Genomic DNA, 69,833 nt, shown 5'->3' with positions numbered 1-69,833 from the left:
ATATTTACAAGGTCGAAGACCCTGTGGTGAAGCAGTCAGCAGGGGCACTCTTCGATAGGATGTGGGGGCCGCATGGTCGGGAGGCGGTCAGGGAGCGGTCTGACCGGGCGATAGAGCAGGTAAAGGTTACTTTTTATGTGTGGTTATATGTGTGGGTGTGTGGTTTTTTGCTGAATGAGTGTTGCTGCTGCAGATGGCACATGCCGAGGACGTTGAGGACCTTGGAGCTCTGGTCGGCGCGCCGCCCAAGGCTGCGGAGGTCAACCCGGTGCCGCCCCTGGATGCCGGTGAAGGCTCCTCGGCTGCACCCGTGCCCACGGTAGCCGGTGAAGACCCTGTGTCGGCCCCTGCGCCGACGGTCGAAGATGCTTTGAAGGTGGTGGCTGAGCCGATAGCCGAAGACCCCACGGCCGCGGCCGGGCCTTCGCAGGTGGCTAAATAGGTGCTGGGGAGTTTGTAAATTTTGTCTGTGTGTGTACTGAACCTCGGTTGCTGCGCAGGTTCAGGGTTTTGGGCCTGCGCACTCAACCGCTACTGACAATGCTAATTTTGTGGCAGCTTCGACCGTGGTTGCTGAAGGAAATTCTGATGATTCTGTGTCTAAGTTTTTTGAGTCTGATGATTCTGGGAGCTCGATTGTGTGGACGGAGGGGTCTTCGGAAGAGGACTTGGATTATTTTGCAGCATTGGATGTGGCTGCGGAGGAGACTCCTCCGCGTGTGATGGGTGCTGAGGTTCATTCTGGTGCGAGTGCTGGGCGTAGGCGGCGAAGAGCGGTGGTGAAACGGAGAGTGGGTGAGTTGTCGCGAGGTGAAAGGCGTCATCGTGGTGAGATGGAGGGTGGTCGTCTTCATGTGGATGGGACTGGCAAACGAGAATTGTTGTCCTCGCCGGCTGGGGCGAGTGTGGGTGAGGGGGAACTGTGAAGTCTGTTTGCGGGTGAGGAATTGAGGATAATGTTGTTCAGCTATAGGGAGATGGGTATCATCCCGAAGGTTGATCCGATGTAATGTGTGATGCCCTCGCTGTATGTGTGTAACCATAATTATGTGTGATGAAGTTGCGCGCTTTCGTTGATCAGGTTGTTCCTGTAGGCTTCTGTGCGGAGTTCATTAGAAAAAGACTTCGATTTTTCGTACTAGTATTCCGGCTGCACCTGTAGGCGACTTTTGCGCGGAGTCTTTTGGAAAAGACTTCGATGTTTCGTGCCTGTTATTCCGGCTGCACCCTTGGGCGACTTTTGCACGGAGAGTGGTTTTGTGCACTTATTGTGCTAGTCCGGCTGCACCCGTAGGCGACTTTCGCACGGAGAGTCTTTTGGAAAAGACTTCGATTTTTCGCACTTGTTGTGCTAGTCTGGCTGCACCCTTAGGCGACTTTTGCACGGAGAGTCTTTTGGAAAAGACTTCGATTTTTCGCACTTGTTGTGCTAGTCCGGCTGCACCCTTAGGCAACTTTTGCACGGAGAGTATTTTGGAAAAGACTTCGATTTTTCGCACTTGTTGTGCTAGTCCGGCTGCACCCTTAGGCGACTTTTGCATGGAGAGTCTTTTGGAAAAGACTTCGATTTTTCGCACTTGTTGTGCTAGTCCGGCTGCACCCTTAGGCGACTTTTGCGCGGAGTGTCACACGCGAGGGAGGCCGGCGCTGCCCCTTGCGGTGACTTTGATGTGGTCGAATGCCGAAGACCGTCGATGCGGTCTTTTTCGACATTGTTTTAATTTTTTGCGGGGGGTTTTTGCGTGTATATTACATGGCTCCGCCTCATTAAAAACCTCACCCCCGAGAGGAAAAGACTGCGGGCCGGAATAAAACTGTTTGGTGAATTACAAGGACGTGTTAGCCCTGAGGATTCAAACAAAAAATTTACGGAGATTGTCAATATTCCATGAGTGCTCTAAGTCTTCGCCGGATGGCGTTGTTAGCCTGTACGCACTGGGGGACGCCTTCGTCTTGATGATGAAAGGACCCTCCCACTTTGGCTCCAGCTTGCCCCGTGACTCTGTCCGAGTTGTCCAGACGAGTACGAGGTCTCCTTCGTTGAATTCTCTCGGGACGACTGTGTGGTCTTGCCAGGCTTTTGTTTGAGCTTGGTATTTGTTGAGGGCCTGCAGGGCGAAGACACGGTCTCCGTCGATTAGGTCCTTCGAAGTTGGTTCGTCTACGTCGGGGACGGCTGAAGTGCTTGTCCGTGGTGACCCATGTTTTATTTCTTGCGGGGTCATGGCCTCCGATCCATATAGCAGGCGGAAAGGAGTGAACCCAGTCGCCCGGCACTCGGTCGTGTTCAGCGCCCAGACTGCTTCAGGTAGTAGGTCGACCCATTTGCCTTTCTTGTCATCGAGGAGCCTTTTCTTGATGGCCGTGAAAATTTTGTCGTTGGCGCGCTCCACGACGCCGTTGGATTGTGGGTGATATACTGAGGCGAAGGCAAGCTTGGTGCCAATTGAGAAGCAAAAGTCTTTGAAGTCCTGGCTGTCAAATTGTTTGTCGTTGTCAACTGTGAGCTCGGACGGGACTCCGAATCGGCAAACAATGTTTTGCCAGAAGAATTTCTGGGCAGTCTTCGATGTTATCGTGGATACTGCCCTTGCCTCAATCCACTTGGTAAAATACTCGACAGCGACGAAGGTGAACTTGAGGTTCCCTTGGGCCGTGGGTAGCGGCCCGACAATGTCCAGGCCCCAGCGCTGAAGGGGCCACGTGTGGGCGATCAGCTTTGTGAATTGCGAAGGGTTTCCCGACCGTGGAGAAAACTTCTGGTAGGCTTCGCACGACCTTGTGACCCGATTCGCGGCGCAGATCATAGCAGGCCAGTAGAAGCCTTGGCGGATCACCTTGGCAGCTAGGGCCCTAGGCCCCGCGTGAGATTCGCAAGTTCCGCTGTGGACTTCGTGCAGGATCTGGACGCCTTCGGTCTCAGTGACGCATTTAAGCATGGGTTGACTGACCCCCCTTCTTGTAAAGTTGCCCCTCAATGAGAGTGAAGTCCCGGCTTCGGTGTTTGAGGCGCTTGGCTTCGTTGATATCGCTTGGATGGTAGTATCCCTGCAGTAACAGGGTTATTGGTGCCCGCCAGTCTTTGATCATGATGAGGTTGACTATGCGATGGCCCTCGGTGTCGTTGGTTATTTGGAGGCCCTCTTGGCTGCGGACGGCTGGCGTGCCGATGATATGGTAAAATACATCGAAGGGCAGGGCCTCACCTCTGGCGGCTGCCTTGGCCAATGCGTCGGCCTCCTCATTCTTGGCTCGGTCCATGTGCTGCAAGGTAAAGCCCTTGAATTGTCTCTCGAGACTGCGGACAGCCGCGAGATACTATGTAAGTGCGAGGTCCTTTGCTGCATAATCTTTCTCGACTTAGCCGGCAACCACTTTGGAGTCTGTTCTAATTATGCAGGTAGTGACACCAAGCGCCCGTAGCTTGCGAAGGCCGAGGATGACAGCTTCGTACTCTGCTACATTGTTGGTGCATCTGTCGGACTCCAAAGCAAAGCTGAGACTTGTTGCATATCTGTGCTTGACCCCTGTGGGTGAAGTAATGACTGCAGCTGCGCCTGCCCCCACATGGCACCATGCGCCGTCGCAGTGGATGGTCCACACCTCTGCAGACGTGTCCGGCTGCATTATTGGCCCGGTCCAATCGACGATGAAGTCTGCCAGGACTTGTGACTTGATGGCTATCCTGGGCTCGAAGGTGATATGGTAGTCGGAAAGCTCGGCTGCCGATTTGGCGATCCGGATAGATGCCTCCGGATTTCTGAACAACTCGCTGAGTCCCCTGTCCGAAGTGACCCGCACCTTGAACGCTTCAAAATAATGGCGCAACTTGCGCGAAGCCATAACGACTGTGTCGGTGATTTTTTCCAGTTTCGTCATGTTGCATTTGGATGTCGTGAGTACTTCGGAGACGTAATAAACTGGACACTGCCTAGTCACGCCCTCTCTGTCCTGCTCTTGAACCAGCGCTGCGCTGACCGCGTGCGGCAAAGCTGCGACGTAGAGCAACAGGGGTAGCAAAGGGTTAGGGCTTGTAAGAATCGCCAGCTCTGACAGATGCTGCTTTAGTGAAGCGAAGGCCGCTGCTTGCTCTGGTCCCCATGCGAAGTCCTTTGCGCCGCGTAGCGTTTTGAGGAAGGGTAGGCTTCGCTCTACGGACTTGGAAATGAATCTATTGAGGGCGGCCAATCTGCCTATCAATCGTTGGACGTCTCTGGCTGACTGCGGGGGCGCCATGTTGATGATGGCCTGGATCTTGGTCGGGTTGGCTTCGATCCCTCGGTGCGACACCAAGTAGCCCAGTATCTTCCCCTAGCGAACGCCGAAGACACACTTTTCGAGGTTTAGGCGAAGTCGGGCGTCCCGCATGTTCGCTAACGATTCTCTTTGCTTTTGCTGGCGACGACGATGTCATCCACATACGTAAATATGTTTCTGCCGACTTGGCTCTCGAGCACTTTTTGGTGAGGCGAGAGAATGTGGACCCAGCGTTCTTTAGTCCCTCCGGCATTCTGATGAGGCAATATGTGTCGAAGGGTGTTATGAAACTGGTGCTAGCCTTGTCTTCCTCTTTCATATATATCTGGTGATAGCCGGAGAAGCAGTCAAGGAGTGACATGACCTCGCACCCGGCCGCGCTATCGACGATCTTGTCGATTCGAGGCAGTGGGAAATTATCCTTGGGGCAGGCCTTGTTGAGGCTGGTGAAATCAATGCACATCCGCCACTTGCCGCTCTTCTTTTGCACCATGACTACATTAGCAAGCCACGTAGGGTAGGCGACTGGTTCGATAAAATTGGCCTCAAGCAGGCGGTGTACCTCGGCCTTGGCAGCTTCTGTCTTCTCATCAGACATTTTGCGCAGCCTCTGCTTCTTCGGCCTCACCAAAGGGTCGATGCCCAAGCTATGCTCGATAATTGTGCGACTGACTCCGACCAGGTCGAGGGCGGACCAAGCGAAGACGTCCTTATTTTTGGAAAGATAGGAGATGAGTCTCTCCTCGTCATGCGAAGTAAGGTCTTCGCTTATGATGACTGTTTGCTTGGGTGTTGCCTGGTCAAGAGGAACTGTCTTCGTCCCACCGTTGCTCTGCAGCTATGCTTTTTCATGCTCGTTGGCGGTTGGGCGGGTAGCCTCAGGGACCTCGCGCTGCGCCGTGAGGCAGTGTACGTTCCTTTGCCCTGGAACGAAGTCTCTTTCTATGTTGTGTGCGGCCTGCTGGTTGCCATAGACTGTGATCGCGCCTTGCGGACCCGGGATTTTCATGCATAGGTAAAGTCCGTGAATGGCTGCCTCAAACTTGTTGATGGAGCCCCGACCCATTATGGCGTTGTACGGGTACACCATGTTGACGATGTCGAAAGTGACCTACTCACTTCGTGCATTGGGTGCTACACCGAAGGACAGGGGTAGCTCTATCTTGCCCACAGGAAAGGTGCCCTTGCCGCCGAAGCCATATAGGGGGTTGTCCGAAGGTTTCAGCAAGCTGTGGCAGATGCCCATGCAGTCGAAGGCATGGAGGAAAATGATGTCCGCCTGGCTGCCGTTGTTAACTAAGACTTTGTGTAGGTCCCAGCCTGCCACGCTGCAGTTGATGACCATGGCGTCGATGTGGGGTGCGCTGCGCAGGTCGACATCTCTGGCGTCGAAGGTCAATGGTACATGGGACCACTTTGTCTGCACGACTGGACCGGTGACGACGACGTGGTTGATGCTGCGGTAGTGGTCCCTCTTCTGTCGCTTCGTGTCGAAGTCGACGCTGGACCCCCCAGTGATCATGTGAATGACTCCGCGATACGGCTGATCAGCGAAGTCTTCTTGTTTTGGTGCTTGGGGTGGTTTGGGTGGTGGATGTTTGGCTGTTGCGGGTGTGGAGGTGGGAGTGGGGGAGGTACGATTTGTACCTCCTGGTGGTGTTGGTATGCGTGGTTAGGTGGGTGCTGAGCAGGGTCGTGGTTGTATGGTTGTGGGAGTTGTTGATATGTGTGCGCGACAACTCTTGGGTTGTCGACTGGTTGCGCCCGAGACATCCTGTCTCTGGTGGCCTTCGTTTCCGGGCAGTCCCTTGTTGGGTGCGCGCAGTCTTCGCAGTGAAACAAGTAGTAAAATCTGCGCGGCTGCTGCGCCCGTCCTCGGCCCCGACCACGGGTTCCATTGCCGTGGCCCTGGGGGGATAATCTTGGCGGCGAGGGGCCTCACCAGCGGGGTGCTGGTTGGCAATGTTGTGCACCTGCTGCTGACTGCGGCCATCCTGACCGGAGTCTGACTGCGAGGGTCTCGTCCACGTTCGGCTGGACTGCGGAGGGTCTTTGGGTTTCCTCTGGGACTCGACCTTGCGCTGGTGGAGCTCTTCGGATCTTGCATATTTTTCGAATAGCTGATACAGCTCCTGGAGATTCTTGGGTGGATCCCTGATGCAGTGGCCGTAAAGGACGCCAGCCTGAAGGCCGCTGATGGCGTAGTGAATGGCGATTTGGTCATCAACCGAAGGCAGTTGTGACTTGAGGGTCAGAAACTTGTGGTAGTACTCCCGCAGGGTTTCTCTTTCCAGCTGCTTGCAGAGTGACAATTCAGCCAAGGCATCGGTGTCTGGGTGGTACCCTTGGAAGTTGAGCAGAAATTTGTCCCGGAGACTTCTCTAGGAGTCGATAGACAACGGGGGCAACCTGGTGTACCAGGTGAGAGCCGGGCCTTTGAGGGCGATGATGAATGACTTGGCCATTGTGGCGTCGTCCCCTCCGGATGATGCAACAGCGACTTGATAGCTCATGATATACTGTGCTGGGTCAGTGCTGCCGTTGTACTTGGGGTAGGTCCCTGCCCTGAAGTTGGCGGGCCATGGTGACACTTGCAGGTGCGATGCCAAAGGACTCCGCTCGTCGAGGTAGTTGACACCTTGGAATGCTGTGGCATGCGGGATGACGGGTCCGCGCTGAGGCATGAACAGGTCTCTGATTGGCGCGCGCTGTTGGAGGGGTGGCCCGTGTTGCAGATCAAGTTGGCCTTCACACTGCATGAGCGCAATCTCTTGCTCAAGCTCTTGAGCCCTCTGCTCCTCGTCGCGTATCATCTGGCGCACCTTGGCCTGCGCAGAGACACATTGGTGCTTAGCCTCGAGGATCTCTTTCTGCTTCTGAAGGTTGCGGTTCTTGATGCGCAAGGCCCGCAGCTGTAGCTGTTCCTCTGCTGAAACGCCGATGACTTCGCCATCCTCAGTGGCGTCCTCGCCCTCTAGTGGAGCCAAGCCTGGGGGAGGTTGCGGTTGTCCTCCGGAGCTGCATGTGCGGAGGGTGCCTTCGGGTGTAGGTTGTTCATTGCGCTGTCTCTTGCTGAGTGCGTCGTCATCGCAGGCTTCTTGGTGGGTGGTGTCGACAAGGACCTTGCCCTTTTTCTCAGCCAGCAGCGCTGCCTTCGCTGCTTCGTCAACGGATGGGGCTGCCTTCGAGCTAGCTCTCTTGGGTGCCATCGCGGGTGGTTTTTTCGTAGCACGAACGGTGGGCGCCAAATGTTGGAACTTGCTCTCCTGGGCAAGTTGATCCAACGGAGGAATGGAAGCGACGTGAACAAGGTTTTGACTTGCGGTGGCAATAGCTGTGTTAATCTCGCCTCTCAAGGGCACTGTACGAGGGTATTTATAGGTGCCTGAGTGCCTAGCGTCTTGGAGTAAGGACGCATGTGCCCTCAGGCGCCTAGGCTATCCCCGGAATATTCCCATAAAGTGGGGTTACAGACTGTCATTACAGAAAAGCCATTACAAATCGGGCCCGTAATACACTTAGCCATGTGGGGCCTGTTACAATGGGCCGAATTCCATGTGGGCCTTCGTGTTCGACGAGGACGCGGGATGTGGGCGACCTCATCGTAGGTCTTCGTCTTGCAGCATAGTGGACGAAGGGTGGAACCCGCCGGTCGTTTCGCCTCCGTTGGTGCAGCGAGATTGGCGAAGGCCTTGAGCGAAGGGTAGCGTCTTCGCCTTAGCCCCAACACACGCTCCACCACTCTGCGGCGAGTGTCCTAGTACCTAGAACCACCGTCCAGGGAGTCCGGACGCACAACTTGGCCTCCCAGACTAGACCCTGCAGGTCCCAAGCATGTATCAAAGGATGGCTAGTGTCAGATGACGGGTCCTGTGGGTTTACTACTAATGCTCCCTAGCCGAAGCTGTGTGCAGGCCTAGGTCCCAGTCGAGGTTACCTCCTAGGGGCCACCACCAAACTCTTTCTTAGGTATGCTGGTCTGCAGCCTCGACAAATCGAGCCTACATCCCAGGGGGGCCAGGTACCAAGGAAGAATCAATTACACCACACGCAACAGGGACAAGTGGTACACAAATACAGATAAGTGCTAATACTGCTTGATAAATAGTACTCAAAAGTACCTTACAAAAAGCAAAAGTATTACATCCGCTTTCAAGCGGAACCCTAGCTCCATCTCTACTCTACAGGTATGAACTACCTCCACACCAATAGGGCCGCGTGGTAGCTAGCTCCGAGCGGCTCGCCAGCAGAGGCGACCACCTCAGCACCGACGACAGCGGCCACCTCTGCACCAACGGTTTGCCAGCGGCGACGACTATCCTAGCTCCGAGCGGCTTGTCAGTAGAGGCAACCACCTCTGCAACGGGTAGCCTCACCAACGGCGGCCACCACCTCTGTGTTGGGCAGCCTCCCCAGCGGTGGCGACCACCTCAGCGTGCGCGCCATGGCGAAGAGGTCCTCGCCTCTGTCCCCTTATGGGGGTGAGGACAAGACCATCCAAGCCATGGAGCTAGGAGCATGGCGGAAGGCGGTGCTTGCGGTCTGGCCAGGACCGCATAGCCGAAGTTCGCCTCCTTCACAAGGCTGGTGATCATCCTTTTCCTCCGAATGCTGGAGGAAAAGGCGGACACCAGCCCATGTGGGAGGCAAAGCCACGGCTCAGCCCGCTCCCCACCATCGCGAGGCTGATGAACATCCTTGAAGCCAAGCACCAGTGGAAGAGCCCCGCTCCCACAAGGCCGCGCACCTCTAGTAGAGTAAAAACAAGACCGGTAGCACTGGCCCGCTAGGGAGGATAAAAGGCACAAACTCTCTAGCGGCAAGCTCATCGGGGTGGATGACACTGGCACAAATCCTTCCGCCAAGCGCCGGCGCATTCCATCCAAGCAGGCGATATACCATTCCGCCAAGCGCCGACGCAAATCCTTCAGTCTGGGCACGCTCGGGATGAAGTCACAAGGCCATGGCAAACTATGGCAACGCGAAGCAGAAACCTTGGAGGCAAAGGGGCGCAGAGAGCTCGGAGGTGAAAGGACGCCGCGAGTGGGAAAGAAGTAAGATGTGGCTGCTACTCGAGGGGTGAACCCCTCTTTAAAGGCAGATCTCCACGCTCGTGCCCCGCAGCGTCACGGGCAAGGTCTCTCCCGATGCGCACTAGGGTTCCCATCCTATGACATGGGGGGCAGGCCTCACATGTCATACAAGCTGGCCCGAAGCGCGAAAAAGGTGAATCGTCGCACAAGGAGCGTGCAACCGCCCTGCGGTTATACACCCTCCCATCTTTGCCGCAACCAGCGGTCAAGAAGGTGGACCGCCGCACAAGGAGCGTGCAACCACCCTGCGGTTATATGCCCTTTCATCTCCGCCGCAACTAGAGGTCAAGGAGGCGAACCGCCGCACAAGGAGCGTGCAACCGCCCCTCGGTTGTGTGCCCCCTCGGCTTCGACCGATGGTCCAACCTTTGGCATGGGGGCCTAGGCCCACATGTCACGCACCCGGCGCGCCGGTTTCTGGGTACAGAAAAGTCGCACTGCCGCTCACGCCAATACTGCGCCTCCTCGAGGCCATCATAGAAGACTGAGAAGATAAATTTTCAAAACCAATGCAGCGACTCGAGGCACCCCGCGCATGGCCCAACAAAGCCATTAGGTGCGGAGGTCACAGGCCAGTCGGCCACGGGGCAGGCGTGGCAGTCGGCGTGACCAAGGGCGGACCGGCAGCAATTACACCAACGGGCACGCAAAAACAGCGAATCAATCAACAACCAGACTTTGGCCCCACATGTAGGCTCGTATCCTCCCCTGAGGCGGGCCCAGGGGCCATTGTCGGTACCCTGAATCAGGGGTACCCCCTACTACAGTATGGAGGCGCAGTGCCCATATGGTGTCCTCTAGCCGCACGGTGAACAGCACCCCGCCCCACAGCGTGGACGGCTCAAGGGGCACCACGTGACAAGAAAAGATGATACATCCCAGGATGTACCAGTTGGATCGGACCTCCGCGAGGAAGCGCCGGACCCCTATACGCACAACCTGGACCCCCGATTACGGTCCGAGACTCCCTCCGAGTAAGGTCCGGACCACAACAAGGTCCTAGGATAGGGGATGCCCTGGCATAAGCAAGGGTCCGTGATTGACGCGTGTCCAGGCCTTATCCCGTGCGATTGCGCTCCCTGCTCAGGCGGAGCCCCGATGCTGCCGCGTGGCATCTTGCCCGTGACATAAGCCAGCGGGCGGAGCCTGACGTAAGGCCTCTAGGCCGCGCGGTCTCTGCATTTATTGCGGGGAGGACGCGCCGCCTGTCCACCCTGTTGACAGGCGATGCGCCCCCTCAGCATTTAATGCGTCCTATCCACTCCACTGGCAGGCGGCGCCAGATCCATCCTGCAGATGGCGCACCTGTCCAGTCCATTGTCAAACAGTGCGCCCGTGACGCGCGGCGCACTGTGCTCATCATCCCTTATACGGGAAGCTTTCCCTACACGCTGAGGCTACACAGATCTCAGATGTCAGGGCGCAAGAAGATTGCTCCAACAGCAAACATTAGTAGCCCTAAGTACTTCATCCGTTATGCTCCTGGGCCCACATGCCGGGGCTCAGTACCCTTGTGCATGCCCCCTTCAGCTATAAAAGGGGAGGCATGCAACGTTACAAGGGAGACGCTCTTAGACCCAAGTCATCCAAGACAACTCAAGCTCTCAAGCAATACAACACACAGTGGAGTAGGGTATTACGCTCCGGCGGCCCGAACCACTCTAAACTCTTGCGTGTTCTTGTGTTCTTCCCATTTTGTCCAACTAACAAGCAAAACGCTTAGGCCCCTCCTCATCTTAGGATTTAGGGTGGGTGCACTCCGCCACCCGGCCGAAGATTTTCACTAATGGAGAGTCATGATCTCCGGGCAGAAATGGAATCACGGCTTGTGGGTAAAGTGTGCAACCTCTGCAGAGTGTTTGAAACTGATATATCAGCCGTGCTCGCGGTTATGAGCGACCAAGGGAGCTCCATTGATTAGTGGCACTAGATCAGAGATGTTCGGATTACAGGTGGCGATGAGAATGGTGGTTTTGGTATTGACTATGGTAATGGTAAATGGTACTCTTTCCGTTTGGAAAGGGTACGTTTGGGTTAATAACGTGGGTTAATTCTAAAACTTGGCTTTCTCTACTAGTAATAATAATCTGACCAACTAAAAGCAACTGCTTGACTTACCTCCACATAAAGCTAGTCCACTATAGCCAAACAGGACACTTGCTGAGTATGTAGATGTGTACTCACCCTTGCTCTACACACCAAACCCCCCTTCCCCAGGTTGTCCGCATTGCAACCACTGCTCAGGAGAAGATGAAGCTGTGGAAGGAGACTTCCAGGAGTTCCAAGATTATGACAAGTTCTAGGCGTGGGTTAGCGGCAACCCCTAGTCGGCTGCCTGTGAAGGCCGCGTGTATCTACGTTTCTTTTCCGCACTTTGATTATTGTAAAGACTATGTGGATGTCTCAGACATATGATGTAATCGACTATTATTCCCCTTTTTAATATTATTTGAGCACTGTGTGATGATGTCCAGTTATGTAACTGCTGTGTACGTGAATTGCTGATCCTGGCACGTACATGGTTCACATTCGGTTTGCCTTCTAAAACTGGGTGTGACAGGTACCTCGACCATGTGTTCAAGCTCTCTAAGGCGCTCTATGGACTTAAGCAAGCCCCAAGAGCATGGTATGAATGCCTTAGAGATTTCTTAATTGCTAATGCTTTCAAGGTTGGGAAAGTCGATCCCACTCTTTTCACTAAGACTTGTGATGGTGACCTTTTTGTGTGCCAAATTTATGTCGATGACATAATATTTGGTTCTACTAACCAAAAGTCTTGTGAGGAGTTTAGCAGGGTGATGACTCAAAAGTTTGAGATGTCGATGATGGGCGAGTTGAACTACTTCCTTGGGTTCCAAGTGAAGCAACTCAAGGACGACACCTTCCTCTCCCAAACGAAGTACACTCAAGACCTTCTCAAGAGGTTTGGGATGAAGGACGCCAAGCCCACGAAGACACCAATGGGAACCGACGGGCATGTCGACCTCAACAAAGGAGGTAAGTCCATTGATCAAAAGGCATACCGGTCTATGATAGGTTCCTTGCTTTATTTATGTGCTAGTAGACCGGACATTATGCTAAGTGTATGCATGTGTGCTAGATATCAATCCGACCCTAGGGAATGTCACCTTGTGGTCGTTAAGTGAATTCTTAGATATTTAGTTTCTACGTCTTGCTTCGGGATCTGGTATCCAAAGGGGTCTACCTTTCACTTGATTGGATACTAAGACTCCGATTATGCTGGATGCAAGGTTGATAGGAAGAGTACATCAGGGACGTGCCAATTCCTAGGAAGGTCCCTGGTGTCTTGGAGTTCAAAGAAACAAACATCCGTTGCCCTATCCACCGTTGAGGCCGAGTATGTTGCCGCAGGACAGTGTTGCACGCAACTACTTTGGATGAGGCAAACCCTCCGGGACTTTGGCTACAATCTGAGCAAAGTCCCACTCTTATGTGACAATGAGAGTGCAATCCGCATGGCAGATAATCCTGTTGAACACAGCCGCACTAAGCAAATAGACATTCGACATCACTTCATGAGAGACCACCAGCAAAAGGGAGATATCGAGGTGTACCATGTTAGGACCGAGAACCAGCTAGCTGATATCTTTACCAAGTCGTTGGATGAGAAAACTTTTTGCAGGTTGTGTAGTGAGCTAAATGTCTTAGATTCACGTAACTTGGATTAATCTATAGCATACATGTGTTCTATGCCTTTGATCATATTACTTTATGTATTTAAATCCATTATTGTTTATTTGTGGTGCTCAAGTTGTGCAAGAAATCCTCGGACCTCACAAGTCCAATTGCTAGTGATGCACATATTAAGGGGGAGATGTGCTACAACTTGACCCTTTGAGACTAACCTATGTGTTGGAGTACTCTTGATGTAGTCTCAAAGGTGCATTGAAAGGGAAAATGGACTTGGACGTTGCAAAGACTTCCACTGCACTCCGGTATTGGTGTATTTATTTTCAAGTTCATACTTATGCACTTATTGCCTTTTTGCTCTTAATTCACCATTTTGGTGAGGCAATGGGGTTAAAGGGCCAAGAATGATCCCGATTTGGTGCTTAATGCCAAAGGGGGAGAAATTAAGGCCAAAGCAAATGGATTAGCTACCACTTGTGAATTTTGAAAACAATAGAGTTAGAACTTTTGATTTGTCCAAAATACTCTTATTGCAAAATTTGGTCTCTTGTGGGGGAGAATTTATGATTATGGGAAAAAGGGGGAGTTTTTGGCACTTGATCAATTTCACTCTTGGATTATCTCTCTTTATGCCCAAACAAGTGAGTTTGACTTAGAGATAGGAAAATGAATTTGATTTGCAAAAACAAACCAAGTGGTGGCAAAGAGCGATCCAAATATGCCAAATAATAGTCAAAAACAATTTGGTCCTCAATTGCATTGATGTTGCACTTCTTTTGGTTGCTTTTGGTTGCGTTGGCATAAATCACCAAAACGGGGGAGATTGAAAGGGAAATGTGCCTTTGGGCCATTTCTATAATGTTTTGGTGATTAAGTGCCCAACACATATTCTTTAAAGTCCTAATGTACCAAAGATTGAAAAAGTGCAAATCAAGACATGAGGTATGTTTCTACACTTAGTAAATTTGTTTTTGAACACTAATGAAGTTATCTAAGTGCTAGAAACAGTGAGAAAAGAAGAAGAAAAGACTTGGCTCGGTGCAGCCAAAACTCAGCTCAGTCTGGCACACCGGACTGTCCGGTGGTGCACCAGGCTGGTCTCCGGTGAAAAGGCCGCTCTCGGGAAAAGATCAGTGGTGTACGGCTATAATTCACCAGACTGTCCGGTGGTGCACCGGACTGTCCGATGAGCCAACGGTCGCCAGCGCAACGGTCGGCCGTGCAATCCGCGGGCGACGCGTGGCCCGCACCAACGGTCGGCAGGGGCACCGGACTGTCCGGTGTGCACCGGACAGTGTCCGGTGCTCCAACGGACCCAGAGCTTCAACGGTCGTCTGCGCCCCATTTGGAAGGCAATCGGCACCGGACAGGCTACAGTAGCTGTCCGGTGGCGCACCGGAATGTCCGGTGCGCCACTCGACAGAAGGCAAGGATAGCCTTCCATGTTGATCTTCAACGCCTCCTAGCTGCCTTGGGGCTATAAAAGGGACCCCTAGGCGCATGGAGGTGACACACAAGCATTCACTAAACATCCTAAGGCATCCAGACTCTGTTCCCGCACATTCGTTTCGTTGTGTTAGAGATTTGAGCTCTATTCGAGTCAAGGACTCCTTGTGTTGTCATTTGAGCTCAAGTCTTCACTTGTGTGTGTGGGTGTGCTGCGATTTGTGTCTTGTGTGTGTTGCTCATCCCAACCTTACTCCGTGCTTTCATTGTGATCTTTGCTGTATGGGCGAGAGACTCCAATCTTGTGGAGATTCCTCGCAAATGGGAATAATCATCTAAAGGAAAAACTGTGGTATTCAAGTTGATCATCGGATCACTTGAAAGGGGTTGAGTGCAACCCTCGTCCATTGGGACGCCACAACATGGAAGTAGGCAAGTATTACTTGGCCGAACCACGGGATAAAAATCGTGTGTCTCTTGTGTGCTTTCTCTTTGATTGTTTGTGTTCGCAAGAGCTCGCCTCATAAACTTGATTAACTCGCACTAATATCTTTATAATCAAGTTTGTTGGTATTTAGTGTTGAATTTTACAGGATCACCTATTCACCCCCCCTCTAGGTGCTCTCAGGCAACCGCTCATCTCCTACCACGGTCACTGAACAGTCGCAAATATTCAATATGCAATTCAAATCGTCTGGAAACAAGTCAGGCGGCAGACGTCGTTTCACGTAATACGACACCCATTGGGACTGAAGTCAACTGCTTGGACGATATGATTACATCCGCGGTCATGTCAAGTTACTACTCAGGGGCAGTTTGCTAAACGCTCAGCGCACCAAGCCGTCCCTTGGCTACACCCATTGGGGGACGTCCAAGAATTTTCAATAAATTTTCCTAAGCAATCACATCCATACAGTATACGCAATGAATGTATCAAGACAGAAGGAAGATATCGATAGAGATCGGAGGAAAACCAAAAATAGCTGCTGAAGTACAAGTCTAATCAACAGAAGCATTGAAGCATGAAGCGAAATGAAGACCAGCCAAAGAGCCATCTACCAGACGTCCAATCTGTCGCCGATCAAATAAATTTCAAACCTAACAGCACATGGGTAGACCGCATTGCTGATCTCAAAGGCAAAACCATATGATGATCTCTAAAGAATAAAGCTGATGATATAATGCTGAATTCTAAGGCATTCGACGAAGATAAAATGATGATTTCTAAAAGCATGAGATGAAGACCTTTGAGTGAATTATTTTCAGTAATCCACTCAAAGCTCGGGGGCTATGCACCCAATGAATCATTAATCCTAGAAGATAGAATGTTGATCTCTAAAGCATGAACTGATGATGAAATGCTGATTTCTAAAGCATAAGACAAAGATGAACCAACGACTTCTAAAAGGCAGGAAATGAAGACCTTTGAGTGGATTATTTCCAGTAATCCACTCAAGCTTGGGGGCTACACTCATTAGGTGCACCTCTGGTGCACCCAATGAATCTTCAACCTCCAAAAACGAAATGCTGACCTCTAAAGCATAAGCTGACCGATCAAAGCTCAGAAGCAACGACTTGACAAGTGTACTGTCAAAGCATCCACATTTTAAAATCAAAACTGCAAGTTGGACCTAGAATATTTGGGCCGATTATTTCAAAATCGACTCAAATATTGGGGGCTTGTGGGGGACAGATATCCCCTGGATCCACTAGAAGGCAAGAAGGTCTCACGAAAGGCCTCGGGCCCATTATTTCGCAAGGCCATCCCTTCATGGGCCAGGGGAGGAATGTCTGGTAGAATGAATCAACATGAGATCGGATCGACTTGAGCCCGTGCGGCTCACTGATTTCAAACGTTATCCACAGCAGTGATCCGATTCTCCCGCGCGGCGCCCTCGGACGTTGGAACTGAATGATGATAAGTCGGCAGGATTATAGGAAGATAAGCTCAGTGGGTTCACTATTACTTAGGCGCATGTTTTTATCATATCCGCATGTAGCGCCCCACGGTCAAATATATAAGGCCTAGGGGGCACCCCATCAAAGAACTCACTCATTAGCCGTCACCCAGCTCTCTAGCATCCCTCGTACTAGAGATCTCCCCTGTAACCCACCACATAAAAGATCCATACCAGGAAGTAGGGTGTTACGCCTCTCTAAGCGGCCTGAACCTGTATAAAATTGTCCACTGTCTCTCATGCATCTAGCATGAACCATCGAGCTACAGTCGGTAACATCGTCCTACTCCAAAAAGCACCTCGAGGGGCAACCCCGGGTGCGCGGTCGGACCCAAAACACCGACGACTCTTCGTCGAAAAAGAAAACGGTTAATCAAAACTACTCTTTTGATTACTCTCACATTCCTTATAATTCAAATGTGCATCTACTTTCAATTCCCCTTGGGAAACCTCCACACTTTGATGGAGAGGACTATTCATTTTGGAGCCATAAAATGTGCAATCATCTATTTTCTCTCCATCCTAGCATTTGGGAAATTGTAGAGAATGGGATGCATTTTGATAGTACTGATAACCCTGTGATTATAAACGAGCAAATTCATAAAAATGCCCAAGCCACTACTGTTTTGCTAGCATCTCTTTGCAGGGATTAATACAATAAGGTGAGCGGCTTGGACAACGCCAAACAAATTTGGGACACCCTCAAGATATCTCATGAGGGAAACGACGCCACCATGATCACCAAGATGGAACTGGTGGAAGGCGAATTAGGAACGTTCGCAATGATCAGGGGAGAGGAACCAACACAAACCTACAACAGGCTCAAGACACTGGTCAACAAGATCCGAAACTACGGAAGCACAAGATGGACGGATCATGATGTCGTCCGACTCATGCTCAGGTCATTTACTGTTATTGACCCACATCTTGTCAACCTTATTCATGAAAATCCCAGGTACACCAAAATGACGCTCGAGGAAATCCTCGGAAAATTCGTGAGCGGGCGCATGATGGTGAAGGAGGCGCGATACGTGGACGACGCGCTAAATGGTCCACTACTCGTCTATGAGCCACAACTCGTTGCTCTCAAAGCAACAAGCAGCAGGGAGGCGCTACCAAGCAAGGTGGCACAAGTGGAGGCTGCCGGGCTAAATGAAGATGAGATGGCACTCATCATCAAACGTTTCAAGACCACGCTCAAAGGACGCAAGGAGTACCCCAACAAGAATAAAACAAGGGGAAAGCGCTCATGCTTCAAATGCGGTAAGACTGGTCACTTCATTGCTCAATGTCCCGATAATGACAATGACCAGGCACAAGAAAGACATGGGAATAAGGAGAAGAATTACAGGAAAGCGAAGGGCGAGGCGCATCTTGGAAAAGAATGGGACTCTGACTGTTCTTCATCCGACTCCAACGATGAAGGACTGGCTGCCTCGGCCTTCAACAAGTCTTCACTCTTCCCCAACGAACGTCATACATGTCTTATGGCTAAGGAAAAGAAGGTACGTATTCGAGATTCCCCAAAGTACTCTTCTTCTAGTGATGAGGATTCTTCCGATGATGAAGTAGATTACACTGACTTGTTTAAAGGACTAGATAGAGCAAAGGTAGACAAAATTAATGAATTAATTGATGCTCTAAATGAAAAGGATAGATTGCTAGAAAAGCAAGAGGACATTTATATGAGGAATATGACAAGTTTGTTAATGTTCAAAAATCTCTTGCTTTAGAAATTAAAAGAAATGAAATGATATCCTCTGAGTTGTCTGCTTGCCATGAGTCCATCTCTAGTTTAAAGAATTTAAATGATGAATTAAATGCTAAGCTAGAGGAAGTTAATAAAGCTAGTCGATGTGTAGAGCATGTTGTTATTTGTAATAGATGTAAGGATTTTGATGTTGATGTCTGTGATGAACATCTTGCTTCTATTACTAAATTAAATAATGAGGTGGCAAGTCTTAATGCTCAACTTAAGACTTGCAAGGTTGATTTTGATAAATTGAAATTTCCTAGGGATGCCTACACTGTTGGTAGACATCCTTCAATTAAGGATGGTCTTGGTTTTCGAAAGGAAACCAAAAACTTAACAAGCCAAAGGACTCCCGTTCTCAACAAGGAGAAAGGGAAGGCCCCTATGGAGAGTAGTCCTCAAAGGAACCATGCTTTTATTTATGATAGGAAAATTGCTAGTCGTCCTCATTATAATAAGAGTTATGTTCATGCTACTTATAATGATTCACATGCTATGTTTGCCTCTAGCTCCACCTTTGTTCATGGTAGAAGTAGGCCTAGGAGAAATCATGTTGTGTCTCATGCGCCTAGGAGAATGTGCAATGAACCTTCTACCATTTATCATGCTTGCAATACTTCATTTGTATTTTCATGTAAGAACACAAAAGTAGTTGCTAAGAAGTTGGGATTCAAATGCAAGGGAGACAAGACTTGTATCTGGGTTCCAAAAGTTATTGTGACTAACCTTGTAGGACCCAACAAGAGTTGGGTACCTAAAACCCAAGCTTAAATTGCCTTACAGGTTTATGCATCCGAGGGCTCAAGCTGGATTATCAAAAGTGGATGCACGAACCACATGACGGGGGAGAAAAAGATGTTCACCTCCTACGTCAAGAACAAGGATTCCCAGGATGCGATCATACCAGCACTAAAGCACCAGATCCCATCAGAAATCCGAAGTTAAGCGTGCATGGGAAAGATTAGTACTAGGATGGGTGACCTTCTGGTGAAGAAATAGAGCAAGTTGATCTTGATGACATAGATGAGGATGAAGTTCCGACGGCCGCAATGCGCACGATGGCGATAGGCGATGTGCAACCACAGGAACCACATGAAGAAGATCAACCATCTTCCTCAACAATGGTGCATCCCCCAACTTAAGACGATGTACAGGTACCCTAAGAAGAAGGGCAGGATCAAGAGAGAGCACAGGAAGATCAAGTGATGGAGGAAGAAACACCACGGGCCCCTCCAACTCAAGTCCGAGCGTCGATCCAAAGACATCACCCCATCGATCAAATTATGGGTGACATCAGCAAGGGAGTAACTACTCGCTCACGATTAGCAAATTTTTGTGAGCATTACTCGTTTGTCTCTTCTATTGAGCCTTTCAGGGTAGAAGAGGCCTTGCAGGATTTGGACTGGGTGTTGGCCATGCAGGAAGAGCTAAATAACTTCAAAAGAAATGAAGTCTGGAGTCTGGTACCACATCCAAAGCAAAACATTGTGGGAACCAAGTGGGTGTTTCGCAACAAGCAAGACGAGCACATGGTGGTGACAAGAAACAAGGCTCGACTTGTGGCAAAAGGTTATGCCCAAGTCACAGGTTTGGATTTTGAGGAGACTTTTGCTCCTGTGGCTAGGTTAGAGACAATTCGAATTTTGTTAGCCTATGCCGCTCACCATTCCTTTAGGCTATTTCAAATGGACGTGAAGAGCGCTTTCCTCAATGGGCCAATCAAGGAGGAGGTATACGTGGAACAACCCCCTGGCTTTGAGGATGACAGGTATCCCGACCATGTGTACAAGCTCTCTAAGGCACTCTATGGACTTAAGCAAGCCCCAAGAGCATGGTATGAATGCCTTAGAGATTTCCTTATTTCGAATGATTTCAAGGTTGGGAAAGCCGATCCCACTCTTTTCACGAAGACATGCAATGGTGATCTCTTTGTTTGCCAAATTTATGTCGATGACATAATATTTGGTTCTACTAATCAAAAGTCTTGTGAGGAGTTTAGCAGGGTGATGACACAAAGTTCGAAATGTTGATGATGGGTGAGTTGACCTACTTCCTTGGGTTCCAAGTGAAGCAACTCAAAGATGGCACCTTCATCTCCCAAACGAAGTACACTCAGGATCTTCTCAAGAGGTTTGGGATGAAGGACGCCAAGCCTGCGAAGACACCGATGGGAACTGACGGGCATGTTGACCTCAACAAAGGAGGTAAGTCCGTTGATCAAAAGGCATACCGGTCCATGATAGGTTCATTACTTTATCTTTGTGCTAGTAGACCAGACATTATGCTTAGTGTACCCATGTGTGCTAGATATCAATCTGACCCCAAGGAGTGTCACCTTGTGGCCGTTAAGCGAATTCTTAGGTATTTAGTTTCTATGCCTTGCTTCGGGATCTGGTATCTAAAGGGGTCTACCTTTGACTTGATTGGATACTTAGACTCCGACTATGCCAGGTGCAAGGTTGATAGGAAGAGTACATCAAGGACATGCCAATTTCTAGGAAGGTCCCTGGTGTCCTGGAGTTCCAAGAAACAAACATCTTTTGCCCTATCCACCGTTGAGGCCGAGTACGTTGCCGCAGGACAGTGTTGCGCGCAACTGCTTTAGATGAGATAAACGCTCCGGGACTTTGGCTACAATCTGAGCAAAGTCCCACTCCTATGTGACAATGAGAGTGCAATCCGCTTGTCAGATAATCCTGTGGAACACAGCCGCACTAAGCACATAGACATCCGGCATCACTTCTTGAGGGATCACCAGCAAAAGGGAGATATCGATATTTATCATATTAGCACCGAGAACCAGCTAGCCGATATCTTCACCAAGCCGTTGGATGAGAACATTTTGCAGATTGCGTAGTGAGCTAAATGTCTTAGATTCGCGTAACTTGGATTGATCTATAGCATCCATGTAGTCTATGCCTTTGATCATGTTACTTTGTGCATTTAAAACAATTATTGTTTGTTTATGGTGCTCAAAGTTGTACAAGTAATCCCCAGACCTCAGAAGTCCATATGCAAATGATGCACATATTTAGGGGGAGATGAGCTACAACTTGACCCCTTTGAGACTAACATGTTTGCTTGAGTACACTTGATGTAGTCTCAAAGGTACATTGAAAGGGAAAGTGAACTTGGACGATAAGCAGACTTCCACTACACTCCGGTATTAGTGTATTTAATTCCAAGTTCATACTTGTGCTCTTATTGCCTTTTGCTCGTAACCGACATTTTGGTGAGGCAATGGGGTTAAAGGGCCAAAAATTATCCCGTTTTGGTGCTTAATGCCAAAGGGGGAGAAATTAAGGCCAAAACAAAATGGATCAGCTAACCACTTGTGAATTTTAAAAATAGAGGAGTTAGAATTTGTTTTTTTTGTCAAAATACTCTTATTGCAAAATTTGGTCTCTTATGGGGGAGAATTTTGATTATGGGAAAAAGGGGGAGTTTTTGACACTTGATCAATTCTACTTTTGGAATATCTCTCTATGTGCCCAAACACGCGTGTTTGACTTAGAGATAGGAAAATGATATTTTGATTATGGGAAAAGGGGGAGTTTTTGACACTTGATCAATTCTACTTTTGGAATATCTCTCTATGTGCCCAAACAAGCGTGTTTGACTTAGAGATAGGAAAATGAATTTGATTTGAAAAAACAAACCAAGTGGTGGCAAAGAGTGATCCGAATATGCCAAATCCTAAGTAAAAAGTATTTGGTCTTCAATTTGAATTGATATTGCACTCCTCTTGTTGCTTTTTGATGTGTTGACATAAATCACCAAAAAGGGGGAGATTGAAAGGGAAATGTGCCCTTGGGCCATTTCTATAATTGTTTTGGTGATTAGATGCCCAACACAAATGTTTTGAACTTGTATGTGCTAAGTGAGCAAGAAGTGCAAATCAAAGACAAGGTACGTTTCTAGACTTAGTGAATTGTTTTTTAAGTACTAACATGCTTGTCCAAGTGCTAGAAACAGTGCAGAGAAAAGAGAAACGAATTTGGAAAAGGATTGGCTGTGAGCAACCAACATCAGCTCGGGCTTGGCACACCGGACTGTCCGGTGGTGCACCGGACAGTGTCCGGTGCGCCAGGCTGGCCGACGGTGAACTGGCTGCTCTCAGAAAAGAGACAGAGACGTACGACTATAATTCACCGGACTGTTCGGTGGTGCACCGGACTGTCCGGTGAGCCAACGACGCTCGGGCCAACGGTCAGCTGCGCAATCTGTGAGCGACGCGTGTCTCGCTCCAACGGTCAGTTGGGCACACCGGACAGTGTCTGGTGTGCACCGGACAGTGTCCGGTGCGCCAACGGGCCCAGAGGAGCAACGGTCAGATGCGCCCGATATGGAAGGAGATCGTGCACCGGACATGAATAGTGGATGTCCGGTGGTCCACCGGACTGTTCGGTGCACCACTCGACAGAAGGCAGGAATTGCCATCCAAGTTGGTCTCCAATGGCTTCTAGCTGCCTTAGGGCTATAAAAGGGACCCCTAGGCGCATGGAGCAGAACACCAAAGCATTCTCTAAGCATACTAAGACATCTAGACTCCGCTCCCACGCATTTGATTCGTTGTGTTAGTGATTTGAGCTCCGTTCGAGTTGTGAACTCCCTGTGTTGTCCTTTGAGCTCAAGTCTTCATTTATGTGCGTGGTTGTGCTGCGTATTTGAGTCTTGTGTGTGTTGCTCTCCCAACCTTACTCTCGTGCTTTCTTTGTGATCTATATTGTAAGGGCGAGAGGCTCCAACTTGTGGAGATTCCTCGCAAACGGGAGAATACTCAAAAGAGAAAAGGCCGTGGTATTCAAGTTGATCATTGGATCACTTGAAAGGGGTTGAGTGCAACCCTCGTCCATTGGGACGCCACAACGTGGAGGTAGGCAAGTGTTACTTTGCCGAACCACGGGATAAAAATCGCGTGTCTCTTGTGTTGCTTTTTCTGTGATTGTTTTGTTAACAAGAACTCGCTTCAAAGCTACTTAGTCACACTAACAATTTAATAATCAAGTTTGTGGCTATTTAGTGTTTGATTTTACAGGATCACCTATTCACCCCCCTCTAGGTGCTCTCAGAAATAATGAGTATTTCCATCGCATTGCTAATGGTAAGATACAAAATAATAATATTGTCTTCCTGGAAGATGGAGACGAGGATTTTTGGGAATGGAAGTATTTTGGAACATGCTACTCAGTTTTACTGAGCTTTTTGGCCCTGTCCCAGGTAACTTGTTTCAAATTGACATAGAAATCTGGAATGGAACTGAGCAATTGGACGATATGGACAACCAAGTTCTTTTGTGATCAATTCTGTGAGAAAGAGATCAAAGACGCCGTATTTGAGATGGAAAGCAATAAAGCTACTGGTCGAGATAATATTCCAATTGATTTTTATCAAGTTTGTTGGGACATTATTAAAAAAGATATTGTCAACCTGTTCCATGATTTCCATGGTGGGAACTTGGATGTTAGTAGAATTAATTATGGTATTATTACTCTGCTTCCCAAAATTAAATAGGCTACAAAGATTCAACAATATAGACCCATTTGTCTGTTGAATGACTTATACAAGCTCACTACTAAGGTTTTAACTTCAAGAATTGAACCTAATGCCTAGAAGCTGATCAATGAGCATCAAACTGCATTTATTAAAGCCAGAAACATTATGACTGGAGTTATGATCCTTCATGAAATCCTTTGAGACTAAAAAATGAAAGAAGTTGGGGTTATCCTTAAACTGGATTTTGAAAAAGCGTATGATAAAGTTGATTGGGAATTTCTGTTTCTTTGCCTCCATAATAGAGGTTTTGTAAGAAATGGTTAAGGTGGATGCACATGGTGGTTGAGGGTGGCACTGTCAGTGTTAGGATCAACAACCAAACTGGTAAATACATAAGAAGTGCTAAAGGTGCGAGACAGGGAGACCCCCTCTCTCCCATTCTTTTCAATTTTGTGGTTGATAGTCTTGCTAGAATGATGGATAAAGCAATTGATAATGGTGTTTTAAAAGGTCTGGGCAATCACTTAATCCCCAATGGGGTTTCATTGTTGCAATATGCTGATGACACCATCATCTGTTTGGAAAATGGCATTACTAAGGCTAGAAACTTGAAAATGTTATTGTATATCTATGAAATGATGGCTGGTCTGAAAATTAATTTTATGAAGAGCGAAATCTTTGTGGTTAATGGAGATGATGATATTGCTATGCAATATGCTAATCTCTTTAATTGTCAAATTGGAACTTTTCCAATGTTGTACCTTGGAGTTCCTGTTAGGTCGAATCGTTTGCACATTGCTGATTGGAGGAAACTTGAGGAAAAGTTGGAAAAAATACTTGATTGCTGGAAGGATAGTTCTTTATCTGTTGCTGGGAGAATTACCCTGATTAATGCATGTTTATCCAACTCCCCAATTTACCATATGTCAATGTATTTGCTTCCCAAGACAACTATTGATAATCTGGATAAAAAAGGAAGAAGTTCCTTTGTCAAGGTGGAGGGGATAAAAAAATATCATCTTGTTAGATTGGATAAAGTCTGTACTAGCAAGAAAAAAGGTGGGCTTGGAATTAAGAACTTAAGATTGCTAAATATATGTTTAATGTGCAAGTGGTGGTGTAAACTTGAAAAGGAGAAGGGGATCTGGCAAAAAATTGTGAATAATAAATATATCCATGGTAACAGTATCCTTAATATTGGCCCCAGGGTGGGTGACTCCGAGGTGTGGAGTGATATGCTTAAAGTCAGAGATTACTACATGTAGGGGAGACAAATTATTACGCAGTCTAGTGATAAGACTAGATTCTGGGAAGATTCTTGGCTCCTTAAAACTCCTTTTGCTATATCTGAACCAAACTTGTTTGACATTTGTAATGACAAAAAAATTCTTGTGATTGATGTCATTGAGAAAAAATGCCCAACTTGATTTCAGGAGATGGTTAAGAGATGATGATAGGAAAAATTGGACCAAAATTCTTGAAAACATCAGATATTTGAATTCCAGGAGTTGAGTGATGATTTAATTGGAAATGGGGTAATAAGAAAGAATTAAATGCGAAAACTCTTTATGATAACATTGATATAACTGAAAGGGAATTAGGCTTACACCTTTTTTCTAATTGATTTTGGTGGTTGAATTGCCCAACACAAATAATTGGACTAACTAGTTTGCTCTAGTCTATAAGTTTTATAGGTGCCAAAGGTTCACAATAAGCCAATAAAAAGACCAAGAAAGGGTTCAAACAAAGAGAGCAAAAGACAACCCAAAGGCACCCTGGTCTGGCGCACCGGACAGTGTCCGGTGCACCACCGGACAGTGTCCGGTGCACTAGGGCACTCGACGCTGAACTCGCTACCTTCGGGAAATTCAGAGGGTGCTCCGCTATAATTCACCGGACTGTCCGGTGAGTCACCGGACAGTGTCCGGTGCACACCGGACTGTCCGGTGTGCCAGCGGAGCAACGGCTACTTCGCGCGCAACGGTCGACTGCAACCGCATTCAATGCGCTACAGTGTGCGCCAGAGTCAGAGCACGCGCAGTTGGCGCACCGGACAGTCTACAGGACCTGTCCGGTGCACCACCGGACAGCCCAGAGGCCCCACAAGTCAGAGCTCCAACGGTCGAACCCGCTGACGTGGCTGGCGCACCGGACTGTCCGGTGCGCCATGCGACAGCAGCCTTCCAACAGCCATATTTTGGTGGTTGGGGCTATAAATACCCCAACCACCCCACATTCATTGGCAATCCAAGTTTCCAACCTTCAACACATTACAAGAGCTATAGCATTCAATTCTAGACACTCCAAAGAGATCAAATCCTCTTCCAAGTCCGGAATCACTCCAAATCAAATAGTGACTAGAGAGAGCGACATTTGTGTTCTTTTGAGGTCTTGCACTTGGATCGCTTCTTTTCTTTCTCATTCTTCTTGTGATCAAACTCAATTGTAACCAAGGCAAGAGACACCAATTGTGTGGTGGTCCTTGCGGGAACTTTGTGTTCCGTTTGATTGAGAAGAGAAGCTCACTCGGTCTAAGTGACCGTTTGAGAGAGGGAAAGGGTTGAAAGAGACCCGGTCTTTGTGACCACCTCAACGGGGAGTAGGTTTGCAAGAACCAAACCTCGGTAAAACAAATCATCGTGTCTCGCTCTTTATTTGCTCACGATTTGTTTTGCGCCCTCTCTCTCGGACTCGTTTATATTTCTAACGCTAACCCGGTTTGTAGTTGTGCTTAAGTTTATAAATTTCAGATTCGCCCTATTCACCCCCCTCTAGGCGACTTTCAATTGGTATCGGAGCCCGGTGCTTCATTAGAGCTTAACCGCTCGAAGTGATGTCGGGAGATCACGCCAAGAAGATGGGGATCGGCGGTGAGAAGTCCGCTACAAGCCACGGGAAGGCTCCATCCGGGGAGTCCGCCAACAAAGTGAAGGGATCCCCTTCACACAACAAGTCGGGTCGGAGCGGTGACAAGAAGAAGAAGATGAGGAAGGTGGTCTACTACGAGACCAACTCTTCGTCGCCATCCACCTCCGGCTCCGACGCACCGTCCGTAACTTCTAAGCGCCATGAGCACAAGAAGTTTAGTAAGATTCCCTTATGCTATCCTCGCATTCCTAAGCATACTCCATTACTTTCCGTCCCATTAGGCAAACCACCGACGTTTGACGGTGAAGATTATTCTAGGTGGAGTGATATGATGAGATATCACCTAACCTCACTCCACAAAAGCATATGGGATGTTGTTGAGATTGGTGTACAGGTACCATCCGTAGGGGATGAAGATTACGATGAGGACGAGGTGGCCCAAATCATGCACTTCAACTCCCAAGCCACCACTATACTCTTCACCTCTCTAAGTCGAGAGGAGTATAACAAGGTGCAAGGATTGAAGAGTGCCAAGGAGATTTGGGACGTACTCAAGACCGCGCACGAAGGAGATGAGATGACTAAAATCACCAAGCGGGAGACGATCGAGGGGGAGCTCGGTCGGTTCCGACTCAACCAAGGCGAGGACCCTCAAGCCATGTACAACCGCTTGAAGACCTTGGTGAACCAAGTGCGCAACCTCGAGAGCACCAAGTGGGATGACCATGAAATGGTCAAGGTTATTCTAAGATCCCTCGTTTTTCTTAATCCTACGCAAGTTCAATTAATTCGAGGTAATCCTAGATATACACTAATGTCTCCCGAGGAAGTGATAGGAAACTTTGTGAGCTTTGAGTTGATGATCAAAGGCTCAAAGAAAATCATCGAGCTAGATGGCCCATCCACGCCCGAAGCACAACCGGTCGCATTCAAGGCAACAGAGGAGAAGAAGGAGGAGTCTACATCAAGTAGACAACCCATCGACGCCTCCAAGCTTGACAACGAGGAAATGACGCTCATCATCAAGAGCTTCCGCCAAATCCTCAAGCAAAGGAGGGGGAAGCATTACAAGCCCCGCTCCAAGAAAGTTTGCTACAAGTGTGGTAAGCCCGGTCACTTTATTGCAAAATGTCCACTATCTAGTGACAGTGACAGGGATAACGCCAAGAAGGGCAAGAGGAGAGAAAAGAAGAGGTACTACAAGAAGAAGGGCGGCGATGCTCATATGTGCCGCGAGTGGGACTCCGACGAGAGCTCCTCCGACTCCTCCTCCGACGAGGACGCCGCCAACATCGCCATCACCAAGGGCCTCCTCTTCCCCAACGTCGGCCACAAATGCCTCATGGCAAAGGACGGCAAAAAGAAGAAGGTGAAATCAAAATCCTTCACTAAATATGCATCCTCTAGTGATGAAGATATTGCTAGTGATGAGGAGGATAATTTGCGTACCCTTTTTGCCAACCTAAACATGCAACAAAAGGAAAAACTAAATGAATTAATTAGTGTCATTCATGAGAAGGATGATCTCTTGGACTCTCAAGAGGACTTCCTAATTAAGGAAAATAAGAAGCATGTTAAGGTTAAAAATGCTTATGCTCTAGAAGTAGAAAAATGTGAAAAATTATCTAGTGAGCTAAGCACATGCCATGATATTATTACCAACCTTAGAAATGAGAATGCTAGTTTAATTGCTAAGGTTGATTCAAATGTTTGTAATGCTTCAATTCCCAATCTTAGAGATAATAATGTTGAATTGCTTGCTAAGGTTGAAGAATTAAATGTTTCTCTTGCTAGCCTTAGAAATGATAATGAAAAATTAATTGCTAAGGCTAAAGATTTAGATGTTTGCAATGTTACTATTTCCAATCTTAGAAGTGAGAATGACATTTTACATGCTAAGATTGTTGAACTAAAATCTTGCAAACCCTCTACATCTACCGTTGAGCATGTTTCCATTTGTACTAGATGTAGAGACATTAATGTTGATGCTATCCATGACCACTTAGCTTTAATTAAGAAACAAAATGATCACATAGCTCAACTTAATGCTAAGATTAATGAGCATGACTTCGAAAATGAAAATTTTAAATTTGCTAGAAGCATGCTCTATAGTGGGAGACGCCCTGGCATCAAGGATGACATTGGCTTCCAAAAGGGGGACAATGTCAAACTTAATGCCCCTCCTAAGAGATTGTCTAACTTTGTAAAGGGCAAGGCTCCCATGCCTCAGGATAACGAGGGTTACATTTTGTACCCTGCCGGTTATCCCGAGAGCAAAATTAGGAGAATTCATTCTAGGAAATCTCACTCTGGCCCTAATCATGCTTTTATGTATAAGGGTGAGACATCTAGTTCTAGGCAATCAACCCATGCTAGATTGCCTAAAAAGAAAACTCCTACTGCATCAAATGATCATAACATTTCATTTAAAACTTTTGATGCATCTTATGTGCTAACCAACAAATTCGGCAAGGTAGTTGCCAAGTATGTTGGGGGCAAGCACAAGGGGTCAAAGACTTGTGTTTGGGTACCCAAAGTTCTTGTATCTAATGTAAAAGGACCCAAAACCATTTGGGTACCTAAAATCAAGAACTAAACTTGTTTTGTAGGTTTATGCATCCGGAGGCTCAAGTTGGATCATCGATAGCGGGTGCACAAACCATATGATAGGGGAGAAAAAGATTTTCTCCTCCTATGAGAAAAACCAAGATCCCCAACGAGCTATCACATTCAGGGATGGAAATCAAGGTTTGGTCAAAGGATTGGGTAAAATTGCTATATCTCCTGACCACTCCATTTCTAATGTTTTTCTTGTAGATTCTTTAGATTACAATTTGCTTTTAGTTTCACAATTGTGTAAAATGGGCTACAACTGTCTTTTTACGGATACAGGTGTTACTGTCTTTAGAAGAAGTGATGATTCAATAGCATTTAAGGGAGTGTTAGATGGTCAGCTATACTTAGTAGATTTTGATAGAGCTAAACTCGACACTTGCTTAATTGCTAAGACTAACATGGGCTGGCTTTGACATCGCCGACTAGCACATGTTGGAATGAAGAATCTTCACAAACTTCTAAAGGGAGAACACATTTTGGGACTAACAGATGTTCATTTTGAGAAAGACAGGGTTTGTAGCGCATGTCAGGCAGGGAAGCAAGTTGGTATTCATCATCCACACAAGAACATCATGACGACTGACAGGCCACTCGAGCTCCTACACATGGACCTATTCGGCCCAATAGCTTACATAAGCATCAGCGGGAGTAAGTACTGTCTAGTTATTGTGGATGAATATTCTCGCTTCACTTGGGTGTTCTTTTTGCAGGAAAAATCTCATACCCAAGAGACCTTAAAAGGATTCTTGAGACGGGCTCAAAATGAGTTCGACTTAAGGATAAAAAAGATTAGAAGCGACAACGGGACGGAGTTCAAGAACTCTCAAATTGAAGGCTTCCTTGAGGAGGAGGGAATCAAGCATGAGTTCTCTTCTCCCTACACCCCACAACAAAATGGTGTAGTGGAGAGGAAGAATCGAACTCTATTGGACATGGCAAGGACCATGCTTGATGAGTACAAGACTTCAGATCGGTTTTGGGCCGAGGCGGTCAACATCGCTTGCTACGCCATCAACCGGTTATATCTACACCGAATCCTCAAGAAGACATCATACGAACTCCTAACCGGTAAAAAGCCCAATGTTTCATATTTTAGAGTCTTTGGTAACAAATGCTTTATACTTGTTAAAAGAGGTCGAAAATCCAAATTTGCTCCTAAGGTTGTAGAAGGCTTTTTACTAGGATATGATTCAAACACAAGGGTCTATAGAGTCTTTAACAAGTCCTCTGGACTAGTTGAAGTTTCTTGTGACGTTGTGTTTGATGAGACTAACGGCTCTCAAGTAGAGCAAGTTGATCTTGATGAGATAGGTGATGAAGAGGCTCTGTGCATCGCGCTAAGGAACATGTCCATTGGGGATGTGTGTCCTAAGGAATCCGAAGAGCCACCACATGCACAAGATCAACCATCTTCCGCCACACAAGCATCTCCACCAACTCAAGATGAGGATAAGGCTCAAAATGATGAAGGAGAAGATCAAGGAGTTGAGCCACCTCAAGAGGAGAGCAATGATCAAGGGGGAGATGCCCATGATCAAGATGAGGAAGAAGAACAAATTCCAAGACCGCCACACTCAAGAGTCCACCAAGCAATCCAACGAGATCACCCCGTCGACACCATCCTCGGTGACATTCATAAGGGGGTAACCACTAGATCTCGTGTTGCACATTTTTGTGAGCATTACTCTTTTGTTTCCTCTATTGAGCCACACAGGGTAGAGGAAGCACTACAAGATTCGGATTGGGTGGTGGTGATGCAAGAGGAGCTCAACAACTTCACTAGAAATGAGGTATGGCATTTAGTTCCACGTCCTAATCAAAATGTTGTAGGAACCAAGTGGGTCTTCCGCAACAAGCAAGATGAGCATGGTGTGGTGACAAGGAACAAAGCCCGACTTGTGGCCAAGGGATATTCACAAGTCGAAGGTTTGGATTTCGGTGAAACCTATGCACCCGTAGCTAGGCTTGAGTCAATTCGCATATTACTTGCCTATGCTACTTACCATGGCTTTAAGCTTTATCAAATGGACGTGAAAAGTGCCTTCCTCAACGGACCAATCAAGGAAGAGGTCTATGTTGAGCAACCTTTCGGCTTTGAAGATAGTGAGTACCCTAACCATGTATATAAACTATCTAAGGCGCTTTATGGGCTCAAGCAAGCCCCAAGAGCATGGTATGTATGCCTAAGAGATTTCCTTATCACTAATGGCTTCAAAGTCGGAAAGGCCAATCCTACTTTATTGACTAAAACTCTTGACAATGATTTGTTTGTATGCCAAATTTATGTTGATGATATTATATTTGGGTCTACTAACGAATCTACATGTGAGGAATTTAGTAGGATCATGACACAGAAATTCGAGATGTCGATGATGGGGGAGTTGAAGTACTTCTTAGGATTCCAAGTGAAGCAACTACAAGAGGGCACCTTCATTAGCCAAACGAAGTATATTCAAGACATTCTAAACAAGTTTGGGATGAAGGATGCCAAGCCCATCAAGACACCCATGGGAACCAATGGGCATATCGACCTTGACACGGGAGGTAAATCCGTAGATCAAAAGGTATACCGGTCGATGATAGGTTCTTTACTCTATTTATGTGCATCTCGACCGAACATAATGCTTTCAGTATGCATGTGTGCAAGATTCCAAGCCGACCCTAAGGAAGCTTACCTTATGGCCGTAAAACGAATCTTGAGATATTTAGTTTATAATCCTAAGTTTGGGCTTTGGTACCCTCGGGGATCCACATTTGATTTAATTGGTTATTCGGATGCCGATTGGGCGGGGTGTAAAATTAATAGAAAGAGCACATCAGGGACTTGCCAGTTCTTGGGAAGGTCTCTGGTGTCTTGGGCTTCAAAGAAGCAAAATTCTGTGGCTCTCTCTACCGCCGAAGCCGAGTATATTGCCGCAGGTCATTGTTGCGCGCAATTACTTTGGATGAGGCAAACCCTTAGGGACTATGGTTACAAATTAACCAAAGTTCCTCTTCTATGTGATAATGAGAGTGCAATTCGCATGGCGGATAATCCCGTTGAACATAGCCGCACTAAACACATAGCCATTCGGTATCATTTTCTTAGGGATCACCAACAAAAGGGAGCTATCGAGATTGCATATATTAACACCAAAGAACAATTAGCCGATATCTTTACCAAGCCACTAGATGAACAAACTTTTAACAAACTTAGGCATGAGCTAAATATTCTTGATTCTAGGAATTTCTTTTGATGTTTTGCACACATAGCTCATGAATATACCTTTGATCATGTCCCTTTTATATGCTATGACTAATGTGTTTTCAAGAGTATTTCAAACCAAGTCATAGATTGAAAAGGAATTCGAGTCTTCGGCGAAGACAAAGGCTTCCACTCCACTCCATCAAATCATCCTTCGTCGTTGCTTCGAGCAACTCTCCAACTTTGGTATAATATTCACTCATATTTTGTTTGCCAAAGGGGAGAAAGTAGTTAAAGGGCTTATATTTCACTCAAGTATCCGTTTTTGGCGATTCATGCCAAAGGGGGAGAAAGTATTAGCCCAAAGCAAAAGGACCGCACCACCACCAATTTTCAAAATTTGAGTTAAGAAAAAGTCTTGAAATGATGAATTTTTCAATTGACATCTTATTGTATTCAAAAGGGGGAGAAAGTAGTATTTTCAAAATTTGGTATCTTAAAACCCTCTTGAACACTAAGAGGAAGATCTCACTAAGAGGGAGTTTTTGTTTAAGTCAAAGGAAAAGCATTTGAAATAGGGGGAGAAAATTTCAAATCTTGAAAATGCTTCTCAAAATCTTATTCATTTACCTTTGACTATTTGCAAAAAGACTTTGAAAAGAATTTACAAAAGAATTTGCAAAAACAAAACATGTGGTGCAAGCGTGGTCCAAATTGGCTCAATTCTAAGTAACCTTTGCACTTACAATTATGTAAACTAGTTCAATTATGCACTTCTATATTTGCTTTGGTTTGTGTTGGCATCAATCACCAAAAAGGGGGAGATTGAAAGGGAATTAGGCTTACACCTTTTTCCTAATTGATTTTGGTGGTTGAATTGCCCAACACAAATAATTGGACTAACTAGTTTGCTCTAGTCTATAAGTTTTACAGGTGCCAAAGGTTCACAATAAGCCAATAAAAAGACCAAGAAAGGGTTCAAACAAAGAGAGCAAAAGACAACCTAAAGGCACCCTGGTCTGGCGCACCGGACTGTCCGGTGTGCCACCGGACAGTGTCCGGTGCACCAGGGCACTCGACGCTGAACTCGCTACCTTCGGGAAATTCAGAGGGCGCTCCGCTATAATTCACCGGACTGTCCGGTGTGCCAGCGGAGCAACGGCTACTTCGCGCGCAACGGTCGACTGCAACCGCATTTAATGCGCTACAGTGCGCGCCAGAGTCAGAGCACGCGCAGTTGGCGCACTGGACAGTCTACAGGACCTGTCTGGTGCACCACCGGACAGCCCAGAGGCCCCACAAGTCAGAGCTCCAACGGTCGAACCCCAACGGCCTGCTGACGTGGCTGGCGCACCGGACAGTGTCCGGTGGCGCACCGGACTGTCTGGCGCACCGGACAGTGTCCGGTGGCGCACCGGACTGTCCGGTGCGCCATGCGACAGCATCCTTCCAACAACCATATTTTGGTGGTTGGGGCTATAAATACCCCAACCACCCCACATTCAATGGCAATCCAAGTTTCCAACCTTCAACACATTACAAGAGCTATAGCATTCAATTCTAGACACTCCAAAGAGATCAAATCCTCTCCCAAGTCCGGAATCACTCCAAATCAAATAGTGACTAGAGAGAGCGACATTTGTGTTCTTTTGAGCTCTTGCGCTTGGATCGCTTCTTTTCTTTCTCATTCTTCTTGTGATCAAACTCAATTGTAACCAAGGCAAGAGACACCAATTGTGTGGTGGTCCTTGCGGGAACTTTATGTTCTGTTTGATTGAGAAGAGAAGCTCACTCGGTCTAAGTGACCGTTTGAGAGAGGGAAAGGGTTGAAAGAGACCCGGTCTTTGTGACCACCTCAACGGGGAGTAGGTTTGCAAGAACCGGACCTCGGTAAAACAAATCATCGTGTCTCACTCTTTATTTGCTCACGATTTGTTTTGCGCCCTCTCTCTCGGACTCGTTTATATTTCTAACGCTAACCCGGCTTGTAGTTGTGCTTAAGTTTATAAATTTCAGATTCGCCCTATTCACCCCCCTCTAGGCGACTTTCAATAACGGCTATGGTTCTTGTTTCAATCATATTTGGAAAGGGAAAATTCCTCCAAAATCAAAGTCTTCATGTGGTTTCTTGAAAACAGTGTGTTGTTTACTAAGGAGAAGTTGATTAGTAGAAATTGGACATGTGATAATTCTTGTAGTTTTTGTCCGGATTTCAAGTCGACTAATCATTTGTTTTTTACTTGTCACACTGCTAGATCAGTGAGGGGGCGTGTAGCTAAATGTTTCAATTCTGATTATGTTCCAAATAATCTTGAGCAGTGCTGGATGTGGCTTAATTGTAATCTCTATGATGCCAAAGAAATTGGAATTATCGGGGCTGTCGCCATTTGTTGGGCCTTATGGAAAGCAAGGAATAAAGCTTGTTTTGAAAACACTGTGATCAATTCACCTGTGGAATTTTTTTTGTCATGCATGTGCGTTAATTATGATATGATCAGGTTTAAGCAAGAAGGAACTCTAGGACTTGCTGCATGATGGCGCGAAGCTCCTGTTGAAGGCTGCCAATGCAAGGATCAGTTCGCAAACGTCGAGTGAGGACAGTGGACACTGAGAAGCTATCGAGTTGGATGGTCTTTGAGTCTCTTTTGGGGTTTCTGATGTTTAGTGTTTTCTGTTTCTGACTATGAGTGAACAGTGGTGGGAACTTAGATGTTTGTGTTTCTGATATGTTTTATTTTTAGAACAGCTTGTTGTTTGTGTGTGTGACCTGAATCAGGTCAGTTTCTGTGATGTATCTCTTCTATGTTTAGCCTCTAGTGCTTATCTAGATGTGGATAAAACAGTTGTATTTCTGTTATGAAAGTAATATAAATGGAGTGATCTCCATTCGGGGGGAAAACAGCCATCAGTCCGTGAGAATTTGAGAATTCCCAATTCCAGTTGCAGTTCCAGCACGATCTCACCCGCCTGCTGTCGAGTAGTATATACGTACAATACATGTGGACGACGTCCATGGTTGCCTCCCTTCCCCCTCCTCCTCTTCCTCCCAGCTGAGCTGCCCTTCTTCTTTCTCCAGCAAGCAAGCAGCAGCAGCAGCCCAATTGCATTGCATTGCAGTGATGGTGATGTGATTTCTGCGGCGCGAGACAAGCACACCCACCCTCCCAGCTCAACTTACGGTGACGCCGTGACGGTGAGGTTAGGAGCTGGGTGACTGACGGGGGAGGCCCACCGGACGTACGTGATCGGCAGCCAAGCCAAGGCGATGCCTGCAGCCGCGGCTCCAGCTCCACACACCAGGACCAGGACCAGGTCCAGCGGCAGCCCCAGCGCAGCCATCGGCCCCCCGCTTCCTTACTGGGGCGGCGCCGCTGTTGGCGCAGAGGAGCAGAGGTGGCGCATCGGCATGGACTCCGCCGCCGCTGCCCTCCTCGACTCCGCCTCCGCGTCCGCCTCTTCCGCCAACGCCGCAGGCAAGGAGATGCCCACCGCCCGCCACATCGCCCACCGCACCGCCCACAACATGTCCTCCTCCTCGCTCCGCAAGAAGTCCGACCTCGCGCTCCTCCGCAAGGTCCCCTGCGCCCCGCTCCGACGCCTCCTCGACAACCTCCAGGAGGTTTTGCTCGCCACCAAGCTCGCCCTCCTCTTCCCCGCCGTTCTACTCGCGATCGCCGCGCGAATCTTCCACTTCGGCCAGGCAACTCCTCTCCCTCCTCCTCCTCCTACTGTCATCGCATCTTTTTTCCCCTTTAATTTCTTAATTCGATCGGAATTTAGGCATATTCTTCGATTGTTATATATCCTCTGCATCATTCAACGCGCACATATTTTTTTTCTCTCTTATACGTACATATAGAAAAAAAAAAGAGCATTTTGATCGCACCAGCGGCCAGCTAGGCCCAGGAGGCAAGATTGCATCACTTCATGTGCCGCCTCAATTCTCACCGCTCTGCATCTCACCTCCCTCTTACCAATCTATGCCTGCCTGCCTACCTGCCACTTTCCAAACACATTGGCCTTGTCCCAAACAACAATAAACAAACCCTGCAGCTATATGTAACGTTCCGTTGCATAAACTACCCATCAAAGTCAAAGAAAATACACCACCACAACGCATGAACAGGGAAGCATACTCGCGCTCTGATGATCGCTAGAATTTCAGAGTACATGCATGTGATGTGACCATGTGGGCTAGATAGCCTGTTGCTGCCAAATTCTGTTCGGCCTGACAGATGGAATCATGGAATGAAATAGCACCACAACTAAACTAATCGGCCAAGCACATGCATCAGCAAGCTTCCTCTACATCCTATCTAACAGCTTGTCGGCCCTGCTCTACTGCCCATCTACTCACCAGAACCTGGTGTATTATTCTTCATCTGTCACCCAATACTCTCCTTCCTTCTACCCCTTCAGTTTTGACTTTTGACCGCACTATGACCACCAACAGACGACACAGTTGGCAGCACGACAGGTTGGCTTCAGGTTTTAGTTCCATCTCAGCAGATTGATTTAGGCTCTCGCTAGGAACAACAGTGGGAAGTGATTTGTAATTCCTCCCATGAGATATCAATGATATGTAATTCCTGCCACGAGATATGAATTTTTGCAGCAGGACAAGCTTCTACTTCGTCTTTCACTGTGGTGTGGTCCTGCTGGGCATGTGAACATGCTTGCACGCGTACAATGTTCTTCTCTGTCCCTATCCAAACACATAGTACACGACATGCAAACAAAAGGGCATATTGGATTGCCACAAACATGACCTTGCTAGACACTGAATGAGTGTCGCTTCTTTTGTTCCACTGCCACCTCGCCATCGTTTTCTTAACTTCAACAAGATACAACTATATATATGACTCCATCTCAGTATTGCATTCCGAGGAAACTAAAACTGATCGAAACATGTGATGCTTTGTACCCAGTGTATGATGATGCCCATATCTCCCCTTCCTGTTTCTTAACACATGCTTTCTCTTGAAACTCGACAGGAATGGGTCTTTGTGCTTAGCTTGATCGGTCTCGTTCCTCTTGCTGAGCGACTTAGCTTTCTGACTGAGTGAGTTTGTTCTGCTTGTTATCATACCGTGTTCTTGATACCTCCTGTTGATTGATATCTTTCTAATATATGTAATATATGTTAATGTTGCAGGCAGGTTGCGTTTTACATAGGGCCTACTGGTAAAAGAAATAAATACTGTCAGATTCAGTTTTTTTATCCAGGCCACAACCTTTACATTGTTTCCTAACCTGCCCGGGTAAATTGCAGTGGGTGGACTGTTGAATGCAACATTTGGAAACGTAACAGAGGTCATCATTGCGATCTTTGCACTCTATCAAGGCAAGGTAGTGGTGGTGAAATGCTCCCTGCTAGGCTCAGTCTTGTCCAACCTGTTGCTTGTCCTTGGAACCTCCCTTTTCTTTGGTGGCCTGGCTAACCTTGGAACTGAGCAGCTATACGACAAAGTAACCAACTCAGCTATTTCTCACCTATTGTTAAGCTGTCCTTGGAAGCACCAAAAGAAATTTTGTCTTTTACTAAAATGAGTATACGGTTTTATTGTGTGCAGATGCAAGTAGATGTCAGCACAGGACTTCTGATTCTTGGTGTGCTATGCCACTCTCTGCCACTGATGCTGAGATATGCTGTGAGCTCCGGGGAGCACGCAGAATCCTCTTGGGATTCAGGACTGGAGCTGTCCCGAGCATGCAGCATTGTCATGCTCCTTGCCTATGTAGCCTACCTTTTCTTCCAACTGAAAACCCACCGCCAACTATTTGAACCCCAACCCCAAGAGGTGTGTATTGTAATTTGTTGCTGATCAGTAACCAGCAGGAACTGCTAACATAGAACCAGCTTGCTAATTTGGGTATGTGGTCCAACCAAATGATTTTGTAGGTTGAAGATGATGGTGATGATTCGGTCTCTCAAGACGAGGCAGTACTGGGATTTTCCAGTGCAATGATTTGGCTGGGAGTCATGACCCTGATGACAGCACTCCTATCAGAGTTTGTTGTGAGCACAATTGAGGTATGCACCACTGAGTACAATGCCATGTTTATGTTACCCATTTCAGTCAGCACATACACTGTAGTAAGTTGTAGTACAGCTAATGGTTTTATGACAGAATCTTGTTAACACTTAACAGGCAGCATCGGAATCTTGGGAGCTATCTGTCAGTTTCATTAGCGTCATCTTGATTCCAATAGTTGGTAATGCAGCAGAGCATGCTGGTGCAGTGATATTTGCGTTTAAAAACAATCTGGTAGGGAAATCGAGGAGGTCTTACACACTCATCACGATGTTATGGTAGCAGATACTAACATAACATTGTTGGCTGAAACAGGACATCACCCTCGGAGTATCTTTGGGGTCCGCTACGCAGATTTCCATGTTTGTGGTGTGTATTAACTTAAATGTAGAGATAGTTCCATGTGCTTTTTTTGCATCGGTAAACTTTAATGGTGGAAGCGAAATGTGCTAGGTGCCATTGAGTGTCCTTGTAGCATGGATCATGGGAGTCCCGATGGATCTTGATTTCAACTTGCTTGAGACTGGTTGTTTGTTTCTTGCAATATTAGTAACGGCCTTCACGCTCCAGGTATTCTTTTGCACCCTCCTCGATCCGGCTTGAACATAATCGATAACACGCATGGATTTTTCATTGACAGAACATCCATGAATCTTGAGTGGTTAGTTGTATGTGCTGATTTTGTTTATTAAGAAAAGAAATGTCCACTTGTGCGGTTCGGCTGTGTCCTTGTTTCTAAGGATGCGGGGCCATAGGAGTTCTGTCAATATCGTGGTTTTAGCGGTAAAGAGTGACTGTTCTATGCGTTTTTGCAGGATGGATCATCACATTATCTGAAGGGACTGCTGCTTGTGTTTTGCTACATTGTCATCTCCTTATGCTTTTTCGTTTTGAGACAGCATGGAAGTATGGATTTCTAGTCTTAACAACCTTCATTCAAAAAAAAACCTATAGATGCATTATTGGTTGACATTTTCTAAATAATCTCAATAACATGTTACTGATGCTAGATGGAAGCAACGATGATCAGCTGGGTGTAGCAAGCAAGCCATGGAGGATTTAGGGCGCCTGAGCTGGCAGTAGTTTCTCAACAAGTAGCGTGGACTTTGGTTTGCACGATTTTGCATGGAACACTGGAGGGGAGACCCGTGAAGTTTGACTAAAGTATGTAGACTGCGGGAAGATGCTGTTCAGCTGATGTGTGAATGTAAGTACATACAAAGACTATAGATGAAAACTGATGTTGCGTGAGAGACTATTTGTGTGTGTTTTTCTTGTTCTTTCCACCAAGCAATGGCTAGAATTCGGTTGAGCTGTTGAAATTGTCTCCTGTATAAATCAGTGACATGTCATACTATTTTCCAACTGGACTTAACAGAGCCTTTATCCTTCTAATTGGTTACCCGCATGGTCATAATCTGGATCATCATCGTGCGTTAACTTTGTCTAAATGTTTGTTTGGTTGCCTGCAAGTGGAGGGCATGGACTGTATGAACTAATGCAAAATAAGTTATTTTGAGACTATTTATGTGCATCCACACGTACCCCAAAACGGTAGTATCCTGGCGCGTAGGCTAGCGTGAGGTGAGCCTCGTCACGCGCGTGCTTCGAACCAATAAGCGGTATATGAATCTGTCTGTATTTCCAGTGCCTCAATAACACATGGAAAGAAAGAAAAGAAGTGAAACGAACGACAGGTGTCTTATATAATCTAGCTTATGGATTATATAATCTAGATATCTAGAGGGTAAATAATCAAGGCCTTATTTGTGATACATCAGCTTACAATTCTAAGTTTTCCTTTTGAAAGTTCATCAGCAAAGTTCACGAGTGTGTAGCGTAGCTTTGTTTGGTGTGAGTTATACATGTCCAACGGGCCGTGCCGGGCTGGTCCGGTCCGGGCACGGCCGGGCCCGGCACGAGAGGCACCAGTCCAAGCCCTGCACGGTTCACCCATCGTGCGGGGTCAGGCTAGCCCGTGGGCTGTTGGGGTTGCCCAGACCCGGCGCGCTAGCCATTAGATGGGTCGGGCCAGGCTTAAACCACGGTAGGCCCATCAGTTCGTGCCGGGCCCGTGCCAGAAATTTCTCATTTATACATAGATCATATAAATGTATCATATAAATACATAGAATCTTATACATAGAACACATAGATGTATCATATAAATACATAGAATCTTATACATAGATCACATAAAAACATCTTGAATACATATACATAGAATCTTATACATAGATCACAATTCACATAAAAACATCACAAAACATAAGACAAATAGGTAATATAAAATTTAATCGGGGCCTTAGTGCAATGCTGGTTCATTAAAAACCTTTCTAGGTAAAAACTCACACCTCGTGAGAAAACCCTAGGAAGGAAAAGAGTACAACCAGCTCCTTATAAAGTTTATAGTCTAGTTCATAGTCCATGTTTATTACAAAACATAATACATTGATACAAAACCAAAAGAATTTCAAGCCTTTTCCTTCTTCCCCCTTGCTCATCTTTGCTTCCTTCTTGATCCTTTCTCTTGCTTCCAGGTGATAATTGTTGCTCATCATCGAGATACATAGCTTCAAAAGCTGCCTCAAGGTCCTCGAGATACATTGATCCATGGACATTGTCGTCGCCCGTCGACACCGAAACACCCACGAAGTCACGCGTCTTCGGCTCCCTCACGGCAAGCGCCGACCTGAGATCTTCATCCAAAAACCAAATCAAAACAAATGAGAGGGACAATAGATCTACCTACTACGGTTCAGTGAATCGAATTATTACAACCTTACCTGCGTTACCCGGAGCACCAGATCCACCGACTGTGTGGTTGGGACTTGGGAGCAACGAGCTTTAGCAGATCGAGACCACACCGGCTTTAGCAGATCGAGACCAAACCGATACAGGAAGGCGAGGCGAAGGGGAGCTGGGAGGGGACGCCGGTACCGGAAGCAGAGACGCGGCGATGGAGATGGAGCAGAGACCGGAAGACGAGGGGAGCCGGGAGGGAGACGAGGTGGGTGAAATACCTGAGGGCTGAGGCCCATGGAGCAGCGAGCCAGCGACACAGCGATGGAGATGGAGCAGAGACCTGAAGACGAGGGGAGCCGGGAGGGAGACGAGGTGGGTCGTGGGTGAAATACCTGAGGCCCGTGGAGCAGAGACGCGGCGATGGAGCAGAGACCGAAAGACGAGGGGAGTCGGGAGGGAGACGCGGCGATGGAGCAGAGACCAGGCGGCGACGATGGAATCTAGGGTTTTCTGGAATCGCCGTGAGCGCCAGACCGCCAGCCGCCAGACGGTTTCTAGAATCGCCGTAGCCCGTAAGCCGTAAGGGTTTTCGTTTGCCTATGCGTGAGCCAGCGTCTAGGGTTTTCTTTTCTCACACTCCGAGTCGTGCCCGAGTCGGGTATGCCCGTTTAACGGGCCCGTGCTCGTGCCAGCACTGTGGGCCGTCCTATTGGCCCAAGCACGGCATGGGGGGCGTGCCGGACTGGCACGGGCACGAACACTGTCGTGCCGGGCCGGGTTTGGACCGTGCCGACGCGTGCCGTGTCTCGTGCCACCCAACTGGCCGGCCCACTATGGACATATATATAGTGTGAGTACAAACATGGGAGCAAGGAGAACTACGTACGGAATGGAACGCAACATGGGAGGGAGAAGCGTCAAATCACGATCAGTGGTTGTCGTCGTGGCCCACCACCACTACTAATTACTTCTCCTGATTGTGGTTGGGGCCCATCGCGAGCACCCACCCACCTTTGCTTGCACGGCCCGCCCATTCACCGGTTGAGGGGAGAAGGGAGAGGAGAGGTAGCTCAGTCCTCCTCTGACCGCCGACCCATCCGCCATGGCCGCCTCCTACGACCGCGAGTTCTGGAACTTCAGCGACCAGCTGCGCCTGCACAACAACTTCTCCAACCTCTCCATCGCCGACCCCATCTGGTCCTCCACCACACTGGATCCTCCCTCCTCCTTCAGCGACGCCCCGGGCCTCATAGGATCCGCCAAGCTCGCCTTTGGCAACGCCACCACGGCCAACGCCGACCGCTACAACGCCAACGCCGCCGGTGTCGCCAGCAAGAGCATGAGCGTGGGCATGATCGACCACTACCTCAACAAGAACACTAACAACGACGTCGTCAAGAGCTACTTCAACAAGTCCGTCGGCAGCAGGCCGGCCAACAACAACACCACCACAACCGTCAAGAAGAACTCCGCCGCCCACCACGACAAGAAGCACAAGAACTCCGGCAACGGCGCCGGCGTCGACAAGAGGTTCAAGAGCCTGCCGGCGGCGGAGGCGCTGCCCAGGGGCGAGGCCATCGGCGGCTACATCTTCGTCTGCAACAACGACACCATGGAGGAGAACCTCAAGAGGCGGCTCTTCGGTAATATCTCTTTCATTTTCCTGTCCATTCATTGATTTGATCGAACGTTACGTACATATTCCAGCATAGGATTAACCGAATCGGATCCAAGATCGACTCCCCCAAGTTGTGATTTTTTTTCGTCTCTCTCGATACATATTCCTGCAGGGCTGCCGTCCAGGTACAGGGATTCTGTGAGGGCCATCAGGCCCGGCCTGCCCCTCTTCCTCTACAACTACTCCACCCACCAGCTCCACGGCATCTTTGAGGTGAGGTCCAAACTATACCTACTCTACTCTACTCTTTTGTGTTTATCATCATCATCATTATTACTCGATCAGTCGTATGCATATGATTCCATCATTTCAGCATCTTTATCTTTCAATCATGCTTGTGGTTACTAAATATAAAAAAAGAAGGGGGAAATTTCTCATCGTCTATGGGACGAACGCAGGCTGCAAGCTTCGGAGGATCCAACATCGATCCAGCAGCTTGGGAGGACAAGAAGTGCCCCGGCGAGTCCCGCTTCCCTGCTCAGGTATCTGATCCAATCCAACAGAGGATGCTCAGCCTCTATGATTGTCCATTTTACATGCAATACTAGCTATAGAATGACTTGATTGTCAAAAGAAAAAATGCTTGCTTTAGTTGCATGCACAGAAAAGTAGTGAAGGTAGTTGGGCGAGCTTATCAATGGACCAAGTTGTGAAGCTCCGGTTGGGTGAATGTGGCCCTTGTCAAGCTTTTGCCTTGTTGGCCTACTAACTAGTGTTTATGTCATGTCAGTGCCTTGAGTTGCCCGTCTCCATCTGTATCATCAACGGATTACTGTGTTGATCCAGTCTAATAATAATATCTGATGATCCAACAGGTGAGGGTTGCAACGCGCAAGATCTGTTCGCCGCTGGAGGAGGACGCTTTCCGCCCCATCCTCCACCACTACGACGGCCCCAAGTTCAGGCTGGAGCTCAGTGTCCCTGAGGTGACCTCTTCTTTCTTGCCTGCCTGCCTGCCTGCCTCAACACTTGCTGCTGTGCAAGGCTAAATGGCTAATCCAGAAAAAAAAAATCTCATGCAGGCGCTCTCCCTTCTTGATATATTTGCGGAGAAGATTTTTGACAGACAGACAGCCTGATGTCTCCATACTTGCTTCCAGTTCCAGAGGAGTAGTACATGTATAATATAAATATAATATGCTGATTACCGACATCTGATTATCTATTCTAGTATAAGTTACACTCGAACTTAGGCCCTCTTTGGAATTATAGTATTTTTATAGTTTTAAAACAATACTATGTTATTTGGTGATACTATAGTATTGGAGCTCAAAAGGTGTTTGGTTTGTACAGTCAAAACTCAGTTTTAAATACCATGGTTTACCAAAACTGTGGTATTTTTGGAGTTTTCGAAACTCCAATCAGGATCTCAGTTTTCTTCTCCTCTATATATACTTTGTTTTTCCAATAGAACCAAACTTAGCGTGCTGTTTGGTTCACATATTTTTAATATAATGGGTAACAGATAACGTTAAAATATGTTTGTTTAAGTGCACCGTAATCAAATAATATACTAGAAATTAATACCGGCCTATACAAACTCGAACCATTATCGTTATCATTTACGTTACATTTTGTGACCAAACGGCACCCAAGTTCGAAGGGCCTTTAGCTAAGTGTAAGTGTATTTCAAGCTGAGGTTGGAAAAGATCACTTGGTGGTTCTCAGATTGACCAGGTTCAAAACACTGGTAAAGATCTTAGTCTATAAGAGGCAAACTCTCATGTTGCATGGGACCCGCCTTTTCGGTGACCTTTCTTAGTTAACCTTCTTTTTAATATAAAACCACATTGCAAGGGATCACAAGAGAAAGGAAAACAAAGACAAAATACCTTTCCAACTAGTGGCAAGTAAATAATTTTTTAAACTTACCCACATTCACAGAATTGAAAGCAGAGGATGTTTTTTTATAATAAGGTAAAAGGAACCATTAATTTTTCACCACTTCAATTAATTTGCGTTTGTTTTTCGCTTTTGCAAAAACAGAAACTGTTTCCAAGGCTCAGCAAAAGATAACCAAACAAAACACAGAATGCCGAATACGACTGGCTCATCGGCATCTGAGAATTGTAACTACAGGCTGCTGAATACGACTGGCTCATCCGCATCTGAGAATTGTAACCTTTTAGCGAGTCAATGCTGCCTGCTGCTGGGAGACCAAGACGGTGGTGCTCTTTTCAGGCCAGCAGAAGTGTTTAGACGCATCATTTAACCCAGGGATGAAAACAAATATGCTGCTCAGTAGTACAATAAGTGTGCTAGTTTTCGACAAAGCAAAATCCTAAACCCAAACAGACAGCATTGTCTTAAAATACAGATCATCATCCTGGCTGCCCTTTTTAAAGTACACAAAGGAGGCAAATCAAATCCTCCAGATCGGATAGTTCAAAGGTAACCATCTCCAGACGGCTGCTCACTCCCCTATCCTCCTCTCTTCTCAGTTGTCCTTCCCATTTATGATGGCACTGGCAATCACAACAAGAGTGTGAATGGCACATTACACAACAGAACCAAACTGCGGTGATATACCCCTCAAAGCAGGATCAACAAGGACCACTTACTGTAGGTCGAGGTGTCAATTTGCTCAGGCAGTTCCTTTATGTCTACCTCAAACCTTTCTTGCACCTTTCAAAGGTTGTACACCATTGTTAGTTATTTTACAACAAAAAACAAATTGAGCACACAGACGTACCTGGTTAAGAACATCAGAATCCGAAGCAGAGGAAACAAAGGTAATTGCAAGTCCCTTCGTGCCAAAACGTCCAGCCCTTCCAACCTGCAAGGGAGACCATTAGGAACACTGCACCATCAGCATAGACAAAACAATTGGACCTCACTTAAGTTAATAGCAGGGCACACGCATGTTACCCTGTGCAAATAAGTATCAGCTGAGTCTGGCATGTCATAGTTTATCACAATGTTGACACGCTCAATGTCAATGCCCCTGCCAACTAAATCTGTAGCCACAAGAATTCTCTTGTGGCCTTCCTTGAAGTTCTTATATCTTGTTAGCCTGCCAACCAACATCAATTCACGGTTAAGTACAAGCATCAGAACTGGAGAAAACCTGAAAACTATGTTTATATACTAATTTATTCGCAAATACTACAAAGAACAAAATCACAACAATACAATACATGCTATCAAAAATGCATAAATAGCTATTACCTAACTAGCCATCATACTATATTAATGACAAAACAGATATGTAGGCACAATAAGTCATACAACCAGCAAGTGCTAGCAGGCAAGCAACACCTATAAATAAGTACATAGTACACCAAGTCACCAATAAAGGAAAACTTCGGAAATTTTGGATAACAAAGCATGCCATAAAGGGAACAAGTGCAAGCAACAAGGCAACACCTTCAAATAAATGAGTACATAGAAACCAATAAAAGGAAACTTAGAGAACACATGCAACTGAAAAGAATGGACTGCAGCATTCTACAGAGACACTACTAATTGGAAGTGCTTGAGCAAATTTACCTTTCTTCCTGAGTCATTCCAGAATGAATGCAGATTGATGGGAAGTTGCATTCACAAAGTAACTTATTCAGTTCGGCAGCTCTGCTAACACTCTTCACGAATATCACAACTTGGTTGAAATCAAGAGCGTCCAAGAGATCATTCAGTTTCCGGTTCTTCTCTGCCTCGCTAAGTTTTATATAGTGCTGCAAAAATATACGATTCCAATTATTTTGAGAAAACAAATAAAAAAATGTGCACGACTCAAATGCAGAGAATTCTTGTATTACCTGTACAAGACCATGGAGGGTCAACTTTGCCTCATCATCAACATATATTTCCATCGGCTGTAAGGGAACAAATGATACATGAAACAAATTAGCATTCCAGCGTCAGTCTTGCAGTATATATACCAATAGACCCCCTCTGTCAGTACATGCAGCCTCCATACAGAAGTTCAGTTATGCACTGTTCAACACTAGATTCTCTCCAAATATGCTTAAGTTTTGCAACAGTGCTTCCAAATACAACTCCAGCAGAAGAATTCTTTCTCCACCCGTACAAGATAGTTGGAGAACCAGCGCCACTGAAGTCCAATTAAGTGAAACCAAGTGAACATTGAGTGTGCAGCAAACTGGAGATGTCGACCAGGAGCTCAGAGACCGCATCTTCAGGACAGAAGGTAACCCTTTATCTGCCCCCAGTTACCAACACATCGCCAAAAAATGACCATTTGGACACACCCCTTACTCTCCAGTTTCTACTGTACAGGTGTGGGATAATGAAAAAAAGAAAAGAGGACTGACTTATGTACTACAAATGGAGACACTAAGGAATAGAATCCTCCCACCTAGAAAGAGCAGAAGACACAACTACAACTCCAAAGCTGGTAGATGACTAACAGCTACAGGAGGACCACCACAGGAGCAATGGGAATAAAATATGACGACTTTGGAAAGGAGAGCTGGAGAAGGCTGCAGGGCATTACATCTTGCATAAATTTCTTGCATACAGGACGGATCTCCTTGCTGAGCGTTGCTGAAAACATCATGACTTGCTTATCATGAGGAGTCATTTTGAAGATCTCCTGAACATCTCTCCGCATGTCTGCATAATACATATATTTGTCAAGGATAGCAATTATACTTTATACTATAATTAAACATGTTGACAATAGCAGATAAAAAATTACCAAGTGATTCCAGCATTTTGTCACATTCATCAAGAATGAAGTGCCTCACATTCTTCAAGGAGAGATCCTTATCCCTGGCAAGAGCAAGTATCCTACCAGGCGTGCCAACCACAATATGAGGGCATTCATTCTTCAACAAATCTTTATGCTTCCTGATGTGAACACCTCCATAGAAGACAGCAACTTTAACTTCAGTAAGATATTTGCTGAACCTCTCAAATTCGTGGCATATCTACAGAAAGATAGGAGCAGCAAATAATTAAAATCTGATAGATTCATGCAGGGAACTGATAAAAACATAATCTACAACTACCGACCTGATAAGCCAGTTCCCTTGTGTGGCACAGTACAAGTGCTGCTACCTGACCCGCAACAGGGTCAATTTGTTGGAGGGATGAAAGGACAAAAACAGCAGTTTTCCCCATCCCAGATTTAGCTTGACAGATGACATCCATTCCAAGAATGGCTTGAGGGATACACTCGTGTTGCACTGATGTGGAACCAAAAGAAATTGGAGCAGCAACCCAGTGAGTAAAAGTTTAACCTTCTGGATCCATGTTAATGGAAAGTGTTACCATGTTCTGCTCCAAAGAAGAAAGTGTACCTGCACGCCAACAAGACAAGAATGTTACAAACTCCTCAGTGAAAACAAACGATATCAAACATTAAAAGCCAAGCAGATAATAGTTTCTTTTATTGGCGTTGTAACAAATCAGAGCACTAGGACAAGCATTACAGCAAGGAGCTATAAGTCCCTGTCATAAAATACAAATTATAGCAATGAGAGCTTTCAAAACACATATTTGGCCATTAATCTTTATAGTAATATATTCAGCGAACAAAACAGCTTTATAACATGTTAAACTACTTAGACATTGATGTACTAATACATCATGATTGGAGTGAGTAAACTGGACAATAAATATTGCCAATGTTCCATTGTTGTCGTGGAACCTTTTCAAAAGTACTTTTTTTACTTTAATGTCTTTATTAGTATGAAAGAATATTTTTTTGGTTATGTAACAGAAATAATCCCACTGGAATTGGTAATACTTGTCTAACTAGATTCTGCTGCCGAGCAAAACCATAGCAGCAAAATACCCAAAGGGTACAAAAACTAGAGGTAGCCTCACTATATGACAAACTACAAAATGACTTGCTATTCAGATGTTTTACAGTATATGGCTAAGAAACTAAAGCCACACTTGTACAGAATCAAAACAGTTTCTCCACATGAATCGAGCCTCCTAACATCAAGGCACACGATGGAAGAACTAATTTACTGCTATTTTAATAGGATACAGCTTAGTCCTTGGAAGGAAACCACAGTATGATAAAAGTTTGACATCTTATTCCATATGTATGTACAAGAGTTTCAGCTGTTCAACTTCTCAAAAACTAAAAAAACTACTGCCTCAGTAGAGAGTTTATCTTCTTGACAACTGAGTATCATGGTGACTATGAGTTTGCAGCCACCTTGCAGTTTTCACGGACGGGAACACCGAAGTCAACTGACAACAATAGATAAAAAGAAGCTTGCCTTCGGAAGGATGCTCAAAACCACAATCCTGGATAGCACGGAGCAGCTCTGGCTTGAGCAGGAAGTCTCTGAAACCGGAACTGTGGATCCCGACGTAGCCCCTGATTTGTTATTTAATAAAGCGATGAGCATATGTTAGCATAGTTGGGAATCAGATCAAATCCAAATAACAGGGAGAAAGAGAGAGGAGTGGAATCAAACAGTAGGGGAAGAGAGCTTACTTCTTTGCGACCTCTCCGGTGGGCTTAGCAGCGGAGCCATCGACCGTCTTGTCGTCGTCCTCCTCGTAGTCCAGGAGCTCCTCCTCATAAACGTCGTTCTCCTTGGCCTCTCCCATCCTGCGGAGAAGAAGCGGAACGCAAACCGTCAACGCCGCAAACCCTAGAAGCCGGATCTCGCACCCAGCACACGAAATTCAAACCGCTGAGAGGAGGAAAAAAAAGAGAGGATCTACTACTCACATGTATGGATCTGTCGAGCGGAGAGTGGGAATTGGGTGGGGGAATTGGGCGGCGACTGCACAGAAAGAACTAGGATTAGAGCCTCTGGGTTTCTAGGTGGGGGAGGAGGCGCCGGGCGACGGCGGCGGACAGGATAGGGTTGGGGTTGAGTACCGGCTGCGGAAGGGGACGAGTAGGGTTTCCACTCCACGATTTGGGGCCAAGTTGAAGACGCACCTCATCCGAGCACTTCATTTATGTATATCCCCAAGTATTGGTCGGTCGGTTCTAACGGGCCCCTACGTGGGCTTCAAGGCCCATTCAAAAACAGCCCATGATTTGGTCTCTCTCTCTGTATGTCTCGCGTGCTCCTCTTCCTCCTGTACTCCAGTCTCTCCTCCAGTGCAGAGGAGAGAGAGACAAGCACTAGCACTACTCTCTTCTCCCCTTCCCCTACCCCCGCCTACCCCACTGCTCCGCTTCTCCTCACGCCACCACAGGGGGAGCGGAGCCCGCGGCCTGTGCCCTCCGCGCCGCCGCAGTCCATCCTCCTGGCCAGGCGGGGAGATCAGATTGGCGAAGAGGAAGAGGAGGAGGAAGAGCGCCAGTGCCGCCACAGATGGGGGGTCTGCCCAAGGAGGGGGCCCCGGCGGTGGATGTCTCCGTGGAGGGGACCCTGGTCTGGTTGCGCCGCCCCAACGGCTCCTGGTGGCCCAGCATCGTCATCTCGCCGCAAGACGTCCCCGAAGGCTGCGCCCCGCCGCCGCGCTGCCCCGCCACACCCATCATGCTCCTCGGCCGCCGCCCCGACGGACCAACCTACGTGTATGCTTCTTCTTCCTTGGCGTATTCTTTCAAGTTCGGTCCCCCCCCCCCCCCCCCTACTATGTCAGTCGGCCAATCTCCTGCCCACTGTCCTCAACTCCTAAAACCATAATTAGGGAGTGCGCCCAGCTATTCTAAGTCTGACGAACGCTTGCTTGCGCTTGCCACAGCGACTGGTGTAACCTCGACAGGTGCAAGCGCGTCAAGCCCTTCCGCTGCGGGGAGCTCGACTTGGAACAGCGCATTGCCAACGCCCTCACCCTCGCCGCCACCAGCGACAGGTCCACCTGGAGCTACAACAAGGGAAGGTACGCCCGCATGGAGGACGCCATTCTCCAGGCCCTCGACATAGAGAAGGAGCTCGCTCTCGGCCCGGCAACCAAGGCCTACCTCCATGCCCGCAGCTGCTCGCCCAGGCCCAAAGTTGAAATGCCCAACGGACAAGTCAAAGATACTGCAGCAAAGGATCATGCTCCAACCATCCAGCCACCGCTGCCGCCGCCCAAGAGGAAGCGCAAGACGCCTTATGACTCCGAGGACGATGTGCCCGAAGTGTCCCGTCGCATGAGGGACCTCAGGGACATCGGATCCAAGGCGGTCGTCCCAATGGACTTGGCCAATGCTGCTGCAGTCTCTGCTCCCAAGTACGATGATCTAACTAATGCTGGGCAGGCCAAAAGAATTGTGCACTCTCAGGCCACCGCAAAGAGGAAGCATGCTGGTCTGCATCAGGACCAACCTTGTGGGATCCCCAGGAAGAAGGATAGGTCTCGTCCGCTCTCGGAGCTCTGTAATGGAGACATGTGGGGTGGTTCCAGACCAAATGGCCAGAAGGCCGATGAACATTTGTTGGGTGTGGCTACATGTTCAAGCAGCTCCTCTGGCACTTCAACCTTGGACACTCCATTGGACATGAACAACTGTCATCGCAGCATGGCATTCAAAACAGATCAAGCAAAGGGCACAGAAATATCCTGCATGACAAGGCTACTGAGTGATGATTCCCGGCATGGAAATGATTTTGTCGGAACTCCTGCTGCACAAAATATTGTGGAACCAGGTAAACCTGCTCTGCTACTTTGTAATTTTCGGGTAGTGATTTCTTTGATAGCAGTACCATGTCTTCTAACAATGGCAATCATCATTTATGTTGGCTGGCTAGATGCATGGTGACCGCTTGTTTATGTTTAATTTCAGCAGTTTCTGGAAGGCATGCATCATTTTATACTTAGATAGTTAGACAGCTAGTTTTGTTATCTCTGCTGCTGCTACCTCCAGCCTGTTTGTTTTGTTAAGGGGCCATGATAACAGTACGGTGATTTTCTTGTGTCCAAAGACCAAAATTCCACAGCTCGGAAACTCGGGAAAAAAAACCCAGCAAAAAAACCCAGCTCGGTACAGAGAAATCAGGGTGACCATCAGGCCTGGCTGCAGTTACCATTTTTAATGTTGATTGATTGATTGATCATACTACTCTCTGCTGATCGTAGTTTATATATATAGGGAATTACACAGGTTCTATTATTTATTTTAGTATTCCACATAAGGTTAAGTATGAAACTGGATTGAATTTTTTATGGAATACTTAGATTTATTGGTCAGTATACAAAACTGATGTTAGCTTAGATGCACTGTGGTAATTTGACATATTATCTTCTGACTTCCTGGCATGTGCAATGTTTTCTTCCTGTTTCTGAACTTCCAAAGGATGCTATACTCACCAAGTGATTTTCACCAGATCATTTGCATAGATATCAACCTTGTGGATTGGCAAAGAATCCTACCTGGAAACCCAATAAGCAAACTAATGACGCCCGCAAAGCTGAGAAACATGCACGCAAAAATATGAAGATGAGAACCATAAGCTCTGTTGATCAGGAGAACAAGAACAGGACAAGAGATTCTAATGATCATGACCACCACAAACCAAAGACAGGAAAGCACAAATCACCAAGAGATGGGGTTGTCCTTTTGGAGAAAAGGCAGGAGAAGCGTTCTTTGGACAAGAACAAGCCCGCTGAACATGATATTAAAATGCATATTGCCGTAGTTCCTAGTGGTATGGATTGTGTTGGCGCCTTTCAGCAGCAGCGCTTTAAAAGCAGGTGTGATCCTGAAGAGTCATTGGAAAGCTTAAGCAACCATTCAAACTGTGAGAGTGGCTCGGTATCATCGCTGGTGTTTGAGAAGCCACTGCAGGCATTGCCGCCCGGAAAGAATCTGCTGGGTTATGAAATATGTCATGCAGCGAAGCCAATCAAGACACTGCATTTGAATCCTGCCCTGTATGATGTGGAGTTGAGCGTGTTGGGGAGCAGCAACACGGGGCGCCGTGTGCCCCTTGTTTCTCTAATGAGTAGGTGGAATTGTAAAGCCGTCGTGGGGTATCCTGTCTCCGTGGAGGTCAGCGATGATGTGTTTGGCTGTCCTTCTCCTTCATCAGAGAAAGATATCCAGCAGGCTGCTACAAACAGTGTGAATGGGATAGTATTGAAGAAGGATGAAACTGAGGGTTTGGAACGTGTTGTTGTGCCACCATCAGCGCAGACATCCCGGCCAAGATGCAAAAGCCGCAGCAGGAGGGCATCAGAGAAAGCAGTGGACAAGTTATGGCAGCCACATACCAAATGGCCAGCATCCTCGTCGAGAAAGATGCGGAGGCTTTCCTCTTTTGGTCCAGGCCAGAGAGATGGGAAGTCAGCGGTGAGGAAAGTGTCCGGGGCAACCGTCGCGTGCATCCCGCTCCGAGTTGTTTTCAGCAGGATCAACGAGGCGCTGAGCTTCTCAGTTAATGAGAATGCCCTAGCTGGGTGTGGGACTGCTTCCCGGCTGAGGAATACTTGGTAGCTAGGTTTTGCTGTTTGTTGTTCACCGCTTGCTTTTTTTGTAGCCATGCCATAATAGCATTGGTAAATGTTTAGTGTGGCCTATCACTTGGAGCATGGTAATAGGTGATGATGTATCGTCATCTTGGTTGTGAGCCACATCACACTTCACTCACAGTAGAGGCAGTAGAAGGAAGAACTGTGCTGATGCACCCCTCTTTATTAAAAAAAAGAACATTTGATGGGTCTGTGGAGCACATGGTCTGATGGTGGAAGCAAATAAATTAGCGTAGGATGATGGTTACTTGCTGGGAGTCTGTTTTGGTATTAGTGATGCATCGCTGCTGTAATGTAACTTCCTGTGTTGCCATCCTAAGCTAATTGTAATCGGAAGTGTCAGCTTCTGCTTGCCTTTTTTTTTTTTGGTTACTTCCTCCATCCTTCCCAGATTACAAGTATCATTAGCTTTCTTTATTAATTGCATTTTCATAGTATACCTTTTTATTTGATGTCATAAATCTATAGTTTTGGTCAAACTTAAAATATTAATGACTACGAGGATGAGGTAGGTACCTTGAGCCTTAGCAAGAGGGGGGATTCTTTGCTTCCCTCTGCGAGAGATGAAATTCGAATGCAACGATTCCAACTCTCTTCCTGATTCAGATGGTACGCATGCGATTTTATGGTTTGGCGATGAGCAAGTAGCCATCGTTTGCTTGCGTCTAAGCAAGCAAGCATGCGCAATGTTAACGCCACACCCATTCACGGTAGCTGCACGCAACAACCAAGTAATTTGATCTCTAAAAATCTTTATTTTCGATCAGAGAAAGTATAAAGCTAGTAGCAGTTCTCTTTAGAATTATTTGTACCAGGAGTGTAGGAGTTGTAACTTGGTACCCAGCCATGGCGAGTCGTCGCCTCCTCTTTGCCGTGCAGCTCCTCGTACTGATCGCCGCAGTGGCCGGCACACGGTGGCAGGACTTCCTCCGCCTGCCGTCGGAGTCGGAGTCGGTGGGGACCAGGTGGGCCGTCCTCATCGCCGGCTCCAATGGCTACTACAACTACCGTCATCAGGTAGTAATTTCATCCATTACGTTATCATTATGCTTTGCGACCACTCTTGTTGAGCAGATCCTGCTACATGCCTACATCCATATCCATGGACAGGCGGACGTGTGCCACGCGTACCAGGTCTTGAAGAAGGGCGGGCTCAAGGACGAGAACATCGTCGTCTTCATGTACGACGACATCGCCGACAGCCCCGACAACCCCAGGCCGGGCGTCATCATCAACCACCCATCCGGCGGAGACGTGTACGCGGGGGTCCCCAAGGACTACACGGGCAAGGACGTGAACGCCAACAACTTCCTCGCCGCCTTGCTGGGCAACAGGTCCGCCGTCACCGGCGGCGGCAGCGGCAAGGTGGTCGCCAGCGGGCCGGCCGACCACGTCTTCGTCTACTACAGCGACCACGGCGGGCCTGGGGTGCTCGGGATGCCGTCGTCGGACGACTACCTGTACGCCAAGGACCTGGTGGACGCTCTCAGGAAGAAGCACGCCGCGGGGGGCTACCGGAGCCTGGTGTTCTACCTGGAGGCGTGCGAGTCCGGGAGCATCTTCGAGGGGCTCCTGCCGCCCGACATCGCCGTGTACGCCACCACGGCGGCGAACGCGGAGGAGAGCAGCTGGGGCACCTACTGCCCCGGCGACGACCCGGGCCCGCCGCCCGAGTTCGACACCTGCCTCGGGGACCTCTACAGCGTCGCGTGGATGGAGGACAGCGACGCGCGCCGCGACCGCCGCGCCGAGACGCTGAGGCAGCAGTACCTGGCGGTGAAGGACCGGACGTCGGCGCACGGCACCTACAGCCTCGGCTCCCACGCCATGGAGTACGGCGACGTGCAGGGCCTCGGCGCGCAGAGCCTGTACACGTTCATGGGCAGCGACGACGCCACCGCCGCGAGCTTATCCGGCCGTGGCCGTGGGCAGCCAGCCGTGAGCCAGCGCGACGCTGACCTCGTCTACTTCTGGCGGAGGTACCGCAGGGCGGCGGAGAGGACGCCCGAGAAGGCCGAGGCCCGGACGCGGCTGCTGCGGGCGGTGTCCCGCCGGTCCCGCGTCGACAGCATCATGGAGCTCATCGGAGGCCTCCTGTTCGGCTCGGAGGGAGGTCCCAGGGTGCTCGGTGCCGTGCGGCCGGCGGGACAGCCCCTGGCCGACGACTGGGACTGCCTCAAGTCCTTGGTGCGTGCGTACGAGCGCAGCTGCGGGCCGCTCGGGCAGTACGGGATGAAGCACATGCGTGGCTTCGCCAACATCTGCAATGCCGGCGTCGGGGAGGACGGCATGGCCAAGGTGGCGTCCGAGGCCTGCGCCGCCGTCGCCCGTTCTGACGACTGAACAACCCGTCGCCTTGTCTTTGTAAAATTGTCTTTGTAAAATTGTTGCTATTTTTTTTGTAAAGAAGAGACTGAACTGTAACAGCAAACATCAGGCTAACAAAACAGGTGTCGTGGATAAGATCTCAAGCCGGTTCTCATACTTGATTCGAAGATATCGAAAATCAAGACAACAAAGTTAAATATTTAGACCTTCATCCTTTGGTTTAACACGTGTTCACAAAAAGAAGTGAAAATAAAACGATATGAAAAGACAACGTAAAGTGATGTATGGAACTCATCTCATGTGCCTTAGCATTCTTTTTTTATCTTCTTTTTCATTAAATTAGGTATGAAGATGGCGATGTTAGTCTTGATGGGCAAGTGGTACCCAAGAAAGACACTTTTCGTTACTTAGGATCAATGCTTCAGAAGGATGGAGACATCGATGAGGATGTCAGTCATAGAATTAAAGCTGGATGGTTGAAGTGGCGGCAAGCGGCGGGTGTCTTATGCGACCCCCGGGTGCCACACAAACTAAAAGGCAAATTCTACAGGACAGCAATCCGGCCGGCTATGTTGTATGGAGCAGAATGTTGGCCCACTAAAAGACGACATGTCCAACAACTGTGTGTGGCAGAGATGCGTATGTTGCGCTGGATATGTGGCCACAAGGAGAGACCGAGTCCGGAATGATGACATACGAGAGAGAGTAGGAGTGGCGCCAATTGAGGAGAAGCTTATGCAACATCGTTTGAGATGGTTTGGACATATCCAACGAAGACCTGAAGAGGCACCAGTGCATATCGGAATAATTAGGCGTCCCGAGAATGTGAAGAGAGGTAGAGGTCGACCAACCTTGACGTGGACAGAGGCAGTGAAGAGGGACCTGAAGGAGTGGAATATTGATAAAGAGCTCGCCGTGGATAGGAAGGGGTGGAAGTGTGCAATTCACGTGCCAGAACCTTGATTTATAGTTCCGCTTTTCCTCCTTAATCGTTTGACCTTTTCTTGTGCCCATTTAGACCTTGCTGGTTCTTGTGGGTTTTATCTCTTTTATGTGTTCCCCCGTTTCGTCGTTTTCGGTTCTCCTTTGCCTTTGTTTCCCCTGTTTTCTTTGGGGTTGAGCTCTGAGGTTTTCATACGGGGTTTCATCTCTAGCCTACCCCAACGTGCTTGGGACAAAAGGCTTTGTTGTTGTTGTTGTACAAGCATATATTTGGCTCCTTAACACAAGGTGGCACGAAGGCTCTTCAAAAACTATGGTCCTCACAAAAGGTATTTTATACATGTCAATATTCATCTATTTATAGGGAAGATGAACCGCCTTCGTACAAAATTATAATCATGTCCCTCAAAGTTTACATACATTGTTTACAAATGACATCAGGATAACATTGTATTTTGTCCTTCCTTTGCTGCGCAGATCTTGGCCTTGGTCGCGTGAAAGCTTCTCCAATGGCTTGTGTTCGAAGCATTTCTCCTTTTGCCGACGATATCAAATTTGGCTCACACCTTTATTATTTGCGTGCATAGAATAAGCTTCTTTATACGCTATTTCAGACGAAGGCCAGATTCGTCCATTGATTGAAGTATATCTGAAACACGCTTGTTTATATTACAGTGAAGGTTAAATGAGGACCTTCGGCAAAGGTAGACCCCCAACAGTAGCACCTTGTGGGATGAGTTTGTTTCTTCGTAATGAGCTTAGGTCACAAAAAATTGGGAGGTCTTGTGCCGAAGGTCCGAAAAACACTTTACCGAAACTCGTTATGAAGAAGATAGATCGATTCAATAAAAACAATTGATCTGAAAGTTAGACGGACGAGAAGAAGCTGAGTGTGATGCATGGGAACGTTTTTTGGCGACTTGCGCCGCTTCGTGCCTATTTCTCAGTATAAAAACAGTCGAACGAGTGGGTGCGGATCACATTTACCGCCCTCAACTACCTGCTACCAAAAACTTTTGTGCCTCTGAAGCTTAACGTCCACCGCTACTTTGGAAGATAGCTTTGGCTAAGTCATCTCGGACAATTTCCGGTCCACTCAGATGACTAGGATTCAGACCATCGTAAAACTGATCACCCCTACCTCTTCGGAAGCACGACAAGATACCCCACCCATCTCCAAATCCGTGAGAGCTTCGTCATCGTCAGGCCTGCTCCAGAGTTGCCGAAGGACAGACCTTCGAAGCCAAGCTATATTGAAATTGGTCGTTCCACCTTGAGGGAGAAGGATCAGCAATCTATGAAGAGACTTGGTTATTTTAGCAGTAAAGTTAGTGTGTGCCTCCCTGGGAACGAGGCGACCCTTGATGCCGAGAAAGCACGAAGTTGTTGTATACAAGAGCTTTTTCAAGGCAGGACTTCGACTTCCGATGTATAAGATGATTGCGAAGATACCACAACATTATGAGGTATACATGCATCAATTGACTCTGAATGCCATAGTTTGCCTTAGCATTTTCATTTGGGTTGTATGAAGCCAAGGGGTCGCACAGATGCTGATGCTTTCTGTAGGGTGCATGATTTTCACTATTGAATGTCATTTCTATATTGTTTTGGTGATTAAATGCCAACACATTACATTAATACTAACATCATCTTACATGAGCAATGAGCATAGGCACGTAAAAGCAAATTGAGCGTGGAAGAGGGCAAAAAGCAAATCTATATGGTGCCAAGAGAAAAAGGTAAGCTCTGGACACTTAGTAAAATTTTTTGTGTGATAATCATACTTGTCTAAGTGTTAGGGACTTTATGAAGTCAAGCCAAAATGAGCAAAAGAGACTTAGATTGAAAAAGAAGAAGATGGACTAGTATGCACTACACCGGACGGTCCGGTGCACGGTCCGTCGAACAACCTGCTCTCGGGAATTTTAGCTTGTGTCGCCTATAATTCACCGGACCGTCCGCGTGGAGCGCTAGACAGTCCGATGTGCCAGCTAGCCAACAGCTAGTGGCCATGTCGGCTTGGGGACACCGGTCACATGGTGCACCAGACGGTCCGGTGCCACCCACCAGAGAGTCCAGTGACCCCCAGAACAGGAAACCAACCAATCAGGGATTGTGTAGTCGTTGCATTGTTCACTGTCCTGTGTGCACCGAACAAAAGGCAACCAGGGTCTTCCAAATAGAGCTCCAACGGCTCTTGGGTCCCTTGGGGCTACAAAAGGGACCCCTAGGCGCATGGAGCACTACACCAAGCATCCCTTGAACATTCTACAACACCGAGACACTGCGGCTACGACATTGCTTTGCTAGATAGATATTTGAGCATGTGTTTTGAGTTGTAACTCTGCTGCGTTGTCTCTTGTGCTCTTCTCTTGACTTGTGTGCATGTGTTACTGTTGGGAATAGTCCCACATTGTCTGGTGAGAGTGGAAAAGCATGGTTTATAAGGTTGAGGGTGCAACCCCTATAAGGCTAGCTTTTTGGGGGGAGTGTTGGCCCAAGAGACCTAAAAGCCCGCTGCTATACGTGCGGGCGCGTGTGTCGCGGCCCGACAGCCTGGGTGGGCGCGCCGTGTGTGCGGGCGGCCCGGACGGACACGCCGTGTGTCGGCGGTCCGGTTCCAATAATTGGTATCAAAGCTGTTCTCTTCAAGAAAGGGACTAATCGCCCGAAGAGATGGATCCTAAGGGGAAGGGAATCGTGATCAACGACAAGGAAAAAGAGTCCTTCGTCAACGAGCCAAAAGATGACAAATCCAACAATTGGTATCAGAGCCAGGTTGGCCCAGTGCATTCTCAAGACAAATCTCGTCTCACAATGTGTGAGGGGGAGATTGTTGGGAATAGTCCCACATTGTCTGGTGAGAGTGGAAAAGCATGGTTTATAAGGTTGAGGGTGCAACCCCTATAAGGCTAGCTTTTTGGGGGGAGTGTTGGCCCAAGAGACCTAAAAGCCCGCTGGTATACGTGCGGGCGCGTGTGTCGCGGCCCGACAGCCTGGGTGGGCGCGCCGTGTGTGCGGGCGGCCCGGACGGACACGCCGTGTGTCGGCGGTCCGGTTCCAACAGTTACTGTGATTTTGTATCTTGTGTGTGTCTTTACTCCCACTTACTTTTGTGGTTTATTTGAGATCAATTGTGTAAGGCGTGAGAGACTCCAAAGTGTCAAGATTCCCCACAACAGGAAAAACTTGAGATAATAAAGAGAACTGTGGTACTCAAGTTGATCATTGGATCACTTGAGAGGGGTTGAGTGCAAGCCTCGCCCATTGGGACGCCACAACGTGGAGTAGGCAAGCATTTTTCGCTTGACCAAACCACAGGATAAAAATCGTTGTATCACTTGTCTACTTTACTTTATTTTGATTCTATTCTTTCTAGCACTTCACTTTACTTATAATATTGCTCTAAGTTTGATACTCATCTTGTGAGAGCAATTAAGTGAAGAAGTCCTCTTCTCTCACACTCTTCATTCGAACTTGGTTTTTGATCTCACTAATCCATTCTAGACCAAGTTTATTTTGTTGAGTTGTTAATTACAGGATCACCTATTCACCCCCCTCTAGGTGCTCTCAACTATCAAACAAAGGTCAAGGGTCAGACAGACCTTCACAACAACTTCGGATGCTACAACTTCGCGTATCGTAAAGATACAACTGGACCGGTCCTCGCATATCGAACCAAGTGGCATGGAGGCTGGACAAAAGAGTGGTTTTACGCCGAAGTTAACTCTGAACAGAGCGAGGACTTCAAAGGTGTACCGATGAGTCCTTTAAGGATTAACTTCATCCTGTAACGGCCAAAGTGCGAACTAAGTGAGGATACTAAAAAGTGCTACGAAGCCTTTAATACAATTGTTAAAAAAATTGGGTCTCGAGATTTGATTCAAGAGGCACTTGCCTATAACATTTATCCGACTCGGACTGGGTGGAAACTGTCGAATGAGGTGAAGTCAAAATATGAAGAACTTGTTACTCTAGCTTTTGGTTTTAAGGACGATCTTTGTACAAAGCTCCTTTGGCTGAATGGCTTAGGTTTATAGGAGAAAATTGCAATGAGATATGTGGAAATTATCTTACTAGGGAGCACGAAGATATGTCTTGTCTCTTTGAAAACAGGGGAAAACTTCAGCTTAATAGAGTCATGAATGTCGTTGGTTTTGAGTACCAGACTATGAAGATCCCGCTATTAACATTAAAACTAGGGAGAAAAGGAAAAGGGTTGCTAAGGGTGCTGGAAAAACTTTGAAGAAAACTATTGAAGCTGACACAGAGAATGATGAGTCTGGGGGCGACGAAGAACCATCTTCCAGGCCCAAAAAGAAGAAAGCGAAGACTTCGAAAAAATCTGCTGCTAGGCAAGACCAAGGGAAAGGGAGTGTTAGAACCACCTCTTATATGGGTTGCACATGGATTCTCGAGGTAATGACACAACCGTTACCATTTCCCCCTCTAAGTCCCTTAGGACTGACACTGACTCAGTTTATGCCAACTACGAAGGGAACTGACGAAGGAGACCATCCCTCAAAGATCAAAGAAATTTCGTCTAAGGAAGAAGTAGACAGCCCACAAATTTCTGGTCTTGGAGGAGCTGCCTTCGGAGGTTCAACATCCTCCGAAGAAGACGAGATGAAAACCGCTGAAGGAGGCGAGTCTTCGGGGCATGAAAAAGCGAAAAAGAGCTAAAAGAGTCAAACCCTATTCTTGAAAAGGATGTGCCTGAAGCTACTCAGACTACTTCAGAAATAGAAAGTAAAGGTGAAGCTATGGGGTATGGGCTTGGGGCTTTGCTCTTCTGGGGAAGATCGAATGCTGATGTGCATACCCGATACCGATGGATCGAAGATTATGAGAAATGTCACTCGAAGCATTGGCTTTCTAGAAGTTAAAGAATAGTTGAGCCAAGTTAAAAAGAGAAAACTTTCTCATAGCTTAGCTTGTACTAGCATTAAGGTTGGAGAAACTCTTTGTTCTGGTGCAGCTTCGATGAAAGTCTATTTTTAACTTAAATTGTTTATCTTCATGATGCATGGGCTTCAACAAGAAAAAGAACATGATGAACTATCAAAGCTACAAGACGAAGCTGGAACACTTCGAAATTCTTTGCAAGAAAAGGAGAGCGAGATTGCATCTTTAAATAAAAATTAGCCGAGGCTGACGAAGTAAAAAGGCAATCTGCAACAAAGATAAGAGAATGGGAGAATTCCATCAAAGACATTTGTACCAGCCTTGAGGCGATAGAAAGGAGTACTACTGGCAAATTCTAAGAAAATCAAAAATTATTTGAGACTGTGAACTAGCTTTGGGTTAATTGCTTTGATCTTGCCTCTCGATGTTGTGATACTATGAAGAAAATATTTTCCTCAATTGGCGCGACTTTGAGGGCCAGCTCTTTTGCCAGCGGTGACATCGAACGTGCACTTGGTTGGATTGAAAAGGAATTAAGTGAAGTTAAATATATTATCAACGCTCGAAGCGATTATTGTGCAATGATTGGATCTCGTGGCATGGCCTCTGTACTTGAGAAAGTTAGCTGCGAACATGTTAAGGCCATGGGGGAAAATGACTTCGGCATGGCCGTAGAAGATATCAAGGCTCCCTCGAAGAGTGTACTTGGTGTGTCCAAAAGATTTTTTCTTTGAATTGTGGGATAAAGGTGGCCGACAATTTGCCGCTTCGGAGACCAAAGAATATAAAAGAAAGGTTTGTCTCTAAGCTTGTGTTTAATCAAAGCTTGGTTCATGAGTTTTCCTTAATACTTAACATTTTTGTATTTTCTCAGTGTCTATTTCTGCAGAGGAAAGAAGCAAAAAAAGAAGACGAAGGTGAAGAAGTAAAGAAAGGCCGAAGCTTAGCTTGATTATTAGGTCGAGTAGACTTTTTATATTTTGGAGATGAATATTTATATAATTAAACCACTGGTTGTTGTAATATAACACTTTGAAATTACTTTTTCTTTAATTCCAATAGCTTTGTTGTGTGTGAAATCAAATGTTAGTGGTATTTTGAGTCGAAGGCGAAAAACACCTTCCCTTCTTTTCACCCAAAACAAAGCGTCCAAAGCTCACCGAGACTTCGGAGCTTTTGCATCGGATTTTACCTCTGCATTCCCTTAGGAACGACTTCGGGGCTTTTTCACCCTTACTTGGCGATGAAAAACTTTAGCTCTACATTCCCTTAGGAATGATTTTGAAGCTTTCTCACATTTACTTGGTGATAAAACTTTAGCTTTGCATTCCCTTAGGAACGACTTTGGAGCTTTCTCACCTTTACTTGATGATAAAACTTTAGCTCTGCATTCCCTTGGGAATGACTTCAAAGCTTTTTCACCTTTACTTGGTGATAAAACTTACCTTCATTTTGGAGGCTATTGAAAATCAAATCCCTTACTGACTTTGATTTTTTTCACCTGAAGATGCTGCTTTGTTATAGCTTGCTTTTTTTTGGGGAATAGTATCTTTATAGCCTTTAGGTACTCTTTGCCCAACTATTACATCTTTAGTCCTGTTAAAAAAACTTATCCCCTTTATAAGGAAAAAGGGTGTCAAAGCTTGGCATTAGATGTAATATCTTCAAAGCTCGTCGGCATTGCATGACCTTGGAACGTCGTTTCCTTCCATGTCCTTCAATCTGTATGAGCCTGGTGTGTTCAAAGCTGAGACCAGGAAGGGGCCTTCACATTTCACTTGCAATTTTCCTGTTATATCTGGGTTAGCTACTCTTCGGAGCACGAGATGACCTAGTGCTATGCTCTTTAGTTTCACTTTCACATCTCTCCATCTAATGGTTTCTGCTTGATACTTCCTTATATGCTTGATTGCTTCAAGCCTTGACTCTTCTATTGTATCCTTCAAAAAAAAGTTCATCATATTAATCTTGAGTCGAAGCTATGACTCTTGCTGAACCCAACCTGACTTCTTTGGGGGTAACTGCTTCGTCCCTGAAGAGAAGCTTGAATGGTGTAAAACTAGTGGATCTTGATACAGATGTGTTGTGATTCCACACAACTTTGATAAGCTCCTCTGTCCACTTCCCTTTGGGTAATCCAACTAAAGACCTTGTGATTTCTAACAAAATTATTTTGTTTGCTCTTTCAACAAACCCATTAGACTTCGGGTGCCTGACTGATGCAAAGTGTATATTTGTTCCCACTTGGTTGCAAAATTCTCTGAATGCTTCAGAGTCGAACTGAGTATTGTTATCAATAGTAATAGACTTTGGGACTCCAAAGCGACAAATAATGTTTTGCCAAAAGAACTTCTAGATGGTTGCTGAATTTATTGTTGCTAGAGCTTTTTCTTCGATCCACTTAGAAAAGTACTCCACTACCATTACTGCATGTTTCCTTGCGATGCTGGCATCAGGCCTATTATGTCCATTCCCCATCTCTATAAGGGCCATGTAGGTTGTATGAGCTGAGTTAAGGACGAAGGTTGCTTCTGGTCCCTTGCGCATCTTTGGCAATTGTCACATTTATGCACAAACTCCATTGTGTCCGAAGCTGCCTTTGGCCAGTAAAAACCCTTTGCAAATGACTTTTCCCAGAAAAGCCATGGGGCCAGTATGCGATCCACATAGTCCGGAATGAATTTCTCTTATTAAATCTTGACCTTCGTCTCTAGAGATGCACTTTAGCAAAGGTGAGCAGACACCCTCTTTGTACAATTCCCCTTCTATAATTTTATACGGCTTTACTCTTGCCTGCATTCTATTGATGTATGCTTCGTCATTAGCTGGATGGTTTCCTCGAAGGAAGGTTATAATTTTTGTTCTCCAATCTTCATTGTGTGTAGGGCAGATAGTTAGGATAGTTCTTTCCATCAAGTCAACTGAGGGTGTCTTTAACACTTCGAAGAACACTTTGAGGGGCAGGGGAGCCCTTGGCAGACTTGGTCAGCATATCCGCATGTTCGTTGTCTAGTGTCGGAATGTTTTTTTTACTGAAAACCCTTCGAAGGAAGATTCCATCCTTCAGATCATATCAAAATAATTCTCCATGCCTGGGCTCTTCACTTTGCTTCATTTGTCCACTTGACCTATGATGACTTGGGAGTTTGGTTTCAAAACTTCCCTTCTTACACCCATTGCCTTTAGCTTTCTTTATCCTAGAAGCAGAGCTTCGTACTCTGCTATATTGTTTGTGCACTAGAACTGCAACTTGGCAGCATATGAAGTTCTTACTTTAGATGGTGAAACAATGATAGCTGCAGCACCAGCCACGAAGGACCCCCATGAACCATCATAGAAGACTGTCCAGACAACTTCGTCTGATTGGGTTGCTTTGTCCTGTCAGCTCGGAGTCCAATCAACAATAAAATTTGCTAATGCTTGAGATTGAATGCAAGGTTAGTGAACGAAGTCTATGATAAAATCATTGATTTCTATTGCCCACTTTCGAATCCGACCCGAAGCTTCTCTATTTCTTATGATATCCTTGAGTGCTTGAGATGATGGCACAATAATGTTGTGGGATTGGATGTAGTGCTGAAGCTTTCTTAAAGCCATTATGACTACATAGAGGACCTTCTCCATCTCTATATAATTCTTTTTAGATGGGCTTAATACTTCAGATACGAAGTAGACAAGCATTTGCCTTTTCACACCTTCATACACTACTTCTTGAACCAAGGCAGCACTTACAGTTGATTGCGAAGCTAATACATAAAGTAATAGAGAAGACCCTAGCAAAGGTGGAGAAAGTGTTGTTAGCTTTATCAGGTAGTCTTTCAAATCTTCAAAGGCTTGTTGCTGGCAGGGTCCCCACTGAAAAACATCTACTGGTTTCAGAACCTCAAAGAATGGCAAGCTTCATTCAGTAGATCTTGGTATGAATCTGTTTAGAGAAGCTAGTCTCCCTGGTAACCTCTGAGCCTCTTTTCTTGACTTTGGTGGCTCCATCCGAAGTATTGCTTTGATTCTCTTCGGGTTTGCTTCTATTCCCTTTGTTGACATAAGACAACCCAAGAACTTGCCCTTTTTTACTCCGAAGATGCATTTCTCAGGGTTTAACTTTAGACCTGCCCTTCGAAAATTGGCAAAGGTTTCTTGAAGATCTGAAATGTGATCTTGTTGCTTCGCACTTCTTACAATAATGTCATCGACATAAGCAGTTGCGAACTTAGTACTTTGAATGTCATTACTGAACCTCCCTTCGGTATTCTTGAGCCCCTCAAGCATTCAAAGATAGTAGTAAGTGTCGCTGGGGTTATGAAACCAGTCTTCGGCTCATATTTCTTCTTCATATAGATTTGATGGCACCCTGAGTAACATTCCAACAAACTCATGAGCTCCAAAGTGGCAGTTGCATCTACCAGAGAATCAATTCTTGGCAATGGGAATTCGTCCTTCGGACATGCTTTATTAAGATGTGTGAAGTCAATACACATCCGCCACTTGCCATTGGATTTCTTAACCATAACGATATTGGACAACCATTATGGATATGCAACTTCCCTTAACTTCGGCCTTTGCACCTTCGACCTTGTCTTTGGACATCTTGCGATGTTTTTTCTTACGTGGTCTGATACTTGGATCCACGTTTATAGCATGCTCTATTATGCTTCTGTCCACTCCACACAGGTTATTTGCTAACCATGCAAAGACATCCTTATTGTGAAACAAAAACCTTCAGAGATTAGATTCTTGCTCCAAAGTTAGCTGATTGCCAAAGAAAATCCTATGATCTACAACATCGTCATAGAGAAGTACCGACTTCAGTTGATCCGCCAAAGATGCCTTTTTCTTTTACTGGTTTTTCAGATGTGATATCCTGTCCCTATTGGATGGTGATATCCTAGCCCACGGCTTAATAGACTTAATAGAGTATCCATACTAACAAAGTGCATCTTCTTTTTTAGAAGACTAACTCGAAATAACCTCTGGGTTAAGCATGCTTGGCCTAGAGCAATCTTGGGATGGGTTACCGACTAAGAAGTTTTCCCGGTGTGCATGAGTGAGGACAAAGTGCGCATAAAAGACTCGTATTGGTCTATGGTCCTAGAGGGCTGCCAGGAGTAAGTACCGCCGATCTGGGAGTCAGAAGGGTGTTACATCAGATTCCTGGATTTGCACTTCAGCTTCATCTATGTTGTAGACAATCTTTGGTTTTTGCAGGGTCCCTTCTACCCTTCTTGCTGCCTCTTGAATGCCATAAACTGATATGCCCCCTTGATTGCTGGGTATCTTCATGCAAAGATAAGCTGAATGCAGAACCACTTCGAATACATTGAGAGTTCCTCTTTTGATGATGGCATTGTATGGGAATTCCATATCAACAATCTCAAACATGACTTCCTCTGTTCTTGTATTGTTGACATAGCTAAAGGTAATAGGCAAAGCTAGCTTTCCTAGTGCCATCACATGTTGTCCTCTGAAGCCATAGTGTTGGGGACCTTCCTCTTCCAAAGGTCCTCAAAAAATGTGACTGACCATATGTTTTCAGTATATGGATTATTACAGGGGGCTTCGACTTCAACATAAAGGTCTTCTCTCATGGCGAAAACATATGATGTGAAAATGTAACCCGAAGGTGATAAGAATGGTCGCTGAAGTTCTAGCCAAAGAGCTTCGGCTTAATATGGTGACGAAGACCAAATATGATGCTGACCGAAAGGGGAAAAAGACTATTTAGTCCTTATGATTCATGTTATAATTATAAATAGATGCCAGGGACATAAATGTACTTTTACCCGGGCTGCGTCCCGTGCCTATAAATAGATGAACAATAGCGTCGTACTATTCACACTGACTTGTAATCACTCTCTTACATCCACACCTTCAAGCAAGCCGAAGGTATCAATGTAATACGAATTATATTAACATTCATACATGTTTTAGAGGAATGCAAATATGAATGAGTTAACAAGATGCAGTTACTATCTTCATTCTTATGCATTCTTATTCATATATTAAATGATGAAGGTATGTCCTTCTTGTCCTTCGTCCGATGAGCATTATACCCATGTGGGAATAATGCTTCGGAAGACGAAGGTCCGTAATAATTAACAATTGTGTTGTCTTGTTCTTAACTCACAACATTTGAGAACAAGTGACCAACATTGGCGCCCACCTCCGGTGAACTCAAATGGCCACCTTCGGCAAGCATCCACCTTCATCATGCCGCCAAAGAAGACAACAACGCCAGGGGCTGCCCTGCAGCCACTGGACACAAACCAAGAGACACTCTCCCTGCGAGAAGCTAGGAGCCAGAAGAGAAAGGCTACTAGCCAACACCTTACGTGGAGGAGTTGGACCAGGAGATCAGGGACTTGGAGGCCATTCACCAGCAAGTGCAAATGAATAGAGAAAAGATGCTTCGGCTAGCTGACCTTCAGAGGAAGATCGACGAAGCTGCCGAAGAAATGCGTCACCTTACTCAGGATGACCAAGACCGAAGGCTCCAACACAGGGAGCTTCGTCACGAAAGCCCAATCAATGATGATGAATGGTACGATGACTTTCATCATGGTAACTTTGCTTTTGATGATGCTTGTCCTCTAGCAGCAGAGTTGCAGGCTACCCCATGGCCACCATCTTACAAGACACCTAAGCTCCCCATGTTTGATGGGCACTCAGATCCGAAGCAGTTCCTGATGAGCTATGAAGCAACCATATCATCATATGGGGGCAACACTGCTATCATGGCGAAGTCCTTCGTCATGGCAGTAAGTGTGGCTCAAACATGATATTCTTCTCTTCGGCTAGGAACAATTACTTCATGGCAGAAGCTGAAGGATATGCTAGTCACCAGTTTCCAAGGCTTTCAGACAAAGCCAGTCACTGCCCAAGCTCTGTTCCAGTGTACATAGGACCATGAGGAGTACTTGCAGGTGTACGTTCGAAGGTTCTTGCGACTGAGAGCTCAAGCGTCTATAGTGCCCAATGAGATTGTAATTGAAGGCATGATCAAGGGGCTCATACCAAGACCTTCGGCGCAATATTTTGCAAGGAAACCACCACAAACCTTGGAGAAGCTTCTCCAGAAAATGGATGAGTACATCAGAGCCGATAATGACTTTCGGCAGAGAAGGGAAGAAGCCTACAGATACTCCAAGGAAGACTCCACCCAAGGCATGTCAGGACGATTCATAATCCCAGCTCATGCGGCGATAGGGGAAATCATACCCAAGGGCAACAACACAGATCCCAATCATCAGGGGCACAACAAAGTTCCTTTAGGCTACCAGCTCCAAGAGGCAGAGGGGGCAGAAGCTTCGGAGGAAGATATGGTAATCAGCTCAGGATGCTGTTCTGCCTGTTCTGTGGCGAAGATAAGGGACACACGACAAGGACGTGCCAAGTCACAATCCAAAAGCAGAAGGAAATCGCTGAAACCGAAGCACGGCAGAACCTGCCGAAGAAGGTATTGCATACTGCTTCATGCTATTCTCCGTATATCATGGAGTATGTGGGCAATCAACAGCCTACGACTTCTGTTGCTTCGGCAAGTCACTCCCAAGCCTCCTGGCCTCAGTTGCCACCACCGCCACCACTGGCGCCTTCCTTGGTCCATAACCAACAACCAAAAGGGCATCGTTAGGCTCAGCAATAGCGTGACGCGCGTGAAGAATCCGAAGCTTGCACAGTCAACAACGCAGTGCCCGAGTCGAGGCATATTTACTGAAGTCACACAGGGGCTCCATTACAAAATTTTCATACCTAATGTACTCTTTACCTTTCTGTCCTTATGTTCCTCCCCTTCGAAGACAATATATGAAGGTTTAACCTTCGATATATTGTAAAAAATCTATGGTTACACCATCGAGTGTAACAAGAAAGGTGATGAAGCTCCAAAGTTGTTCCTAGGGGAATGCAGAGCTAAAATGCCACCTAAGTAAAAGGTGAAGAATCTCCAAAGTCGTTCCTAAGGGAATGCAAAGCTTAGCTCCAAAGTCGTTCCTAAGGGAATGCAGAGCTGAAATACCACCTAAGTAAAAGGTGAAGAAGCTCTAAAGTTGTTCCTAAGGGGATGCAGAGCTTAGCTCCAAAGTCGTTCCTAAGGGAATGCAGAGCTAAAATACCACCTAAGTAAAAGGTGAAGAGACTCCAACGTTGTTCCTAAGGGGATGCAGAGTCTGGGTGTGTATTTGTGTGGGTTTTTATCTTCGGCATAAACATCATTTTGCACCATACCATCATATCATATCACATAGCATCATATCATACATCATTTTGCATCAGCGAAAAGCCGTGGAGAAGAAGGAAAATTGCTCCTTCGAAGATACCTGTCGGATCATGAAAGAATGTGCTGTAGCACAAAATATGCCCTCGGCAGATGTATTTTTACACAGGAGGGGAATCTTCGTCAGCAGTATTACTATGCAGCAGTCGTGGCAAAATACACAGTATTGAATCGACAGAAGGGGAATCTTTTTCTTCGTGAAGCATGAAAAGAAGGGAAGGTGTTTTTTTTTCGCCGGAGGCTCAAAAACGGTATG

At 46.8% G+C, this 69,833-nt stretch overlaps 5 protein-coding genes and 1 pseudogene across 9 annotated transcripts; 5 read left to right on the top strand and 1 right to left on the bottom strand.

Moving 5' to 3' along the window:
* Positions 1-19,048: 19,048 nt before the first annotated feature.
* On the top strand, positions 19,049-19,165 carry LOC111589996 (uncharacterized; annotated as a pseudogene).
* A 16,190-nt stretch (positions 19,166-35,355) lies between these two features.
* LOC541851 (calcium exchanger 1) lies at positions 35,356-39,750 on the top strand. Its single transcript, NM_001111529.2, has 11 exons — positions 35,356-36,022; positions 37,317-37,384; positions 37,478-37,506; positions 37,595-37,791; positions 37,896-38,123; positions 38,225-38,356; positions 38,475-38,591; positions 38,673-38,726; positions 38,811-38,927; positions 39,173-39,263; positions 39,368-39,750. The coding sequence occupies exons 1-11, from the start codon at positions 35,588-35,590 to the stop codon at positions 39,418-39,420; spliced, it is 1,521 nt and encodes a 506-aa protein (NP_001104999.2). The 5' UTR covers positions 35,356-35,587; the 3' UTR covers positions 39,421-39,750.
* A 2,227-nt stretch (positions 39,751-41,977) lies between these two features.
* Positions 41,978-44,168, top strand: LOC100502210 (DCD (Development and Cell Death) domain protein). 2 transcript variants are annotated; one of them, XR_004851811.1, is made up of 5 exons: positions 41,978-42,745; positions 42,893-42,998; positions 43,179-43,262; positions 43,596-43,706; positions 43,803-44,168. XR_004851811.1 is itself a non-coding variant. In NM_001196687.1 (5 exons), the coding sequence occupies exons 1-5, from the start codon at positions 42,205-42,207 to the stop codon at positions 43,857-43,859; spliced, it is 894 nt and encodes a 297-aa protein (NP_001183616.1). In that variant the 5' UTR covers positions 42,109-42,204; the 3' UTR covers positions 43,860-44,142. The 2 variants fall into 2 exon arrangements, 1 of the variants encoding a protein (NP_001183616.1); NM_001196687.1 differs by having other exon boundaries at positions 42,109-42,745; positions 42,893-42,993; positions 43,803-44,142.
* An 804-nt stretch (positions 44,169-44,972) lies between these two features.
* Positions 44,973-49,681, bottom strand: LOC100273717 (uncharacterized). 4 transcript variants are annotated; one of them, XM_020541959.2, is made up of 13 exons: positions 49,595-49,681; positions 49,442-49,496; positions 49,202-49,318; positions 48,981-49,081; positions 47,758-47,930; positions 47,441-47,672; positions 47,237-47,355; positions 46,539-46,595; positions 46,270-46,454; positions 45,649-45,793; positions 45,473-45,556; positions 45,342-45,405; positions 44,973-45,245 (listed from the first exon to the last, which is right to left on the bottom strand). In XM_020541959.2, coding segments are annotated over exons 2-13 (1,290 nt in total). In that variant the 5' UTR covers positions 49,444-49,496; positions 49,595-49,681; the 3' UTR covers positions 44,973-45,234. The 4 variants fall into 4 exon arrangements, with proteins under 4 accessions (XP_020397548.1, XP_035817238.1, XP_035817237.1 ...); XM_035961345.1 differs by having other exon boundaries at positions 47,758-48,044; positions 49,595-49,657; NM_001148127.2 differs by having other exon boundaries at positions 45,002-45,245; positions 49,599-49,647.
* A 93-nt stretch (positions 49,682-49,774) lies between these two features.
* Positions 49,775-53,494, top strand: LOC103635437 (Tudor/PWWP/MBT superfamily protein). The gene is made up of 3 exons (XM_008657896.4): positions 49,775-50,245; positions 50,416-51,305; positions 51,984-53,494. Exons 1-3 carry the CDS (start codon positions 50,040-50,042, stop codon positions 53,090-53,092), a joined length of 2,205 nt encoding a protein of 734 aa, XP_008656118.1. The 5' UTR covers positions 49,775-50,039; the 3' UTR covers positions 53,093-53,494.
* Positions 53,495-53,952: 458 nt separating this feature from the next.
* Positions 53,953-55,596, top strand: LOC100192667 (Vacuolar-processing enzyme gamma-isozyme). Its single transcript, NM_001382610.1, has 2 exons — positions 53,953-54,144; positions 54,238-55,596. The coding sequence occupies exons 1-2, from the start codon at positions 53,974-53,976 to the stop codon at positions 55,468-55,470; spliced, it is 1,404 nt and encodes a 467-aa protein (NP_001369539.1). The 5' UTR covers positions 53,953-53,973; the 3' UTR covers positions 55,471-55,596.
* The last annotated feature ends 14,237 nt before the right edge of the window (positions 55,597-69,833 follow it).

Source organism: Zea mays, chromosome 8 (assembly GCF_902167145.1).
Source record: "Zea mays cultivar B73 chromosome 8, Zm-B73-REFERENCE-NAM-5.0, whole genome shotgun sequence".
Taxonomy (NCBI): Eukaryota; Viridiplantae; Streptophyta; class Magnoliopsida; order Poales; family Poaceae; genus Zea; species Zea mays.
The sequence above is the reverse complement of the archived record's forward strand: the minus strand, read 5'-3'. Positions and strand labels throughout refer to the sequence as shown.

Coding starts and splice junctions, on each gene's coding strand:
- LOC541851 (NM_001111529.2), top strand. CDS start 35,588: ATGCCTGCAGCCGCGGCTCCAGCTCCACACACCAGGACCAGGACCAGG. Junction 36,023..37,316: donor GAATCTTCCACTTCGGCCAG/GCAACTCCTCTC, acceptor GAAACTCGACAG/GAATGGGTCTTTGTGCTTAG. Junction 39,264..39,367: donor CGTTTTGAGACAGCATGGAA/GTATGGATTTCT, acceptor TACTGATGCTAG/ATGGAAGCAACGATGATCAG.
- LOC100502210 (NM_001196687.1), top strand. CDS start 42,205: ATGGCCGCCTCCTACGACCGCGAGTTCTGGAACTTCAGCGACCAGCTG. Junction 42,746..42,892: donor CCTCAAGAGGCGGCTCTTCG/GTAATATCTCTT, acceptor ATATTCCTGCAG/GGCTGCCGTCCAGGTACAGG. Junction 43,707..43,802: donor TGGAGCTCAGTGTCCCTGAG/GTGACCTCTTCT, acceptor AATCTCATGCAG/GCGCTCTCCCTTCTTGATAT.
- LOC100273717 (XM_020541959.2), bottom strand. Junction 45,557..45,648: donor CTGATACTTATTTGCACAGG/GTAACATGCGTG, acceptor TCTCCCTTGCAG/GTTGGAAGGGCTGGACGTTT. Junction 45,406..45,472: donor ATTCTGATGTTCTTAACCAG/GTACGTCTGTGT, acceptor AACCTTTGAAAG/GTGCAAGAAAGGTTTGAGGT.
- LOC103635437 (XM_008657896.4), top strand. CDS start 50,040: ATGGGGGGTCTGCCCAAGGAGGGGGCCCCGGCGGTGGATGTCTCCGTG. Junction 50,246..50,415: donor CCCGACGGACCAACCTACGT/GTATGCTTCTTC, acceptor CGCTTGCCACAG/CGACTGGTGTAACCTCGACA. Junction 51,306..51,983: donor ACAAAATATTGTGGAACCAG/GTAAACCTGCTC, acceptor GATTTTCACCAG/ATCATTTGCATAGATATCAA.
- LOC100192667 (NM_001382610.1), top strand. CDS start 53,974: ATGGCGAGTCGTCGCCTCCTCTTTGCCGTGCAGCTCCTCGTACTGATC. Junction 54,145..54,237: donor ACTACAACTACCGTCATCAG/GTAGTAATTTCA, acceptor ATCCATGGACAG/GCGGACGTGTGCCACGCGTA.